General features: G+C 47.6%; 1 protein-coding gene across 1 annotated transcript; it reads left to right on the top strand.

Moving 5' to 3' along the window:
• The first annotated feature begins 5747 nt into the window (after positions 1 to 5747).
• Positions 5748 to 54022, top strand: LOC119402214 (synaptotagmin-5). The gene is made up of 7 exons (XM_037669343.2): positions 5748 to 6156; positions 19151 to 19472; positions 23533 to 23706; positions 32213 to 32421; positions 33535 to 33654; positions 34939 to 35059; positions 45324 to 54022. Exons 1-7 carry the CDS (start codon positions 6097 to 6099, stop codon positions 45647 to 45649), a joined length of 1332 nt encoding a protein of 443 aa, XP_037525271.2. The 5' UTR covers positions 5748 to 6096; the 3' UTR covers positions 45650 to 54022.
• The last annotated feature ends 18067 nt before the right edge of the window (positions 54023 to 72089 follow it).

The raw sequence follows: 72089 nt of genomic DNA on the forward strand, positions 1-72089 counted from the left end.
AGTTCCTGAAACTCCATCTGTGTTTTAATGCTTTGATGCTGAATTATTAGGGCATGAACATCATTTTATAACATTTGTGAAAACGCAAGTTCAATATTCAGAGGCTGTGCAAACACATTTTTCATATTCAGTTTTTTTCGCTTCCGCAATGATTCGATTCGTATTCGATTCCGTCTCCAAAACGCTAGTCGCGCACCCCTACCGAAAAACATTGTCTTAAGCCTTACGGACCCTAAGTCACAGTTGACTTAGTGCCTGTCTAGAGAAGCACAGTCATGATTTTAATCCGCCGCCTATCTGTATAATATTAGTCGCGGGCATTGCGCTGCATAAACTCTAATACAGACGCCCTACAGGATATTACATACACAATGGGAATATATGTTATACTAATAGGACACTGACGGATAATTATTATTTTGCTAAGATAAACTGCTGTTCAACTAATAAAGCTATCATACATAAACTACAGGAATTTATTCGACTTATATGCCTATTGGAGTGTTTGCTGGGGAATATCTCCCTCTACAAAATCAGAAGTAAGACCTCATAAGTACACCCGCTAGCAATAAGGGCACACCTTATTACCGGCTGATGTGTGATTAGGAGAATCGAATTGGTGCACCATTTCTTCCCCGTAGCGTCAAGGTCAGACAGTTGCCAAATTAGAAGGGAGAAAAGAAAGAGAGAACCACGCAGCGAAACAAAAAGCGCTGCATCGGAGGACACATATTCCTCTCCCACCTAACCTCCTCACCTTGACACACAGAGGTTCGTTATGCTTCCTGGGTGCGTAAAGCCCACCCGAGTTCACCGCGTGCTCTTGGCTTACCGGTCAATCCAGGCGCGCGTCCATTCGGATTGCCCTGGGATCCAGTAGGCTGCTGATCGATTGCCTCGAAACCCTTCCGACAACACAGAAACAACGACAGAAGTATGTAGGAGATAGCTGCATCACTCTAGCAAAAGAACGGACTCATGCGATGCGGGTGTGTAGCGGCAAGCGGTCAACAGTGAGTGCGGGGAGAACTTGGAAAAAGTAGTTGAGCACAAGTTATGTTTATATACTTATTCTTGGTGTTCATCCGTTGCGTGTTGCACTCAACCGCCGGACAACTGTTCGCCGAGTAGGTTTCTACACATAAACACCTGCTCTGCCGCTTTCCGGAAACTATGCTTTCTACGCCACAAGCTCAAGACTTCCAGCAAGTGCGTATACTTCTCGAAGGTAACAGCTCCAAGAGACATTCATATTGCTTGCCTGTTTAGACAATCTTGGTAGGAAGTGCACAACTTTTACAAGAAGACACGAAAGAACAGACACAAGTGTCTTCTTGTAAAAGTTGTGTCTTCTTGTAGTTCATGCCTTCTTGCAAAAGTTGTGCGCTTCTTACCAAGATGGATTTATACCAACTTGCCCGATATAATTGTTTATTATGTTTAGACAAATCGGCCTGTTGGTCAGTGCTAGGATAGGGATATGGAAACAAACACTCGCGTCAACGTTGTAATACAAGGCCTTTCGATTTTCTTCTTCGTTTTCATCGTCACAACCGTCGCGCAGTCCCTGGCATCAGACGCCTCGACCATCCGGTGCGTGGTACAGCAAAGTGTCCTCACCGACTCGACCATTCCGATGGTGAGTGCACTGCCTCATTCGCGCCGGACCTAGCCGAGTGACTCGTTTGTCAAATATTACATGAACAATCACTTAGTGTGTGTACCACTTCCTTTATCTCAGTATACGGCAGCTGTTAAAGGTCCCCTCATCAGGCTGCATTGCAGATATCGGTTATGCACTGGGAGTTGAAGCGAGTGTTTTACTACAAGAGTTTTAAATGCGCGAGCATTTCTGTGCCGACTCAACGCGAAAACTGTCTGTCCCTCTGTCACTAAAAACAATCGTCTAAAAAAATGTTCTTTTTCTTTGGAGGGGCAGAAATGTCGTGGTCCACAATGTTGCGTCCGTGATATTGTCAGAACGTCCGAGCCAGTAATTCTAACAAATGCTATGTTGCGTTTTAGTAGAACGAAGAGCTCAGAGGAGTTAGCGCAGCCATGGGGCCTCCCCGACCAAATCAGGTGGGCATGCACCGGGATTTTCCGGGAAATCACTCTTTGGGTAGGGTACACCATGCCGAATTTTCTTCTGTATATAGTAACAATTGTGTGCCCGGGCGGGTAGGTGCGTGGAGAGAAGGTTGACGAAAGAAAGAGCCACATACGTTCCCAAGATGCAAGTCTCGTATTTGGTGCGGATGCATTGGGCGTGGTGGTTTTACGACTTTGTTCTTTGTTTCGTTTGTTCTGTTTTGATCTGCTTTTGAACTGCGTGTGGATCTTCGCGCCTTTGTGGCCTTGACATTGCGTCGGAGGCTGCGTGCACCAATTTTCTTCACCTAATCTCACAGCGGTGGCAGGTAATCTGTCGTATGGAAGTTGTTGGCAGTGCCCCGATTTATGGCGTGCGTGTGTGTGTGTGCGTGAGTGTGTTTGTGTGTGTATGTATGTGTTGTGGTTTTGCGCCGCTCCCGCAGGAAGCCTTGCTGTCCGGTCGCATAAACGCGTGTACCTATCGTTATGGTTTAGGAAAGTTACGTATAAGAGTGTCCATGACCAGTTCTAAAGCTTGTCATGAGCCAGCGAAGAACTCTGTATTTTTGTGCCACAATGTTTTGTCCTATACTAGGACTACATTTTGGTTTAGCGGCCTGCGTTCCTATTGGAGCCATCCTCCCGAACCATCCTTCCGAACTCCTCACTATAGTGGGGAGTTCGGGAGGATGGTTACTTCAGTGGCGGCCAGGATTTTTAACATATCGTCGTTTGTAGCCGTTGCCGCCCATGTGACTTTTTATCGGCTTTTAAGTAAGGTAGAAGCTCAGAATATGGAGGCTTGAAGCGACGACACGTGGTATAGAACCGGGAATGTCACTGGAGTCGGCGTTTCGACTAGAAGAAATGTCTTCGTAATGGCAGCAACTGCCCTTTTTAGCGACGTCTTTTTTTTAGGTAGGTACGCCTTGCTCACTCTCCACCAACATAAAAAAATACTGGAGTGGAAGAGCGAGCTTTTGCGCAAATAAATAGAAGGCAAAGGAAGAAAGATAGAATGAGCTAATGACGATAGAAGGGTTAGCGTGACACATGCGAATAGGTGTTGTACAGGAAAGGACTAAAATTATGGCGAGGCATGAAAAAATAACATAAAATAAATGCCTCTGCCAGTTCTACCGAAGTGTAACATGCTTGAACCAGTTAAGTAAAATGAACGGGGCGTGCGCCCATAAAGGGAAACAATTTTGTCGACAAAATGAAAGGAATGTGAAAAATATTTACGTATAGTCTGCGCGCCACTCCAGCCACGGGAATGAACCTACCAACGGGATTTATTTTCTTATTGTGTAAATACAGCCGAACATCGTTATAACGAAGCAGCATCGGGGCCATAATTTAGTTCGTTATATCCGATATTCGTTGTAAAAGTAGAGATAAAAATCGGCCCTAACAAATGGGCAATTTGGTTGCTGCAAAAATTCTGGATACAGAAACGGATTATTCTGGGCTTCAAACCCGCTATAAACCCGCTAAAAACGAGCTTCCAAACTTCTCCCGTTTTGTTCGTACCCTGGACGAACAGGACGCATATTGGTAACGGTCGTTTTTCTAGCCTTTCTATTTAATTGATAGAAAGTTAGAAACTGCCTGATCCGATGTTCTGCAAACCAATCTACAACTTTCCAATAGGAATTTCTTGCCCAGCTTCGTTGCTTTAGAAGTTACTTATTCTTGCCTAACTAGGCAATTAAGCAGAAGGAAAAAAAAGAAATAACAGTGTGATTTACTCCATGCAATAGCCAGCAACATGCATTCGATCGCGTCACCATAAAGTGCGTCGGCATATTTTTAAACTCTGGCTAGAGCTAACTGGGGCACCATGAACTGAAGTATATGCGTGTTTTGCTGAGTTCAATAGTGTCACCGTAGACTCGGGTGACACCTTCAGTATATGAGCGCCGTTGAAATCCACGTATCACAAGTTTAAGCGCGCATAGATATTTCCACGTGGCCTCCTGAATGCCATCCTACGCATGGGCGACCTCATTTTTTCTTATATACCTTCTACTTTAGCGAGCGTAATCTTACTCCTCACTATAAACTGGCAGCCCTCATGGCGTCACCATAAAAGTGCCACATTAATTTCAGAACCTTCGCTTCGAAAGAACATTCAGAATTAATGTTGAGATAGCTTCCAAGAACTGCCCGCAACTTCCCAGAATTCGAACAACTTCGTTCATTATTTTTTTTTTCACCCAGATACGGAAAGTTTGAAGCTCCACATTGGAGTATTTCAGGGTTTAGGGTTACCGCCGTACGCCGCTCCAGTGTCCGAGGTATCGGATTCGGCCGTTACGCTGCACGTCTTGCTTCCGGTGGCGCAGAAGCTCTTACCGCGCAACAGCGGTTGCAGGAAAGCGTCATGGCATGCAGCAAGGGGCAGAGCAGTGACACATGAATGAATACTCCATTCATAGCTTTCACCTTAATGACCTGAAGGAAGTTTGACCAAAAACAGCCAGAAGGGCGACGTGGTCGAGCGTACTTTTCAAGCTGGAAATTTGACACTTTTAATCCCCATCCAACGAAACGTATCAACAAGCTATCGGAGATGTTGACACAGGTATGGCAGGATTAACGCGTAATGGTGCTGTCTTTCTGTGAAGCATTGACGTCAGAGGAAAGAAAAAATATAACATGGCGTTAATGTTCTATGAACGCCATGTTCGTACAACGCGGTTTAAAATGAACGCGGTTCAAAACGCTCTTCGAAATTTTCATATAACAAAAAAATAAACCACGAAAGAAATTTTCGTCAAACGAACACGCAAGACGGGCCGGGTAGGAGGTGTATTGAGCAGGACCTTATTGGTCTCAATTAAGGCGATCATTTACGCATCGACGAACTTTATTATTTTCGTTCAGCGTCCACAGGAACGTCTCGTACGGGTGCGCGCCAGCGCGTTAGGAAGGCGTCGTATACGATGACTTTTCATCACGTTTCCCGTTATGCTCAGTGGTACGGGAAGGGGGTCATGTTCTGTCTTTAAGAATTTTTTTTATAAATATTTCTTTTTACCCAGGTTTAACGTATCTTCATCAGGCTTTTCTTTCACGAACTCGAGTGAAAATGAGCCGTTTTTCAATTCGCCGGCATTCACCACGTTAGTCGTCAATGTGGCGAGGAGGAACGTGACGGCTGGGGAGTTGGGGTAATTAAAATCTAATGGACCAGAAATTTCGTGGGTTGCAAACGAGACGAAGTGTGACGCAGGAGCACGCTATCCGGGAATACAGACGTCGAGTTTACGCGACACGTGCTGGAAGCTTACTTAGCGTTGCTGCGGACAATAAGAATGTGGTTAGGGAGTAAAAAGAAAGAGTTAACGAAAAGCAAATATGTGGTGAGGAATATAATGAATTGAAGATGAGAAGTTCAGCGTGCTGTTTTTTTTTACACTTTGAAAGTGCCGACCGCCTCCGCACCCCATTTTCTCCGAGACGGAAAAAAAAAATAAAGGACATCGAGATCACTTCACCTTGGCTCCCGCGTTAAGCGGAGACTTTTAAGTACGCTTTTCGGAGCGCGGTATAATAAGTGGAGGAAAAATAATGGACCTATAGCGCATCGGGTAAGGAAGAAAAAAAAATAGCGGGCCGTCGCACCGGCGCCCGTCTTTCCCTTCAATCTTCATTTCGGAAAAACGGTCAATAGGAAAAAAGAAAAAAACGCGGGACGAGAAATACGAAGGAAAAAAAAGGGAAGGTATCAAAAGAGAATCGGGCGAAAAGGTGTCAGCCGGGGAGAGAGAGCATCTCTGACGGGGAAAGCGTGCGACGTGTTGAGAACAGTAGGGAAAGGGGCGTGTAGGGAGCGCTCGTTTCTTTTCCCCCACCGTCGGCGGCTGCAGCAGCAAGCAAGCAAGCAAGCAAGCAGCGGTCGATCGGCGCCTGCGCACTCACAAGGCAACGCGTCCCTCAGGCGGCTCCGCCGCGGTCTTGCCGTGCCTGTCGACGTCGCCTCCTCGACGGCTCGCAATGGCGGCCCGTTCCAGGAGCTGGGGTAGCGACGGCCACTGGAAGCGGCTCGCCTTCAAGGTGAGGGGTCCCTTTCGGCACGCTCGCATCTCGGAAGATAGCGCGGCGCCGGGTGCGTGCATCTACTTGCGCCGCGCGCATCGCGGTCGTGTAGCGGAACCTGCGTAGGGACGTGATGCGCAGATTGCAATCCCTTCCCCGTAGATCGCTGCATCCTTTGCTCCCTGCATGCCTCGCGGTGATTCTTTGAGAAAAGTGTCAAAGCAACCTCGTAGCTTTCTACGAAGGGGCGTCCGCGGTTTCTCGTCGGCACAACCGGATGTCATTTGCATTATGTTCGATTGCAAAGACGCGGACATCTTTTGCTTAGGTGACCCGGCGAGTCGGCGAGGTACATGCGTACACACAGACGCACAAACACCCGTCTTTTTTTTTTGCACTCCTTATCTCGATCGCTTCCCTAGCAGCCCCATGAGGCCTCACAGCTTGCGCTCCCCAAAGTAGCGAGAGTGTTGCGCCGGGGGAGATGGAAGGCAGGTGACAGGTGGTTGGGCTCGATGCGTCGTGTGGCTCTTGGCGCGAGCGTGTTCCGACAATGCGGTAGAGTCTGGACGTTGCGCAATCCCGGCGAAAAAAAAATGGTGCTGTTGGGAGCGCACGTAGATTGCGTCGGCTGCGATTTGTGGGGCCCTCTTTCTCCATTTCGGTGCCAACTCTAGCGAGCCTGTCGCTGTTAATCGGGCATCTGACGGTACCTTTCGGCAAACTCTGCGGCAAAGGTGAGCCATTCGCTGGATGGCGAAGGTTGGGAGACTCCACCATGAAGCGCTAACGCTTAAGCATTGCACTGGTTACTCTATAGCACGTCGGGTCGGGTTGGAGAATGACGGGAACTGCCTGAACAAGGAGGCGGCGGAGGCACTTGTTGCAAGCAGCGCAACAGGCCGACAGAAGCGCTTTGCTGGATTCGCAGTTGTGTGCCTCGCTTCGCGGCTAGTGCTACGAAACGCAAGGAATATTCCCTGTGCGAGAAAATCGAAGTGAACTTGAACATGGTTCGACATCCTTGCGCCGATCGCCTGCGTCTTTTTTGTTGTTAGAATCTTGTGTGGCTTGGACGCTGAAGACGCAGCATGCCGTGTATGACCGCAATACGTGCATTTCCATTGCATGAGTTTCGATCGTCATGATACAGTGAGCTTGCGCGAAGTGTGCTTGGGGAACTGCCTCGCTTTAACTTAACCTTCGCAGCGCGCGTGCCTTGCCGATGCCTATGGGTGCCGTGTGACCCGAGGCGCATGACCTGACCTTGTTCCTCGGTTAACCGCGGAGTAGCGCTGTGCGTAGTGGCGCTCCCGGGACTCTGGGTTGAGGTAGGGACGGCGGTTTCCATTGGCGCGTTTGCTAGGGGCAGCCACGCGCGCTCTGATACGAAGGCGCCGCCTTCGCACCTGTGCTCTCGTTCGTGTCTTTCGCAAGGCTTCTTGTAGGACGTGAGGAATCTTTCACACAACTGCCACAGAGTCTATGGCGCATCGGCAACAACGACGGTGGGATGCGAAAACATCGCGGACCTGTAGAGATGTTGCTACAGTCGCATACGTTATGGGGTGGTCGGGGCGGGGGCGAGGGGGGGCCCTGACCCTCCCTGTGTTCATGTTGTGGGGACACCCTTTGAAAGTGTTCCCCCTTGAGAGTTGTCTTTCAAACATCATATTTATTTGCTTGACAGCTAAGCATAGCTCACTGTCCCTAAAACCCAACTTTGAAAGGTGAACTCCTGTTAAACTGTGCCCTGTGTGTTTCTTTGTAGTGTGTTATTTGTGGTTACCCTACCATAAGCGCATCGCGAAGCCCTTCCAAACCGTAGAACGAGCTGCAAAAATGAAAGCTGCTTTTCGTTCCGAAAGGCACTGAAGTGCCAATGTTTCCGAAATGCTGCGGGTTACTTCTGACGTAGCGCATATGCTTGCTACGCTGGGCTTTAAAATGCAAAGTCAGTAGAATTCCTGGCCATCTACCGTTTCTTATTTATGTAGACGATTTGGTGGAAGCCATTGACAATTCGGTGTGAGTAACATTGCTCGACTATAATGGTGCTGTTTTAGAGAGAGAGAGGTTTATTTATAGAAAGGCAGAGAGGTCGGCCTGAGCGATATTATGCTCTAGCCTGCTACTCTACACCGGGGGTGGGGAAAGGGGAGAAAAAAGAATGATGGATGACGATGGTAAGTAAGAGAGGTGAGTATGTACAGTCCCGTCTAGGTGGTGCAGTGCTATAGCCGCGCATCCAGTCCAGTGGCTTGTAGGAAAGCTGCAACCGCTCTTATGACCACAGTTGTGCTGTTGGCGTCAGGCCATGGGCCCAACACAACCTCATCAGTTAATGGCCTATTATGCATTCCTTCAGTCGAGGAAATCAGTTTCTGTCGTTCGCGTGCGTACGGTGGGCAGGTACAAAATATGTGCTCAAGTGTTTCTGGCACTTGACAGATGCTGTTTTAGAATTTAGAAAAAGTCACTGTTGTGCTGTTTTAGAATTTAGAAAAAGTCAGCGGTGAACAAAAACATGCTAAGTTACCAGGAATGAAATGTGGAAAGTTATTTCTAACTGGTATTCACGGACCATGATAATAATTTACACCATAAGGCAAACGCGCGTGTGCAAGGTTATACACCCATCCTCCTCTTCTTCCGAGGACTGTGAACCCATGCTCGTTTTTCAATTTTATTTCAAAGCATGGCTGAATTTTTATGTAATTAAAAGACGATAAAGCCTATTTATAAAAACAAAATGGCGGCCATGGAAAGATGTCCCCCTAGTGATTTTTCTGGATTGACGCCACTGAAGATGCACGGGTCAAAAGATGTATTGCGTAACCCGTATTTCTCAATAATAAACAGTGACATAGAAAAATGAGTGTCGGCTTGATAGCAGTAATGATGCAACATTAGATCGATCCCAGCACTTCGCAATCAGGTCAGAGCCTTTGTTGCTCGCTCGTTTCACTTGCACCATATGCACATGGTTGGCACACCTTGCGCATTATAATTTCGTCACAGGCTCAGAACTTGATTAGCGGTCATCTAAGTAACCTTTTTGGCCGTTGGAGTCCATCGACATGGCACGGCGAACTGGCGGCGGTCCGCTAGGTCGTTCGGCTTCTAAAAATCCGACGGTCAAATTGCATTTCTGAGTCCGCGTTCAGCACTTCGAGCAAGCACTGACAAAGCTCTTCTGCAACAGCACTTTGAACTTCAGTGCACACTAAACTGTTCCTACGACCTGTGCATTCCACTTTCTAGGATTAGAATCCTGATGTTACACGGGACCACCATTCGCCAGTTTCCTCAACTCTGTTCCTGGACATAGGCGTGTACAGGATTACCCATTACAGGTTTGGGCTGGAGGGAGGGGGGGGGGGGGCGTATCACAGCAACCCCCACCCCCTTTACGCGCACGCATGTGGTTGTTGCACTGTTCGTTTCTTCTATCGTCGCGCGCAGTTCTGCGCATGCGCGCCGCTTTAGGCAAGCTCACTTGTCTCTTTCGCTCACCTGCGGAGCTTATGGATTACGATAACAATTGGAAGCGACCCTGATCCATGACTTACGGTGTAGTTGTAGCACTCGCACGTCGGTGTTGCCTTGGTGTATTCCTTGGGCAAATTAAGTGTTCCGTCGCGCTGCCAAAGCGGATCTCGGAGGCCTCGTAGAAAGGAGCGCGTGGTTGAGATCTGCTCCGCCAGGCGCCGCAACGATCCCAGGTGCTCAAAAGAAAAACCGTCTGCTCTTGAAATGAAGTCGTTCAATTAATTTTCCTTAATTATCCTAACAGCTAACCAAACCTTTATTTTAAATAAACTTATGCTCCAATGCCACGTGTGGCCAACATAACTTTCAACTTGAACCCGAGACATCGATTTTGTACCAGTTCCAATTTTTTGAAGAGTTTTTATGAGTATTCGGGACACCGGAAGGAAGCGCTCGATCAGAAGTGCTTGGAAGAGAAACAGGAGTGTCACTGAGTGCTCGTGCCTCTAATATATATATATATATATATATATATATATATATATATATATATATATATATATATATATATATATATATATATATATAAATTGTAGCGACGCGTTCCCTACTCAGTGATGGGTCGTCCTCTCAAGCGCCTTCCAGTAGGTCGTTCTCTTCTCTGAGAGCACGCCCCTCGTGCAGAGAGTCGCCCCGCTTTGACTGTCGCTGCCATGCGCCGTCGCTGTGTGCCCGTTAATAAACGTCTTGACAATTTGGTGGAGGTGCGGGGTATTACTAGTAGCCACTGGCGGCCGTCGCCGTTGTAATTGCGTCGGTGCACGGAGCAGGTCGTCGCGAATGGCGAAATGGTGGGCTTGACGACGCAACAAGCGAGTGGATGGTGTGGCCGATGGATCAGTCAGCAAGTCTATCAGTGAGGCAATCCATTGATCCTTGCGCTGCTCGGTAGCGATGGTGTGAATATCGATGGAAGAAACGACAAAGTGAGACGCTGAGTTGCGGGCATTGTCGTCAGGCAAGGGGGAGCGCGACAGGGCGTCGGCGTCAGCATGCTGACGTCCGTTGCGGTACAGCACGCGGATGTCGTAGTCTTGCAGGCGAAGTGCCCAACGGGCAAGACGGCCTGAGGGATCCTTCAATGACGACAACCAGCACAGTGCATGATGGTCGGTGACGACATCAAATGGGCGACCATACAAGTAAGGTCGGAACTTTGTAAGGGCCCAAATGATTGCCAGGCATTCTTTCTCCGTGACGGTGTAGTTGGTCTCGGCTTTAGTAAGCGTACGACTTGCATATGCGACGACATATTCCGGGAACCTAGGTTTGCGCTGCGCAAGGACAGCACCGAGGCCAACACCGCTGGCGTCCGTGTGTAGGGGCCGTAGGGTCGTAGTGGCGTAGAATGGGAGGAGACGTCAATAAACGACGGAGCTTTGCGAAAGCGTCGTCGCACTCTGACGACCACGAATTGAGGGGCCCGTTACTTCCAAGGAGCTTCGTCAGCGGTGATATGATAGTCGCGAAGTTTCGGATGAAGCGCCGAAAGTAGGAGCATATAGTCTTACGAAACTGCGCAGTTCTTTGACGGACGTAGGTTTGGGGAACTCTGTCACAACCCGAAGCTTGGCTGGATCTGGGAGGATGCCGTCCTTGGACACCACGTATCCTAGTATCATCAGCTGCCGTGCTGCAAATCGGCACTTCTTGAGATTCAATTGTAGCCCGGCGTCGCTCAAGCGCGCCAAGACCTGCCGCAGGCGTTGAAGGTGTGTTGAGAAGTCCGGGGTGAAAACGACGACGTCGTCGAGGTAGCATAGACACGTGTGCCATTTCAAGTTGCGCAGAACGGTCCATCATGCGCTCAAAGGTCGCGGGCGCATTGCACAGCCCAAACGGCATGACGTTGAATTCGTACAAGCCGTCGGGTGTGACAAACGCTGTCTTCGGTCGAGCGTCATCCTCCATGGGGACTTGCCAGTACCCTGAGCGCAAATCGAGCGATGAAAAAAATTCTGCTCCTTGCAGGCTGTCAATGGCATCGTCTATTCGAGGTAGGGGATAAACGTCCTTACGGGTGATCTTATTGAGTCGTCGGTAGTCCACACAGAACCGCACAGAGCCGTCCTTCTTCGCAACGAGAACGACAGGAGAAGCCCACGGGCTGTTTGAGGGTCGAATAATATCGCGGCGAAGCATGTCTTCGACTTGCTCGGTAATTACGCGGCGTTCTGTTGGCGACACGCGATATGGACGTTGCCGCAGTGGTGGTTGGGCGCCAGTGTCGATGCGATGCGTGACAGCAGACGTGCGGCCGAGAGAAGTTTGCGCTACATCGAACGAAGAACGAAATTCTTCCAACAGGCATAGAAGCTGGGAACGCTGGACCGACGTAAGGTTGTCAGCAATCGAGGAACCAAATAAATCAGCGGGTGACGAATCAGATGTGGAAACAGCACTGAGCGAATGGGAGCTGGCGCAGTGCGTGTCACCCGGTGCGTCCATAACTTGTGCGTCTTCGAGGGCTTCAGCTCTGCCGAGATATTCCCCTCGCACCAACCTAACAATGTGCGGGGATGGGTTCGTAACAAAAATATCGATGTCGCCCTGAATGACTTCCACGGTCGCAAATGGCACCAACAAGCCTTTTCTAGTGAAGACGCGGTCAGATGGAGAGAGGAGTGCAACGGCGTCGGCGAGACCGGTGCAGCAGACTGACACAGCCGTAATAAACGTCTTGACAATATATATATATATATATATATATATATATATATATATATATATATATATATATATATATATATATATATATATATATATATATATATATATGCGTAAGACAATGATTTCACAACATAGCTAGTTCATCGTTTCACACCGTCACATTGCCTATCGATCATTTTGATCGATATCGATCTTGAGAAACCGCCGACGTAAAAGTGCCGCACGAACAAAAAGAGCGATAGACACGCAAGTTTTAGAATACAAAGCCGCAAAGCTGCGCTTCGTAGGGCAAACCTTTGTAACCGTCGCCTTTGTTTGTGCGGCGACATTAAAGTCGGCGGGTTGTCAAAACAAATGTGAACCGCTGCAAGTGAACCTATTTGTCCTTCTGTTCGATCAATTTATTTTGGCGCATAGACTACTTTATGGGTTTCAGTGCCGCCATATTTGGCTGTAGCCTTCATGTTTTGTACCTTTAACGGGGCCCTGCAACACTTTTCGAGCATGCTCAAAAAGCGCTGCCGATCGGTAGTCGAGGCTCCCGAGAACACGCGATCCAAATATTATAGCGATGCGCACGGCCTGGAATTTACAATAAATTCTCAAAGTCAGCTGAAAATCGCTCCCTCTTCTCTCGACAAATGATGTATTAGTCCGCAAAATATGACGCGATTGTCGGCAGTTACACCATTGGCTGATGTTATAATCACGATAACACCCTCATTATTACTTTCGTTGTTAATTTTGAGTTCAATAAGTAGATAATATGTATGTCTATATTCTGTTATCGCGGTAAAAACACCGAACAAACATTAATATTAGCACTTCCGGTCTCACCGACAGCTCGTCTGCTCGTAGTTGCGTGGTTCCGTTTTCTTCGCCATGCGCAGTGCCGAAAACGTGAATATTTCTGTGCTTTTGACCATCGCCGGTTGCCGTTGAGAGTGGCAGCCGTTCGAGTGTTGCCTCGTCAGCCGAGAACTGCATCGTCGGCACGTTCTCACGACCGACCGAGGCAGGGGCGCAGCGTGTCTCCGATAACAATGCTGGCGTCCGGTAATGGCGGCGCTTCGGGGTCGTCTGCCAGTGCCGTCTTACGAGGCGGTGTATCGGAGTATGGGCCGAAACCGATCTCAGCTGTCATTCGTTCCAAACGAGCACGCAGGTTTGCTTCCATGGTTGGCAGAGCGATAAAAACACTACGGCGTTCGAGGAGCACACCCAACATTACCAAACCGACGCGCAGTTTTCAAGCACGCGCGATACACAGTGCGATCGACTCCGCTCGACGAGAACGACGCAAGCCGACCGGAAGTGGCGGCACAGACCACGTGGTTGCGCCCAGACGTCAGAGAGAAAAAAATGAAGAAAAAAACTCCGCCGGCGCTCTTGGGCGGAGCCTCGCTCCTCTGCGCTCCCTCCGTCGACTCGCTGCCTAGCTTTCCGCGCGCTCGCGGCGTTGAGTTGAGGGAGAAAGCTGCGGAACGTGATCTCTATAATTTGGTAACACCACTTAGACTTGACGGATTCGAAAACTTTTTGCGGCATATGACTCGTGAAGAGTCATACGTCAATAATGAGACTATTCCAATATAACTAAGAAAGGTGTTGCAGGGCCCCTTTAAGAACTAAACAGACAGTGCTACTGTAGACGCGTACACATCAAAACGATTGGGTTGGTGCATTCGACGTTTCATGATCTTCTTAAGCCACGTCGCGATACACAGAAAACGCCAGGCTTGCGCGGAAAGCACAGCACAGTCACAGCCAAAGCTGGAAGAGCGGTAATTCTATTGCTCGCTGTAAACTTTCATGGGGCTACTAATACAAGTACACCATAGCAAGGCACCCACTACGCCATAAATCATCATTTTTGTGAAGTTAGGAAGCACCTACTACGCCATTGTTCTTCATTCTGCTGAGAAGCGAGGTACCAGCTACACATCTGTAAGGAATTTGTGTACTTTGTTGATGCGACGGCTGATAGCGATGAATTATGGCTCAGCCCTTTGTAATGGATTCGAAGCTTTAAACGACGCACTAGTTACGTAATTCGCCTTGTGTGACGCCCGGTCGCTATTTAATTCTCCCAACAAGCTATATGACATACGTTAACGTGAGAAAGAGAGAGAGAGAGAGAGGGGGAATTAACTTTATTGAGAGCCTGAGGAAATGGATCACGGGAGCCTTATGGGCTTCCCTGGCAACCAGTAGAAGTGCACTTGCGAGGAACCCGCTAGGCTATATATCGTCATAATTTTTGTGAAGTACGGATGCAGCCGATATACCATTGTTCGTCATGCTGCGGAGAACCATGGTACCTGCTAAACACCTGTACGGCATTATGTGCACTTTGTTAATGCTGTGGCTGATGACGATGAAGAATTATGGGAGAGCTCTTTGTAATGGGTTGGAAGCATTTAACAACCGACTCGTTGCGCAGTTCGCATTGTGTGACGCCTGGTTACAGAATTGCCGTCGTGTGACGCCTAGTTGTTATTTTACTCTTCTACCACGCTATATTACATATGTTAATGTGGTTCCTTCCCGGCATGAAGCCTGTACAGGACATTTTTGCAAAGCAGGTTGAAGCACCGGCGTGGCTCTGTGGTTGAATACTGGGCTCCCACGCAGAGGGCTGAGCTTCGAACCCCGTTCCATGCTGGACATTTTTTCTTATTTGTTCTTTTTTCTTTTTTTTGCGCGATAGCGGTTACGGATACCGGCGGCGGACACCTACGGCGCCAAAAACGACCGTTGAAATGGTATTATAACAGCTTTCGTTGCAAAATAAGGAAACATTCTTTTGACAGCCTAAAGCGGCAGCGCCCATGTGTCTTACGTAAAATCCTCAATATTCGCACTGGTCTTGTATGGGCGCGTGCGTTATTGCTCTCGTGTGCCCATGAGAATATGCGGGCCCGCAAATTTTAAAAAAGAAGCCACATAAACGACCCCTAAACCGACAAGAAATGAGATTAGGTCAATCTGAGCACTGCGCATGGATGTTATGGTTACTGAGCGATCGCAGTGTCACATGTAGCCCTATGTGATTATTGGGATGAACGGTACGCCGCGAAGCATCAGCGCGCAAAAAACAAGCACGGATGAAAACAGTGTGCATCTGATCACACAGAGGTAGCATATGACATTTCCGACCTCCTGAAAATGTTCAAATGCGTAAAAGTGAAAGACTAGACTGAAACTAGCGAATAACCTGTAGCAGCACGAAAAAATAAAAAACAAGGGCAAAGAAGGAACACACACATCAGGACCACCGCTGCAGAGTTGGCGGTCCAGCGCCAGTCCTGCGGCGTGTCACATGGTGAAGCAGCGCACTCAAAGCCGTAATGCGGGCTAGTTGGTTGCGATCAGTGGCATTCATTTTGTTAGCGCAAAAAATAAAGACGCAGACACAACAGAGGACACATAGAGAGGACTAGCGCCCGTCCTGTATATGTGTCCTCTCTTGTGTCTGCGTCTTTAATTTTTTTCGCTACCGAAATGAATGCCAGTTAAGCAGCACACTTTTGTCGAGGACAGAGGGTACAAGAAAGACACCACTCGCTACACTCGCAACTAAATTTATTATATTATTATATTATATATCATATTATTATATTATATATGCACTCATGGACCCCCCACCCCCCGAGCGACACAGAAATGGATTAATAGTCGAATGCACTCTTATCGAAGAACAAAATTTGCGCACACTCAAGCAACATGACAATGCACGTGTTGCTTAGACACTTCGAAAAAAAAAAACAGCCGAGGGTAACAGCCAAATAAAAATGTATTGGTAGTAACTTGTACGTGTGTGAATTTCTGAAGTAAATTTGCCCCCGTATTCTAGAACGTCCCTTCATTCAACGCTTCACCTTGACTTGAGGAGGTCGATGGGATCGCCGTCTCTAGGCAGAACAAGTCACCGCCTATCAGCGATAATCGGCAGCGATTCTTGGGAAGCGTAGCGTCACTTTCAGTAGAGCAGCGGCGCTGTGCTCAACTCGGTTATGTGAAGGACGAAATTCGAGTCGAGGCTTGTTTGAGAATACGGGGATCATAGTTGCGAGTTCGTGTCTTTCGTGTCCCCTTGGTGCGTCGTCTTTTTGCGCTACTACAAGTTATCCGCAAGATGGACCGACTCGCCCAACCCAAGTTGTTGCTATGGCAGACTATAAGTAAGGGCGCGCGAATAGCAAATTTTCTACTTCGAAGCAAATCCCAATAGCGAAAACCAAATGCGAATCGAATATTTTTTTGAATATTCTTTAATGCGCCCGCCACGGTGGTCTAGTGGTTATGATGCAAGACTGCTGACCCGAAAATCGCGGGATGGAATTTTCATAATTTCGACGGAGGCGCAAATGCTTGAGGTCCATGTACATAGATTTAGGTGCACGTTAAGGAACCCCAGGTGGCCGAAATTTCCGGAGCCCTCCACTATACGGCGTCTCTCATAATTATATAGTGGTTTCGGGACGTTAAACTATGACTATTATTAGGATATTTTTGAATGCGAATAGTACAACTACTGGCTTTTGCAAAAGAAAAATCTTTTGTCTCCCTAACCAGGATAAAAACGTAAATTTCCTGAGCGAACAATATACATAAGATGTATGCATTGTACAACAATATTGCTTGAAATTGCCACGTATGCAGTTATTTTATGTTGTAACGAAGGAAGGATAGCTGCTAGGTATGCTCGGGAAGCAGCGACATCGTTGTGCATATTACCATTCCTCCAGGCAACGAAAACAACCGCTCACTAGACACACTAGTGCCGACATACTAATGATGTCGTCATAGTTTAATCCTCTAAGCTTGCTTTCTCAGTTGGGTGGAGCATTGACAACTGATCGGCACGATATTCATTGCAGGTGATTCATCTTATGATAACCCAGAATGATACAGTTTACTTATTTTTAGACCTTTATTCTTACTTTTGCAACAGCTACCTTGTTTTGGCGCTGTTGAATACTTGAATACTGGCACATTTGCAAAAACGCATTGGGGGGAGGGTGGCGGGGTAAATGTGGCAACTGGAACTAATTTTTCTTTTTGTACATCAAATTTTCTGAAATCTAGCACAAGTGTGAAATTCTTTGTATTGACTTCAGTGCTTGTTATGAATTTTTGTGGTGTTCGAATATTTCGAATGGTACAAGTACTTTGCGAATCGAATACAATACTGGACTATTCAAAGTTTCGGATATTCGCACACCCCTAACTAAAACCCATTGCAGAGGATTGGTGCTATGGGGGCGGGGAGTGTTAATTTTTTAAAAAGTAAAATTCTGGTAGTACTTTAATGGAGTTGCAAAAGGAACATGTTTGTCATGCTTTGGTGGGCAAGTAATAGGGTCAGTAATCTGCCATTTAGTGTTTTAGTCACTGCCTTGAATTTGTTGTTGACACACAGAAGTTATAGCTCTGCATTAGCTCTTCCCAATTCACTACTGCTCGACATTTCATTTACAGGGTCCGTCAAAAGTTCCCAGGCCACTGTCCCATGTCTTCCTATGGCAGCGTGGCCTGGGTATTTTTTCGGATTCTGTAAATCTCTCACAGCATTAAGATGGTGGCGTCATGTAAACAGCATCGTCGTCGCTGTGTATTCGACAGCTGCATGTGGCGTTGGGTGCCTGGTGTTTGGTGGTAGGACGTGTTTTTCGAATTTCGCGCGCTCAACCGCGTTGGGCGCCTCATGTTGGTAGTGCCCATACTGCAGCGACGGCGGCCTCCTCTTACACCGTGTTCCTCCAGAGCCACTCGCGAAGTCTGCAAGTAAGAAGAACACTGATGCGAATTATCGATATTGTTACGATTAGTGACCGCGTATCACTTGCTAAAGCCAAGCGCTGTCGTTCGGCGCAGGCCAAACCGGATTGTATGGGAACTTTCCCGACTGTTTCAGAATGCTCGAATAAGATTGCGTCCACAACGCGAATAGCTGAGTTTAATTTGGACTTAACACGGTCACCAGCGATAAAGTTGCAATATACGATCATGCATGTGTAAAAGCCGACGTGCTTCACCCACGATCAGATTGTTCGACAATCGACGACTGTGCTCGCCGCTATCGTTGCATTGTGAGCTGTTGCTCGCTTGCACAGTGAGTGCTACTCGCTTTTCTTGGCACAAGTTCACCCAATCAAGAGTTTCTTCTTTAACAGTCTGATTGCCACCTTCTTCGCCGTCACAACCCCGTGACAATATCTTTTGTTGGATGTAGGAAAACGGACAAAGCGATGCGTTAACATGCCAATGCTTACCGTGCCGCTTGTCTATTTTGAGAGTTGCTCCTAGTAATCCACCCCAGACTTCAGAAGGCAGAGGCATTCGTGTCACAAAGGCAGATGCTCACAAGCCTAAGCCAATGAGCGCGTACTCTAGATGGTCGGTGACAAGCCAGACAATACAATCAGACAGACGGTCGGTGGCTCCGCCATCGCAGAACATCGCCGAGTACATGAGGCGGACTATTCAATTGCGGGAGAAATCGGTCATCTGGGCAGGGCCCCTCCAGCCTTCTTATGTTTTATCCGACTACAGGTGCCCTCAATTTCTTGTGACGTCATGAGGATGTGACATACATACATACATACATACATACATACATACATACATACATACATACATACATACATACATACATACATACATACATACATACATACATACATACATACATACATACATACATACATACATACATACATACATACATACACAGTTAGCCATAGTGCGCTCGATGACGCGTGTGTGTGATACCACCACTTCGCAGAACCTGTCCATCTTCCGGGACCGGGGCGAAGACGAGGAGGAGTGCGGTGGCTGCGTTCGCCTCTCGCTGCCGGACGTGCACATGGAGGACGCCGGGGGCGGCGACGGCCCGTCGGCCAGGCTCCGGCGCTCGCCGCTGGTGGCCCGCGCCAAGTCGGTGGACGCCCGCGCCATGCCGCTGCTGGTGCACCGGCTCTCCATATCGTCCGAGAGGCGCACCCCGTCGCCCGAAACGCTGCCCGAACCGACGTCGCCTCGGCCGCGATCCCTGTCGCCGCTGCTCTCGCCCGCGCCCCACGCCCAGGACCCGGCCAGTCCCATCGGTGTGTGCACACACTCTGAAAATATATGGCAGGCATCTCCGTTCATTGGACTGAGATGGAATGCGGGCAATGTGCAGCAGGCAGCCAATATAAGCCACCATTTAACCATTTTACAGCCGAGCTGTTATGCCCGCCGTTTGTCCGATACGCGATGTAGACAAGAAACAATCATCATGCCGGCGCGCGCTCAGCATAGCTGTGTTAAGCCAAGTTGATCATAGCCACGCCTAGCCAGCCAAGCCTAATTAACACTGAACCTAATTAAGCTATAATTAACCCCAGACTGACTTGGGATGGAAGATAATCGAGACCGAGCCTCGAATGTGCAAATTAGACAAATTAAAGTAATTACCCTAAGAAAGCCTATTAAGCTAGTTAAGCTACTTGGTGCTGTGATTGCCAAGCGATACAAAATCGAACTCGATCGATACCTAGCCAATACTCGTGATTTAAAATGTATCACGTGAACACTTCGTGCACCGGCGTGTGAGTGCCCGTGTGTCCAGTGAATACGGCTAGATTCTGGCGGATCGCGTCCGTGGACAAAAGGCGCGTAGAACTAAAATTTTCAGCGAACCGATCAACTCGACTAATCCAGTGTTTCTGCGTCGGAGAAGATTGACATAGCGTAAAAGTAAACATAAAGGTATATGATTACGCCGGCGTGGCCGAATGACGTGAACAATTTTGCCTCAAAGACAAGGCCACTTGAGTAAGAAACGAACGCCGGGATATTTTTGTACTTTCGAAAAAAAAGGGGGGGTTTCTTATGTACCACAGGATTTCATTTTCGCCGCTGATGAGATGCGTCATGCCCAGGAGAAACACCATGATGTTTGAGTGTACGTCTGTTTATTCTTTCAGTACAGCCAGTAATGATAATATATAAATTCACTATAGCAAAATTTACCAGACCTACTATAGTCACAGATATTCCATGTGCAGAGTAGTGGAAGGGCTCGGAATTTTCAGCCAACGTTTGGCAATATTTAGGCACAATTTAGCGAACATTGGCCAAGTCTAGCTTACATTAGTCATAATTTAGTCAGCAATAACTGGCATAAGACAGTGATAACGAGCGCTTCCCTCGATGTGTCGGTAGCTGAGCGGCCGAGTTGTAGCCCCGCTTATTTCGAGGACGTGGGTTCGATTCCGCGCCACAGCGGCCGCATTTAGATGGGGCCGAAATGCAAAAAAAGAAAGGAAAAGAAAAGAGAATCGGCGTGCTCATATTGGGTGCACATTAAGGACCCTCAGGTAGTAAAAATTAATCCGTAGTCGTCCCATACGGCGTGCTGATAACCATTATCGTGGCTTTAGCGAGAGATTGTAGTATCCAAGTGGGTGCGGTGGCTGAAGTCCCGTGATTTTGTGACTATACTATATATCAGCCTTCATAGATTACGAGAAAAAATTTGATTCCGTCGAAAGCTTAGCAGTCGCGCAGGCTCTACGGAATCAGGCAGTCGAACCATATATAAAAATGCTGGAAGAAATCTACTGTGGCTCCACAGCCACCAAAGTCCTCCATATTGAAACCCATAAATTACAATAAAGAAGGGTACAAGGCATGGACAAACAATCACCCCAGTGCTGTTCACCGCGTGCTTACAGGAGCTTTTGACACCCATAGATTGGAAACAGTTAGGGATAAGGGTTAATGGAGCTCACACGCGATTCGTTGGTGGAAGTGCCTTGGTGAGTGACCCGGGGGACTAACTGCAAATTATGATCACTGAACTGGACAGGGAATGCAGAACGGTATGTCTGGAAAATGGCTATGCAGAAAACAAAAGTAATGTGCAACAGTCTCGGAAGAGAACACCCACTTTGCGATAGGTAGCGAGGCACTGGAAGTGGTAAAGGAATACGTCTACTTAGCACAGATAGTCACCGGTGATCCAAACCATGAGACTGAAGTAACTAGGAGAATAAGAATGGGGTGGAGCACATTCGGAAGGCATTCTCAAATCATGAATGGTATTTTATCACTATCACTGAAGGGGAAGGTGTATAACAGGTGCATCTTGCCGGTACTCACCTAAGGAACAGAAACCTGGAGGCTTACGAAGATGGTTCAACTGAGACTGAGGACGACGCAGTGAGCCATAGAAAAAAAAAAAGACAGGTGTAACCTCAAGGGACAAGGAGAGGACAGAGTGGGTCAGGGAAAAAACGGGTGTTAAGGACGTCTTAGTCGAAATTAGGAAGAAATGTTCATGGGCAGGACGTGTCACGCGAAGTCCAGATAACCGCTTGTCATTAAGAGTAGCACAACTGACTGGATTCCAAGAGAAGGCAAGCGCGCGATGGGGAGGCAGAAGGTTAGGTGGGCAGATGAGATTAAGAAGTCTTCGGGTATAACGTGGCCGCATCAAGCACAGAACGGGGTTGATTAGCGAAACGTGGGAGAGGTTTGTGTCCGGCAGTGGACGTAGTAGGCATATGATGATGAAGACTTCGTGAAACGCTCATGTAGACAGCTTCCCTCGGAATCGGCCTACATGTTCCATCAGGTTACGATGTCGATGCATACCCCGCTACAGCATGGGGGTGCAAGAGAGGCCGAGAAAGACATTGTTTTAAAACTATTGAGCAGGAGCCGTATCACAGCGCGTACATTTCGACTGCGATGTCATCAGCATTGAGGAAATGAGAAATATGTTTAACGTACACTTTACCCGACCAATTATTTTTAATTTGTGTTCTCGTAGTATATATAGGGCCGTAACTGCTGTGCTCGCGATGAGAGGTTCTAATAAGGCGAAAGCCTTAGATGCCTATGTGCCCGTCGGCGTCAACATGAGTGATGTAAAATATCATCACGTGATGACGTTATGCTATGACTTCATGATGATATCACCGGTCATCAGAATTTGTGATGTCATTACGTCACTATGACGCCACATGACGGCATCATCACATGACACCGTCGCTTGATCAAAGGTGAGCCGATCCGAGAAGCAGTGCAAAACCATGTGAGGTGAAGGAGGAGACACAACAGTTACCGAAGAGCTCTAGCAAAGTGCCGTCTACATATACTGTAAGGACGTTTAATGGATGGTACTCGGAGCAGCGCATTTGTAGGGATGTATTGCTGTTAGTGATAATACGTGTACCCATTGTGTAACATGTTTTACGTGAACCTGTTAGCTAGAACAGTACATTTCACGACAAGTGTTGAGAAAGTACGTTTCGAAGCATAGAGAAATCAAAAGGGTATGCTAGGAGCTCTTGCAGGTTTGACTTCTCTGAAGCGTCAACATCCCGCATAACAAGTATTGTTGTAACAAGTTCTACTTGTCTTCTTCTGTCCGTGCTTTCGTTGCGCAATTTCTTTGATGTCATGGAACACCAACTAGCCCAAAATGCTGCTCTCATTAATTAGTAACAATTTTATAATTACAGCTACAATTGCTCCAGAGCATCTACCTAAGTCATCCGCGTTTGCTCAATTAAAATTGATTTCCTTAATTGTGATCTCCTGCGTTAAAGTCGAACAGCCTCAAATTGCTAAATAGCTTGTCACTTGTACCAAAGGTGTATCTTGCACCTTAAAATACAGGATGCTTCGTACGATCTATGGGAAGTACAGATATTAATGCCCAACCTGTCAGAAGTAGCATGATACAGATAGAAGATACCTAATGAGTACCTAAGATAGTATCTAAGATACATGTTTTTTCGATAATGCTCATCCCAGATGCGTAGCCAGAAATTTTTTTTCGGGGGGGGGGGGTTCAATGATCCTTTTTGTATGTTCGTGCGTGCGTTTGTATGTGTGTGTGTATATATCCACATGCAAAATCGAAAAATTTCGGGGGGGGGGGGTTTCAACCCCCCCCGCCCCTGGCTCATCCCTACTCGCCAGCTTGTGTGTCTCAAATACTCGTAATAAATGGAGTCCAGTAGCACTCACCGGAACGCTGTTTCCAAGTGGAAACGGTCGAAAGAGCTAAAGAAGGATAACCGCTTTAATACACCATGGTGGCCTGTACGCGCATCGAAATTGCATTATTATCTCTCCGGAGTGGTGTGGCTGACGCGCGCTCTGTTGCAGGCGGCATCCAGCCGGACTTGTACCGCAAGAAGGAAGCGGTGTTCTTCCAGTCTCGCGACGTGTCGTCCCACTCCGCCTCGGCCACCCTGGCCGCCCCGACAAACGCAGGAAGGCTGCACTTCCGGCTCAAGTACGACTTCGACAAGTCCGACCTCGTCGTGCACGTCATCGAAGGTGAGTTATCTCTGGGGCTGACACCAGCAGTAGAGAAGTTTTCAACACACTACGAGCCAGTATACTTTGTATACTGTCTACGAGTGGCGCTGGCTAACACTCCCAGGATTAGACAAGCCGAACTGCCCAATAAAGTGGATGGGAAAGCGACCGCCGCTGTAGCCCAATTGGTAGAGCACCGGACGCGTTATCCGATGGTTGTAGGTTTGGTCTCTACCTGCAGGAAGTTTGTTTTTTATCCACCTAAATTCCTTTCCATTTCTGTCCTAAATAACACACTGCAGTTAAAAGTTAAAAAAATAATGCCCCCTTATGTTTTCTCTTGCTCATTTTTATGTTGGTTTAATGATGTTATGTATACTATAGCTGTTCGGACAGAGTGAGACGGAAAGTACTTCTGTTACTTCACTTGTTGATGTTTCTCGCAACAAAAAGGCACAACAAGAACTGCGGTAGCAACAAATTAGAATATCATAAAAAGTAAGGCTCAACAGCTAACTCCTTTAGCATCCGACCGGGCGTAACTCAACGAAACGCTGCGTAAGGAAGCGTGGGCACTATACAGCGAACGAAGCGACCTTCGTGCCGTCTATCGCTTCAACTATCGTGCCGTCTATCACTTCAAGCTCAGCGGTGAGAACACAGCACGTTGAAAGGTATGAACCGTCTGCTAATCCCTGTCACGATAGGGTGCGCGCGACCGTGGTGGCCGCTCGAAGTGCGCAGTTGCTGCCGTAGCCACACAGCCCCTCCCTTCCTGGACCCCACACAGGCCTTTCGCGCAACAGAAGACATCCGGCGCGTTTTATCAGCGAAGCTGTTGAAGCCGACCCTCAGTGCGTGCAGAGCGAACAGAAAACTATCATAATCATGAACCGGCACGCGCTCTCTTCCTCCTCTTCGCCCTCTTCGTCTTCTGCTTCGCTGTCCGAACATGCACGCCGATTTGTCTGACGCGGGATGCAATAGCTCTGATGGGCGAGAGAACGAGTACAGTGAGGGAGATAGAGAAAGAGATAGAAAGAAAGAGACAAACAGAGAGAAAGAAAGGAAAGAAAAAGATAAAGACAGCGAAAAAAATAGTCAAGAGGGATAAATATACAGAGAGAAACATACACAAAAACGCATACAAAAAAAAGAGAGCAAGACAAAAACAGAAAGAAAAAGAGAAAGAAAGAGAAGCAAAGAAAGGGAAGAAAGAGAAAGAACGATAAAGAGAGGAAGAAATAGAGAGAGAGAACGACAGAAATAGAACTAAACTGAGACAAGAAAAGAGATAGAAAAAAAACCGAGAGAAAGAGAAAAAGAGGAAGAACGAGAAAAAAAAAAACAAGGCAGGCCGCCCAGCTCTGCACATCCTTCAAGCTCGGCACGACTAGTGCGAGGCTGCCCTCATTTTTCTATGCGCTTGAGCCGCGATCATCGGCTTTCCTTGCATGCTTTCACTCGCACATAGAACACACGACGCGCGGGCGATGTTATTGCCCTTGAGCTTCATGTAGAAACTCGCAGCGATGCCGACGCCAACGGCGAGAGCAACTATGCGCCTGGAGAATGCATATAATTGATATCACAATAAAACGAACGTATAAGCTATGCGGAATACAGAAACACCCGATATTTGGACATCAGAGGCACCGCGGGTAACGTTCCTCTTACTGATATCAATACGACATGAACGCAGAGAGCTTTAGACAACAATGGGGAGTTAGCTACTCATGAGAAAGCTTTAAAAGGTACCATAGTAAGTAAAACATGGAAGCTTTTTCTCCATTAAAAAAAAAAGGCATGAAAATCTTTTTTGCGCTATGTTCCTTTCGCGTGCAATATTAACAGGCTCTCAATTATTGGTAGTAGGAAGAAGCGGCAGTGAGGACACAAGAGCAAGACAGGGAGTGCAAAGGAGACGCAACGTGGTCGAGCATGCTGTATCCGGTTTGCTACCGTATACAATGGAGCATGGGTCGGCAAACTCACTCATGAGTTCACTCACTAAGGCTCAGGTCAAGCCGTGAGTCTGAGTCTGGGTGAGTCTGTGTGAGTAATATTCTGGTGAGCTTGTGTCCCAGTGAGTACGGTTAAGAAACCTTTTTGGGGAGTCCGAGTCCGAGTGAGTCTGGTTGATAAAAACTTTGGTGATTTTGAGTCCGACTGAGTCCTAAGAGCAAGATATATTTCTTGAGTGAGTCTGAGTGAGCTCCACATTTTTTGCCGATCTATGCAATGGAATACTGGAAAGCATAGAATTAGGCAGAGAAGACGAGAAAGAGAAGAAACATAGCGAGCACCTACTTATATAAAAGTTCACTGCACGTTCAAACGCCGTCGTTGAGCCTAGTATTCAAAAGAAAATTTGCTGCATGGCTTCGGTAGCTTCCCCTACATATGACAGTGAAGTCCACATTTGAATAACCTTTCGTGCTGAGGATGCTCCGTCGCGCAATAGGCGTAAGGCAGCGCTCAATATGTGCCTTTCTTCATCAAATGGAAGACAGGAAAAAAAGATTGTTTTCTATGCTCTCGATGGAGTCACAAAAGTTGCTCGAGGAAGGGAAAACAGGCGAGGTGCCGACAGGGATGCAGTGGGCATTTGTAAAGACGACACCCAGATTAAAGAGACAGAACAGCATCTGAAAACGGTGCTGATGATGATAGAAGTGCTCATGACATCGTAGAAGAATTTATTGCTGTATTATTCACCAGGATATGTAGCACCGCATGTCCGGAAAACGGTAACATCTCTGATCATGGTTTGCTTGTCTCAGTGTCCGCAGGCTGTGTGTTACTGTGTGTGGTTCGGCTACAATATAGACTCTGCAGACGGCAAATGTAGTTCTAGCACGCTCGCAAGAACGAAAGGAAAGATGAGAAAGCACGTATGGCCTGCGTGGGGCAAAATTTTATTCACATAGCAAATGTGCTAAAGCAGTATCCTATGAAACTTTCCAGTTTTCTGAATTGCGATTACAATTGTAAGGACATTCTAGGCGTATTCTTGCCGTCACCGTGAGGTTCTGTATAAACTCCAAGGGCTGTAACATCGCCCCGCGTCTCGCATGTGGCATATATATGTGCGAGTGAAAGCGTACGAGGGCATCCGACGCACTGCGCCACGTCGGGCGCTAAAGGAGTTGACTGCTATAGCCTCAATTCGTACAAATTTCCACTTCGATACTATGGCATTCATTGCTTCGCCCTTGCGGCGAAACTGCCACATATTTTGTTTGTTTGCAGACTGCGTAGTCTACAACGACTTAGAACGGAGACAGCCGGTTCACAACGAGCGTCGCTGTAAATATGTTTGTGATACTGTAGGTTTCTGGAATTACGTTACATTTTTTTTTTCTGGTAGTACTGCGCAATAGCCGTAGTTATAGCCTGACGTTTGGCAGGCAGTACTTCTACCTGAGCATCTTGCGCGCTTTTAGCACCGGTGGTCTACCAAACGCACGTAAACATTATGTCTCGGAGAAGAAAAAGTGAACAGGTGTATCACTCATCTCCTGACTGCTCGGGAACTTTCCTAGAGCAGCTACGTTCGAAGATCTGAGGGGGAGGGGTTCGAAAGCCCAATACCGGCAGGTTTCCTCTCAAATGGAAATTAATTGCAATGACAAAGCTTCTCGCCCACGAAGCACTTTCATGTGCGTTAAAACTTAGAGCCGCCTTTCTTCTTGCTTATGGCTCGCTGTTGTGAGCGTCGCTAGTACTGAAAACTTTTTACGAACTTTGTAAAGCAAGTTTGCAAAAGGGAGAAATAAAAACATCACGCTGCTAGTAAGCGTTAAGCGATCTTAATGATGTGCACAGCGGCGGACGTGCAATTTGCAGAGGCGCGCGGCCCGTTTGACGTCTCTTCGCGGCAAATAACTTCGGGTCATTAGTTGCGAATGTTTTTCATAGGGCCGCCTGCCGTGACAGCAGAAAAGAAAACAAAAACGCGAACTATGCACAGACGTTGGCACTTAGTAAAGCATCAACGTCTATGTAAAGTAAAGCGCTGGCTGGATGAGCGAAATACTATATAAGTATAAAAAAAAGGGGACAGGTGCGTCGCGTATGGAACGACGCTAAGCACCGCCCGGCACGCTAACGAAAATGAGGCGATGATGACCTTGCATTTTGGAGCACCCGGAATATATGACGCCGCTTCTCGAGCTGATGGGAGAAGCGAAGACGCGGAAGACTTAATGAGCTGCTTATTCATGACTGCTTCATCGGGCTCAGTGAATCGAACTTGGAGCGAGGGGAACACGAAATGGGGCGCGCAGTTCTTGAGTTCATTCGCGTGCTTTGCGCGCGCCTGTATAAGTAACAGAGCGGCAGCGATTTCCGGTTGTTGCAGAAACGTACTTGCAGCATCGCCGTTTGTCTCGTATTGCTCTAACACTCCTTGACGTCACTACCCGAGTTGAGTAAAAAAAAAGAACTTATGCGGTGTTTATTGTTTTTTTTTAGTTGAGATAGCGAATATATGCACACGCGAGGCGCATTTTGTCGTCGCCGTCATGTTCTGTATAAGGTTCAAAATGATAACATCTCCACGCGCATCGTATGTTCTACATGCGAGTGAAAACTTGCGAAGGCTGCCGACGGGCGCGGCTCAAGCAGAGGTGAAACGTGCCGGTTGTCTCTGTCGGGCGAAGGAGCATGAATGGGCGGCAGTGAGGGGGGCTGCGTCGCTCGGGTAGGAACTGTGAGCATTGATCAAACGGGCCCGGCCGAGCGTGCTCTCTACATAGATCAGCAGATTGCTCATACCTTTGTATGTGCTGTGCTCTCATCACCTACTTCTCTATGAAGCGACAGACAGCACGGAAACCATTTCGCTTGCTGGAACGGCTGTATTCTCTTAGGCCAGCGTTTTGTAGACTTACGCCAGATTGGATCCTAAAGAAGTAAGCTGCTAGCCTTACACCGCACAACATTCATCTTTGTTGCTATCGCATTTATTGCTTCACCCTTGCTGTGAAACTGCGACTGTTTTCGGTATATGTTCATATGAGGGAGGGAAGGAAGACCCATGTACCCGTGCACTTAATTTAAGGGGATCCTAAATGTGCAATTAATTTAAGCGCCCCCTAAAGAACCTCAGACGGTTAAAGGTTATCTGGAGCCTCCGAATACTCATACTCATATGAGTATTCCAAATACTCATACTCATACACTCATATACTCCGAATACTCATACTCATATATCATATTGCAGTTTTGCCACGTAAAACACCAGAAATTAGTATTATTGAAAGCAATTTAGATTTTCGGTCCACAGTAACCTCGTGCTGCCTAAATTGGTTACAAATCATGAAAAAAGCGAGCTTCGGTTTGTCATAAATTTTACTACGGTATTCACTCGCGACATCTGAAATGAAAGAAGTAATTCCTATTTATGTTTGAGTAAGACTTGTTGCTGGACGAGCTGGTTGACATCAAAGGAGTACATATTAGGGCAAATAGGGAAAGAAGGCCACGATAAAGAAGTAAGAAGAAGTGGAAATGTCGGCCGCTAATCACCTGATTTGCGCCCGACGTTTCTGCTTTCTCCTATTTCTTTCTCGTGTCTTTCTTGCCTGATTTGCGCTAATAAATATCCCTATTATGTACTTAGGCGAAAACTAAATTAAAAAAAATCTACACCTCTTGCGTACCGTTAACTTCGTTGACTCTCTGTGTTTCATGATCAGTTTCTTAGTAATTACTCTAATATTTCACGCTACCTTTGTTACACGGAGCATGTCGAAATTGTTTTTTTATTATTATATGAAAGGAAAATCGACAACCACCTGTTTGTAGCACGTAGCCATTAGGAAATTCATATGGATTTGCTTGTGGCTTCGCGCTAGAGACGGTTGGTTGTCAATTTTCCTTTCTTAATCCTTCCGCCGCCTTGCGAGATTCCACAAAACCAATTTGCAGTATTCTGTTATCAAATGTTCGCTTTATTCAGTGTCCTAGTCTTTTTAACACACAAGTTACCAGGTTTGTAACCTGGGGACCTCCTTCTTGACACATATCTCTATGGTATTCCGTTATTATACCACTATAAAGATTGATTGATTTGTTGATTGACTGAATGTTCAATGTTGAACTTCATGCTGAATCAAGATGGCGATATGGTTAGGGATTTATTATTACTGCACGGCATAAGAAAACAAAGGCGGTGGGTGGACGTGAAACTAATCTTGGGGCTGCTTACAATGGTCCTGACTGGAGGCTGCCAGAAATAGTGTCCTGGATACACGCCCCCGCGCCTCGTCGCCGCTAATACGCCATTTTTTCATTGTTGGTTGTTCGTTGGCTCTGTCCTGTTCGCGTGGTATTCACTTGAACGTCACATTGCATTATGGTTCGGGTTATCGGTAATTCGTTGCTTTACGTTTCCGTCAGGCGCAGTACTAGAAAACGACTCTTCCGAAAATTGGCTCAGGTTTCACTCTTGTAAACCTCGTTATCGGGAGCAAAAAGTATGTTTGGCTTGATTTTGCGAAGACTATGCAGGCAGACAGCTTAATTAAAGTTAGACTCCTTCTTCTTCATGTTGTTGTCCGTGTTGCTGGACGACGGCTGCAGTAACTTCGATCTTGGCACGCTTCCGCGCATGGTAAGCTTAATTCTCTATAACACATAATTTTTGAGTGTACCGCATTCGTTATGCAGCGAGCACTGCTCATCAAGGAATATGGACTTATTGGTCTTAAGTGTACGAACCTTGATGATTGCCTGTTCCTGGGAGGTCGTGCTGCTCGACGTGACCAGGCCCATCGAGCCCTACTGAGTTTCTTAAACAATACCGATTTGGCCTCGCGCTTATAGACATCTTTCCATGTGACCACTTATTTGTGTTTACGTCTGTGTTATTTGTTCTTTTTTTCTTTCCTATTTTCTTTCCTCTTTCTTTCCCCCCTATCTTTCTTTCCTCTATGTTTCCCCTTTCCCAAATGAGCAGGCAGGCATTGTGCCCCTTTAGGTGGCAGTTGTCAGTCTGTTCCCTCCCTATTTCCTCTGTCTTCGTCTTTTCTGTGTATTCAAACGAAATAAAATGAAATAAAATAAATATTGTCGCCTTTCTTCGTTTCGGTGTTTCGGCAGACAACTTTGTCTTGCTCGAGATTTCGCACCATGTCGTCTAGCGATATCTACTGGATGATTGGATTCAGCGTGTCGCTTGCGCTGAAGCGCAGGCACAGGCGGTCGGCACCGAAGATTGAATTGGTTTTAAGTGCGTACCACCTTAGGGGCCTGGCTTGTCGTCCATCGTCATGTCTCATGTTGCATGATCACGCAGTGTGGTCAGTGCAGGCCTAAAACAAGGCTAAAATGCTCAAAACCAGTGCAGAATAAGCTAGCAGCGTCTACGATAATATAAACTACAGAAATAACCAAGAATTAATCGCAGTGAATTACCTCAAATCGAGAAAAACGCTTCTGAAACATCCGGCTGACACCCGCGCCGCGCTATAGAGGGCGCCACCACCTCGGCAAGCGCGCGATTGTCGAGGCGGTGGCAAGCGCTGGGTTCGCTAGGCCCGTGCTATGTCCTTGTGCTATGCCCGTGCAAGCGCTGTCCTTGTCAGTCTCTTCTGTCCGTCTGTTTTTTGGTGCGCTTCAACAAAATCTTCAATTATGCTATGTATACATTTAGGGCTCACGGTAGTGGAGCTGCATTAAACGTAGGATTTAGGACTGCACCAAGACCTACACAAGAACGGCATTAGCGCTACATTAACGGCAGAATTTTTTCGTTATAGTAAATACCTTGTTGACTAAAACGGCCGCTTGGGCGAGTTGGTTCATGGTTAAGATAGATTTACCAGTGCAAAAAAGACGGAACATATTTAGGAAGGACACACACACATAGCGCTGCATGGCGAGCAAATTGTTAGAGAGATTTTAGAGGCAGGGCGACAAATGCGTCAGCAGGCCTTCCATTTCCCTCTCAAATAAGGAAGTAAGCTACCTACGGCGCATGCCTTTTCAACAGTTTTTACCCTGTGCTTTACAGAATAGTTTTTACCATGTGCTTTACACATTTCTTATATTTCATTTTAAGTTTTTAACGTTTTAGACTTTTTTATCTTTCTTGTGTGGCTGCCTTGGCCTCTCTGGCTTTAACGTGTTTGCCGGTTGGTTTTAAGATCAATTATACTTTTCACTTCTTTCATATCGGGGGCGTACTTTGTGGCGTAAGAATTTTCGACTGCGCGGTTACCGTCGGTAGATTGTCTTTTCGGCAAGCAGTGTCACGTGATTTCCATCGCTTCTTTTCTTGACGTTATCTTTCTGTTGCTTCGACGCGTGCCTACAAAAAGGCCCTGCGTTCGAAGTAATAAATCAGTTGTGAGTGCAGCGCCATGTGTGCGTGTCCTTCCTAAATATGTCCCTTCTTTTTTGCGCTGGTAAATCTATCTTAACCTTGTTGACGCCCGCAACGAGCTGAATTTCCCAGTTCTACCGCACCAGAGAATATTCTTCTGAAGACAGCGGTGCCATGTGTGGTTGTTTGCAGCCATGGAGCTGGGTGGGCCCCGTATGGACCAGCAGGGAGGCGCCGGGGGCTTCGGTGAGCCGTGCGTGCGAGTGGCGCTGCTTCCCGAGGTGGACAGCAAGCAGCGGCAGGCGCTGATGCGGCGCCGCTCCACGGATCCACTGTTCGACGAGACCTTCAAGTTCCCCGTCTCGTTCGACGACGTGCCCTCCAGGACGCTGCTCTTCCAGGTGCGTCCACTCTGCGGGTCGTCAGTTGGGAAGTAATCGGCTTTGTGGCTCATCGGCTGCTGACTAGAACAGCGTTGAGGCGCGAAAAAAATGAGAAGGGTGGCGTCAGGTTAGTTGGTACTGCATGGTCTTTTGTGTAACATCGCAGGAAAACGACAAAATACGCAAGGAGACAAGGACAAGCACTAATTTTAAATTCAACTGAGCTTTATTGTGAAATGAAACAAGCCTCAGAAAAACTGCAGCCTTGCTGAAGAAGTTCTACGGACCATGAGTCACCTGGGGGCGGAATACGTAAAGACAAGTGACAGATTTTCTGTCACCCCCGTCGCCTCAATTGGCACAATATTTCAGTAGAAAGTATGCAAAGCGTGGGTAGCTGCAGTACGCAGCATGCCTGCAGGGTGTCTGCAGACTATCTGCGGACTGGGGTGACTGGTATGTGACTGAAAGTTCAAACCTATTCCAGGTCTACACGGAAGTGACTGGGGTGTCTGGTGAGTGACTCATAAGTGACTGAATCGTCAAACCAATTTTCGGAAGTGCAGATATATACAAACGGTGTTTAAAGTGACTAAGGAAATCAGAATAAGCAAGCACGTGTTGAAACAGAACTAAGAGAGAACGTGAAGAAGAAATTAACGCAGCAAGTACCAATAAAAATGTGGTCACCGCATGCGCGAACCCGCAGCTTCCAACGATGCCGATCCGCCTCTTTCACGACGGCGCATGCGTTATTCCTCTAGCGGAAAATTCGCGAAATGCCCCTTTATCTCGGTGGCTTTCGTTCTGGCAGTACCGGTTGTCCCGGCCCCTAGCAAAACCCTACCAAAACTGCAAAGGGCAGCACAGAAAAATGTAAAGGGCGGATTCATTGTCATCTAGTGAAATGGAAGACTTGCTCACCACCCAGGAGTATCCCTCCCGCCTCATCTTAGCCGCTTCTACATTTATGTGGGTACGTTCATCGTTGTGTCGGTAACGAAATGGCTGCGTTGTCAAGTGCCGGAAGAGAACCGCACTGACAGCAATGCTGTGCCAGAAACCATCTTCTCTGGGTACCTTCAACACAGGCTAACGCCTTCATCCTGCTCTTCTTTTCGGGACGCGCAGGTGTTCGATTACGACCGATACTCGAGAAACGACGTGACGGGAGAAGTTCGAGTACCCCTGGCCGACGTCGACGTCACGACTGAGACCGAGGTTTGGTGCGACATCGAGAAGACCGAAAAGGTGAGTTCGTACCCATGCTGGTCCAGGTCACGCCCTCAACAACAGCTGGCACATTCATCGCAGGTCGTGCGCCTGCGTTGCGAAGCGTACGGTTCTTCTACATCGCCATTCGCGCAGCAGCTACTCTGAATCAAAGTCGTGGAACACTGTTAAAAGCAATCTTACATTATTGCATACGCGCTATATTGTTGACATACCATTACTCTTGAAGAGCCGTAACCCGGTCGTCCTACTATATTCAGTTAGAGGAGTAATCGAAAGCATAGAGCTCAATAATATAGTGCACACTATACTGGGCACTAAACACACGTTTTATATTGGATTTCCAATTTGAAGGCGCTGTCTCTCGATTTCTCTCACCAACTATGACCGCCATTCTGACGTGCAGAGTGTGACCTCAGGAAATTATATAAAGGCAGAAGTTCAGGGGGAGCCAAAAGCTTGAAGAGATGAAAAATTCGTGAACACGGGGTGGTCGCAGGAGCCGATGTTTCGACAAGCGAACTTGCCTTCCTTGAAGAAGACAAGAAGCCTTGACGAAGCCTTGAAGAAGACAAGTCCGCTTGTCGAAACCTCGACGCCAGCGACGCCCATTGTTCACGAATTTTTCATATCTTGAGGAAACCAGGGTTCACAGCTAGCTCGTTTCCTCTGAAAGCGAACAAGACTACAGCGGACGCAGTACTATAGTTATTCGAAAATATCCGAAGGATATTGGATTCGATTTCAACATGGACATCATTATTCGAATTCGACTGGAAGTTGAAAATTTGATATTCGCACAACCATAGTTTTAACTGAAGCCAAGGTAGTTGTGGATGCAAAACTGCGGAACTACTTCACCACGGCCCGCGTGCCACGCGCCAGCACAGACATTGTCGAAGTTTTTAATGCGAAAGGCGTCACTATGACGTCACATAACGTGACGTCACGTGATGGTGTCATCATATGACATCGTCGCTAGGTCAAAGGTGGGTAGATCACAGGAGGCAGTGCAAAACCAGGTGAGGTGCGGAAAGCTTGCGATGTCTCCGATTCTGCAAGCAGCGCGAAACCACGTTAGCTGCAGAAAGCTTTCGGAGGGGGGCGGGGGAGGAATGAATACATCGAATGTGGTGAAAAAGAAGATCGCTCTCGTCTTCGAGCCGTCTTAGGCGAATGCAGAAGCGACCCTGCGACATTTCACTGTATGACTTTTACTTTTGTAGATTCTAGTCACCGTTTTTGCCCTGTGCTCGTGTGTAGGCCTGCGAGTGGAGCACTAACGCTGGTGTCGTGATGCAGGCGAAGCGCGATTGGCCAGAGCTACTGCTGTCGCTGAGCTACCTACCTTCAGCCGGAAGACTGACGGTGGTGATACTCGAGGCGGCCAACCTGGTACCCGATTCCGACAAGGACAAACCTGGTGAGTCCTGAGGTTAGCTTTAGCCAAAGGAGAAATGAAAAAGAAAATGCTGGAGCGTAAGTTATGCCTCGAAAGTGAAGCAAAAATCCGCCATATTACCAGTGGCAAGATGAAATGTATAACCTTGTAGGGAAGGAAAATTAACGTTTTCCCCACAGGCCCTACCAGTTTAACGTGCGTAATAGTTTGGATAGCGCGCGACGCGCGCCTTTGTGTTACAAATTTCCTTAAGAAGTCCCGAGGTCTGGGGAAATTTTATTGGAGATCAAATAATCAATACTCATTTCGACGGGTTACTTTGGCCGGGAACAACGATTTCTTATTTTATATTTAGCCTAACGTTCAGATTACCAGAGCAATACCATCTTTATCTCTAAGTGGGCACCACCCGAAAAGAGCATGATTCCGCGACAAACCATAGGCAAACCGTGGCTCCACTTTTACCTGTATATATCGTTGCGACAGCTTCAACTCCGGCCTTTTTGTTTAACCCTTTTTGGTTCTGGCATGCTTACTGGACATAACGAAACCACAACTTACGAAGTGCTGGAAATTTCTCGCGCTTATGTAAACTCAGCACAATCAGTCAGGTTGCCGTGGAATTCCATTGTCTAATTACTTGCAGTGTTTTGTCATGTTTCTTTCGCGATCTAATTAAATATGCGATTCACCCTCCTCGCCAAACTACAGTCGGATACAACTTAAGAAGTGTGGAGAGGCCCCGCCCAGACGATCGAAGCGCGGCAGCCCAACACCTCCGCGACTAAAGAAATAGTCCCGCTCATGCACTCGGCAACCTTCTCAGAAGGAGGGGTCACCGGCCGTCCCGCTTATGACGTCAGTGCGGATTGCGCGCCCATTGGTGCAGGCTTGTGTGCATCCGCCTTTGAGGAGGAAATGCCGCGGACTTCTGAAATTGTATCCGACTATAGTTTTGGTTCTTCAGCAACAATTCGTTATCGAAGTTTACCCTGTCATGTAGTGCACGGTAACCTTCACATTACGTAAAAATTTGCAGACCGGCCCGGAAATTTGAAAGTGCGTACAGTGTTTTAAAATGGGCGGTTCCTGTCATGTCTATGTAAATATTAGCTGTGTAATTTGTGTAAGAAGTGTGTAAGTGGTAAGACGTGTGACGCGAAACCTCAGTGCGCTCCACTGTTCAATCAGACAGTTGTTCTGTATCGGCACCGTGACGAAACGACTAGAGAAATCGCAGAGGCGTCAGAGATAGCCAGGGCAGGTAACAGATGTGTCAGCATTCCGTCTGTCCTTTTATCTGTGAAAGAACATGAACTCTTGGCATAGACACGTGTCTATCACCTTCTTTCATTTCATTATTGCAGCTTCAAAGGGTGCTTATATAAGCTCTTTTTCTGCAATAAAAACCTTTTGTTGATAGTGAGCGCTTGTCCTGGTCACTTCCTTGTCCCGTGTTCTTTATAGCGCTATGGTTGCTGATGAACGATGAACAACCAACACGCCCAGACGTTCTCTCTTCTATTATTGCGATAGCAATTATATGGACAGTCTCGGCTGGATTTTGCCGTCGCCGTCGCCGCCGTCATGCACCGTATATGTATAAGTATGTATATATATATAAAGGCCCCAAAGAAAAGTACCTCAGAAAAATGCTTCCGAAGCGCGGAATCGAACCAGGGACCTCTTGCCTCGCAGCGAGCGGCGCTATCCACTACGCCACGAAACGCAGATCCTCCACGTAGCTAACGGCGAGCGTTATATACACACCATTTAGCGCTGGACGGACTCAGAGACAGAAGGCGATAATAAGCGTTTCTTCATTACCAGCGAGGTGGCGCTAGGAGCCCGACGGGCGCATTTAAAAGTCGTCGGAGAGCTCGCTGGCTTCTTCTTATATTTGCGCATGGGAGAAGCTTGCCCTTCCGCTGTCTGCTCGCGCGCTTTTCTCGTGGCGCGGGGTAGAGGAATGTTTCACGCTTTCACCGTGATGTCCGCGCTCATGTTACGGCGCGTACGAATGTCACTCGAGCTCAGGGACGCCGCTAAACGAACAAACAGAAGATGAGCGCGAACTATCAAGTGTCACAGCTCGACACTTGAAGCACGCTAGTTTCCTTCGCTGCTTCGGCCGCCTTTGCAACAGAAGCGCTGTTCAAACTGAGAGTATCCATTGGCGAGCCTCACTTCGTATAGCATTAGTTCCTTGCTATCGCATTCATTGCTTCGCCCTTGCGGCGAAACTGTGACTTTTTTTCAAAAGGGAACTAAAAGTAGAGAGTACAGCATGCTGTACTTTCAACTGAATCATGGAAACTGTCTTGTAATTACTAAACGTTAGCCGTAAAGCCCCTAAGTAAGCAGTAAAGTACTTAGGTAAAGCTTACTTAAATGTATGCGTGAGACTCACTCAGGCATCTCAATCCACGTGGCTCAGTCTCTCTGCCTGGGAGGAGCGGGCTATCCGTACATAAGCATTGCAAAAAAAAAAGCAATCAACGACCCCGCTTTTGAAAGTTCCCATGCCGGTACGTTGGCCTCCTCTAAGTGCTGTTCTACCATTCTTGACCACTCACTGGTCGATAACTCATGTATAAGATTCTACTCTGTAACACTGTCGAGAAGACGAATTGCCTCACCAATTTTCGGCGCTGCTAAGGATCAATAACGCTTTCACGATGAAGTAGAGCTAGTGCGAACAAGAGAGTCTGTAGACAAGACACTACTGGCGCTCTAACTCGCTGCTGAAACTTATTGAAATAAACGAAATAAGATGCACACAAACCAAGGGCAGAATTGCAAAACCAGAGCATTCGTCTCTTCATGGAAACCACATAAAAAATTCAAGCCGGTCATGGGCTGCGAACGCTGTCAGAAAGCGACGCTAACAGTGCTAAGCATGCTCCCCTTTATTTGAATGACCCTCTTACGCGCTAGGTGTATTGCCTTGGTTTATTGCAATTAATGCAAGTATCTCAGGAAAGCTCGCAATGCTTTCCCAGTGTTTTGTATTGAACATACTTCTAGGTTTATGCCTTTATCTCATTAAGAAATATTTATATGAAACAAGCCTAGCAAGCGTTCTACTTTCGAATTGTGTTAAAATCTTCGGTACAACGCATTGATATGCTTCCCGTGAATTCATGCTCCGCAAGCGTGGGTGCATAGCCCAGTGGTTATGTCACTTGCCTTCGGAACGAGAAGGCCCGGGTACGAACCCCGTCTCGACAAAAAAATTTATTTCATTTTCCTTGTTTCTTTATTTGGTTCAGCATGGCTGCAGCGGCACCTGCGAGCGCACTCACGTCTCCTACCCGAACGAAATTTATAGCGGGAAAGACCATTCTTAAGCGCGCGCTCTCTTTTCTTCTTCCATTCTCCTTTCCCACCACCTGGCGCGCGCTGATTGGCTCGCTTCAAGCCACGCCCCCCGCGCCGGCGCTCAGTTTTGTGAGGCGGTGGCGCCCACTCTTGACCCAGCGGGCAACCTGCGGGGAATGCCATCTGGAGCGTGACATCAACGACAGTGGACAAGGCGAGCCTTTAAACAGCACCGGTCTTAATAGATGCAAACGAAAGTGCCACAGCGTGAACGTCGAAACATTATGAACAATCATAGCAACGATCCTGTTGGGCGATCCTAATGCTCAGTCAGTCAGTCAGTCAACAAACTTTATTAAGGTCCAAAGGAACTACAAACTCGTAGTTGCGGGCCGCGGCCACGTTGGGACCGGGAGACCATGGTCCTCCGCCCGTTCGCGGGCCCTTTGGACAGCCCTTAGTTGTTCCTCGGGATCGCCGCTTTTGAGGGCTTCCTCTCAGTCCTCTTGTTTATTAAAAGGCGCATTTCGTAACGCAGAACATTGCCAGAGCATGTGTGCTAGCGAGCAATACTCTGCATTGCACTCAGGGCAGTGTGGGTCGATTTCCGCAGCAAAGTGGCTAAATTGACCTCTAGACGGGAATGATCCCGTCTGTAACATTCTGAGCGTAGAAGACTGAGGTCTAGTGAGTGTGGGGTGTGGGAGGAGGAATTTCCTGCGCCCAAGCTGATAGTGCTTAACGATTTCGTGAAAAGAAAGCAATGGGCCGGAGTCGTGCTTACAACACGTACTGTCTAGCGCATCAGGACCACCGCGGAATGTGAGACCTCGCGCTTGGTCATGAACTAGCTCATTCGGGTTGGGTTTGCTGGGATGTACATTGTTTCCCATGTGCACCGGGAACCATGCGATAGTATGCAAAGCATCAGGTGGCCTGTGTCTGAGTATGGCCGCCGCCTCTTTCGAAATTAAACCAGATCGAAAGGCTAGTATGACTGATCTCGAGTCGGTATAGATGTAAGGCCGCGAGGGGTCGGTCATGGCGAGCGCGATGGCAACCTGTTTAGCCGCAGACACCGTGATGTGTCTTACCGAAGCTGCATTAATAATTCTCCCATCAGGGTCTGCTACAGCAGCTACAAATGAATCTGTGCGCCCGTACTGGGCAGCATCGACGTAGGAAACTAGTTGAAAGCTTTGATGCGTAAAATTGATGAGAGAGCGGGCTCGGGCCTTGCGCCTGGCCACGTTATATTGGGGGTGTACATTCCTAGGGAAATGGCGAACCTGAAAGGTCTCCCTAACGGTGTGAGAGAGCATGGTGGCATTCTCGTCGATGGCCAAGGGGGCCAGACCGGCAGACTTCAATATGCGTCTGCCTGCCTTCGTAGACGAGAGGCAGACGGTTTGAGCCGTTTTTTGTGCTTCAGTTACCTCCGTGAAGGTGTTGTGCACCCCTAGTTCGAGAAGCTTTTCTGTGCTAGTGCTGATCGGAATTCCCAGTATGCATTTGACGCTTTTCCTGATCAGTACATCAATTTTTGCCTCCTCCGAGCGGGACCAGTTGAGCGCTGATGCGACATAATTTATGTGACTCATCAGGAATGCATGGTACAGTCTGAGGAGGTTGCTCTCACTGAGGCCACCTCTGCGGTTCGAGACTCTTGTGATTAATCTGAGCATGCTCTCCGTCTTTGCCTTGAGACGGGCAAGAGTTTGAATGTTGCTTCCTTTTGCATGAATTATTAAACCTAGAATCCTGACGGAGTCTACCCTGCGGATCATCTGACCAGATTTGGCATATAGGTTAATGGGAATCTCGTCGAGAGGGGTAGAGAGTCTCATGCCCCTTCGATTTGGTCTATAAAGCAGGAGTTCTGATTTGGACGGTGACAAACAAAGTCCCGTACCCTGTAAGTACTCTTCGGTGACATCCAGAGCTTCCTGAAGGGCACTCTCCACGGCTCCGTCGGGCCCCCCACCGCACCAAACGGTGATGTCATCCGCGTAGAGCGCGTGGTTCGTGCCCTCGACTCTTGCGAGTCTTACCGAGAGACCTCTCATCGCTATGTTGAAAAGCAGCGGTGAGACCACTGCACCCTGTGGAGTGCCCTTAGCCCCTAACTTGAATTCTTAGGATCTTAGTTGGCCGATTTTAATGGTGGCCTTACGGTCCCTTAAGAAGGAGCTTACGTACGCGTGGAAGCGTTTTCCTAAGTTTAGGTCTGAGATGGATTCCAGAATGAATCTCTGTGCAACGTTGTGGAAGGCTTTGGCGAGATCTAACGCCAAAATACCTCTGACATCCCTGGTGCTCACGTCGATTATCTGCCGTTTGATAAGCAGCATGATATCCTGCGTCGATAGAGAGGGCCTGAAGCCGACCATGTTATAGGGGAACAGTTCCCGCTCTTCGATGTATCGCGTTACTCTGTCGTGGAGTACGTGCTCAGCCACCTTGCCCACGCAGGACGTGAGCGAGATTGGTCTGAGGTTCTCGGGCGTGAGTGATTTACCTGCTTTCGGGATAAACACTACAGAGGCTGTTTTCGAGGTCTCTGTGACCCGACCAGTCTCCCACGCACCGTTGATCTCCTCAGTAAGCTTATCGATTGATTTCTCATCGAGGTTGCGCAGTAGTCTGTTGGAGATGCCATCCGGCCCGGGCGCCGAGCGCCCGTTTAGCTCCTGTAGCACTTTTACCACTTCCGCTTTAGTGACTGGGGCGTCGAGCTCCTCCGTAGAGTCACCTCTGTACTCTGGGTAGTCCTCGTGCCCCGAAGGGCCTATGGGGAGATACCTGTCAGCTAGGCTCTGAAGTTGTCTACGTTTGATAAGCCCTCGTGCTTAAGGTCGTGTATTAAACGATCAATTGCTAGGCACTGATTGCTTTTTGATTGTGAGTCGTCTAACAGTTGCTTCAGGAGGTTCCACTTGCATCCTGCGCGTATCTGTCCGTCGACAGCTGAGCAAACCTCGTTCCATTGCTGCTTGCTCAATTCTTGGCAATACGCTTCGATTTCACGATTTAACTGCGCTATTTTCTTACGCAGCCTCCGATTGAGCCTCTGCGTTTGCCATCTGGCGAGTAAGGAGTTTTTGGCTTCTACTATGTGCGCATCCATCCTATTGACTTTGAGGTCCGTTTCGACTATATTAGTAACAGCCTGAACATCCTCTTTCAGTTGCTTTAAAAGGTCCTCGAAGGACTCGTACTCCTCCAAGTCCTCTCCCCGGCGTTTACGGAAGGCATCCCAGTCAACTACACTGAATGCACTAAAGGGAGCTGCCTTAACATGCTAAGAAATTTCTACAATAAAGTGGTCACTGCCCAGATTTTCTTGCCTATTGTGCGAACTAACTACGGTGGTGTTCTTAACGAAGGCCAGGTCCGGCGTGGTGTCGCGCGACACTGAAGTACCGATGCGCGTGGGAAACTGTGGGTCCGTAACGAGCTCTAGAGAGCAGTTTGTAACCGCTTGAAGTAGATTTATTCCTTTAGGGGAGTGTGTCACAAACCCGACGCATGATGAGGCGCGTTAAAGTCGCCAGCTACCACGAGCGGAGCATCCTTCGCTTTGGCAGCCGCCTTGGCTAAAATCGTCAAGAATGCCTGGTGACGGTCTCTCGGAGAACTAAAAATATTAAGAATGAAAACGCTGTTCTTAAGCCACTTGTTGAGAATGATTTCGATAAGCATTACCTCAGTTCTCGTGTTGCCTAATTGCAATTTGTGCTCCTGAAAAGAGCATTTTTTTACAACTAGAACCGCAAGACCGAGTCTGCCATCGCCGTTTGCCGAGATAGCTCGGTAACCTGAAAAGGACAGAATTTTAAAATCTGGTTTCCTGTAATAAGATAACGTGTGGTTTGATCGCCTGCGTCGCGATAAACTGTTGCAGTGGGGCCTTTCGCCTCTGAAAACTGGCGCAGTTCCACTGCCATATGATCAGTTCTTTAGTGTGACCCGCCATTGTGAAAGCTTTGAGTTGGCAAGGCCCCTAGGACGCTGCCTGAAGCTTCGCTAGTTGACGCGGGCGTGACGTCCATATTAACTGGTTTGGCACACTTAGTCCGCTCGTTTTCTAAAACTTGGACCCTAAAAAGAAGAGTTTGATTGCTCTTGATCAATTCCTTAAGGGACTTTTGTATATGTTCCAGCGAGCGTTGCCCTCCCTCGTGGCAGTCTCCTCGGCTGCCTCCTGCGAGGTGGTGGCCCTGCGTTTAGCCGGACGCGCCTGCGGTTCTTCCACACCCGAAGAGGGATGTTGCCTTTGCTGAAAATTGGCTTTCCGAAAAGCCTCGAAATCAGCCTTCATCTTTTCGATTTCTGCCCGGAGGATAGCGTTTTCTTGTAAAAGCTGTGTTACTCTAGCGTCTTCCTTATGCTCTGACAATGTTACATGCGTTACCTTTTTTGGCCCCTTGTCCGTATTCTGCTTGGCTCGGTCCGCCCACGTAGGTCCTTCCTGGGTGCGTGCCCGGGATTGGGAGCGCACGTTGGATCGTGAAGGTCCTCTGGAGCGGGAGCGTCCCGTAGAGCGAGTCCGGGGGCGTCCTCTAGAGAGGCTGCGTTGACGAGCCGATGGCGACTGCGAACGCGCACGGCCAGTCGCACTTGACACACTGGAATCACGTGAACGACCTCCCTGAGAGGCCTGTGACTTCTTGGCGCGCCTACGCCGGCGTCTCCGTTGCCGTACTATGTAGGGAAGCTGAAATCGCTGCTTGCACTTGCGGTCGGCGGTGAGGTGAGGATCGCCGCAAATGGTACACTCTGGCGTGCACTGATGATCGCTGGCAGGGGAGGCTAGACCGCATCCCCTGCACTTTTTCTTGCTTGGGTTCGGGCACACATCGGCGCGATGTCCCAAATCTCCACAGCTGTAACACACATCTACTTGTATTCTGTATAGTGTGCAGGGCAGCATGCCCGAGCCACACATGACGTGGTTCGGCACTTTCATACCTTCGAAGAGCACCACCACCTTAGTAGTAGTCTTGATGCGCCTCACCTCGAGCGCCGTCGGGTTGCGTCGGTTAACAATCATGGTCCGCAGCTGGGCATCGCTGAAGTCAGCGTCGACACCGCGAACGACTCCCTTGCATGTGTTGTCCGAGGCGGCCAAGTAAGCTGCCACGTCGTACACGCCTTCCTTCAGGTGTATCTGCTGAACGGCCGCGTATGCACACGCATTCTTTCTCATCGGCGTAGAAACGACGAGTATGTTTTGAGCAGCATTGGGGCAGACGATGTCTTCACCCACTTCATCCGGGGCTAAGGCCGCTGCCATGGCCATAGCCTGGGCTAGTCGGATCGTACAGACTCTTTTGACGTCGAGGCCTCCTCTTGGTCTGACGATGGTGCGTATATGGTCCCGAGGCATTTTCGGAAGTCTTGAGGCTTTCACAAGCTGCTTCATCGCGCTCTGTGGGGCGGCCGTGCGGCGACCGCCGTTCCCGCCAGTGTGATTCTCTGTGCTGACCGTCGACTTCGGAGTCTTCGGTTGTGCCTTCTTGTTTCTGCCCACTGCCGTCGTCCAGCCGGGACAATTTGCTTCTTCAGGGTCAATCTCAACCCCTTCCACCATTTCAACTTCGGGAATTTCGCCCCACCAAGCCGAGTCGGCCTGCGCCTACCACGGCCACCGCGTCGACGTTCAGCGTCGCTCGCTAGAGTGAGCCGACGAACAACGCAGTTGGGAGTTCAAAGTCGCACAAATTGTCGAAAAGTTCACCTACCGACCGAAGTCCAGTATCGGCTGGTTTCTTGCGACAAACTGCGTCGAATGTTGAACAACTGTCCAGGATTTTGCCGGAAAATTCCACCAAAACCATTGAAGGACCAGGAGCCGATTCTTGCGCGTCCGCACTACTCGGCGCTCCTCGCGTCTCCATCCTAATGCTGGAAAATAAATCTATCTTCTCGAGGATTTTCACAGTGAAGCCGCATATGGTTAGCATATGGTAAAATGCGGCGTTTCATTATCTCGTGAGAGGAAGCAATGCTAGCATAAGCCGCATAGAAGGGTCTGCGCGCTTGCACTAGTTTCTCTTCAGGTTTTGTCAGCGTATATAGCTAGGAACAATACCCGGCAAAGCATGAGTCGCTGCGCATAAAATCCTTGAGGCTTTCTTAATATCCTTTAAGCTAACGTCACCAAACTTAAACTCTCTTGCACGCATCTCTTGCATGTGGTGATAGAGAAATGAAAAGCTGCAGGGGAAGACACTTCGATAGATCCCGGCTCATGAGGAGCACGGGGCCACAAGTTTCAGCTTCGCTGGTTAGCCACGTTTTGGGGGCGTTTGGGCGGTGTTTTTTTGTGCGTGTGTGGTTTGCCCGAAGTAATGAATGCTCTTGTTTTCGCAATTGTGCAGTTGGTTCCTTCTGTTCTTTTTGGTATAAAGTTCATTCGCGAGTAAGTGCTCACAGTGTCCCTTATATACTCCGTTTCATACATCAGGTGCAGCATATTGTAGAGGCTAGCGAGATTTGCAGTAAATGCGGTCACACCAACAAACAGTTCCATGTTTTTACACGCCTCAATATGACTTCCCTTTCCTTTTTAGGCTGAGTAATGAATGAACATGTTTTGTGTATTAGAAATAAACTCCGTTATACGGCTATCAATATGTTGTTCCACATCACTTCGCGTTTGGTTGTTTTCTAATTCTGCTATGTCACTTGCGGCCATGGCCCACGCGAAGGCTCGCGCTTAGCTCGCACGGACATGTACGACCACGAAAGCCGACCGCGAGACGCGCGGAGTTATACATTTTGGTGACCGAACTTCTTGGATAGCTTCGACACCGTTGCACATGGTGTGTCAAACGGAGTGTAGTTCTGTAACGTATTGTCTGTCTCTGTATATGGGCTAGTTGTTACGGCGGCGTAAAAGCTAGCGTGAAATGTCAACCTCACCACGACCTAAACGATGTTGCGACCCTCTTGTGTGCAGACACTTGCGTCAAGGTGTGCCTGACCTGCGGCGACCGCAAGACCAAGAAGCGCAAGACGAACGTGAAGAAAGGCAGCGCCCAGCCGGCCTGGAACGAAGCTCTAAGCTTCGACGTCTCTGAGGAGCAGCTGTCGCGGGCCCAGCTCTGCGTGCAAGTCTGCCGTCACGGCTCGTCGGGCGTCTCGTGCTCCGCGTCGCTGGGCGGCTTCCAGCTCGGACCTGGAGGATCCAACGTCACCGAAGAAGGCCAGCGCCACTGGAAGGAGATGCTGGCCAATCCTCGCAAGGCCGTGTCCCGCTGGCACGCGCTCCAGCCGAATCCGTAGCCGCTCCACTGCAGCGGCGGTGCGGGCACGGAGCTCACTGCGGGAAAGGTCCCGGCGGCGCTACTGCCGACGCAGTTGTTTCGCGACACTTGGACCCTTGGTATTAACAACCTGGTTTCCAAAACGGCCGTTACGAAACGTGAGCAACCGTAAGTGAGAGGAGTGTTTGAGTTTGTGACGAGGCGCTCGAGATGCGAATTTCTGAATGTTAACACGACCGCTTAGGAGATCCCGCGCTGAAAAGACCACGCGTTTGTGTGTGTAACGGCACAACGACGACACCAGCGCTAAACGGAAAGGCGTCAGAGTATTTTCTAGCATCGTTTCCGATGCGCGAAGGTTGCATTCCAAAAAACCTCTATAGTCAGAGGGAATGACACAAATGATTTCAGCGTGTGTTTCCTGATCTCTCTTTAATCTCTGCAAATCCACGATCTCAGGACTTCTCACTGGAATACCCGGTTCTAACAACCACACTAGTGGGCGTGCTGGATCTTTTCCTCTTGTAGCAGCACTACTTCTGCACACGATGTATTCCCCCTGAAGAGGTCGTGTTGAACAGTATCTGTCTTCACGGGAAGAGAATTCGTTAGATGGTCGTGGAGGTCTTGTCAGGCGGTGGGCGTCCCCGCAATTTGAAACGTGCAGTCAAAAGTACAACATACCTTTAATGAACACATAAGCGCACGAACAAATGAACAGACAAAAATGGAGGAGAAAACAAAAAGATGGGGTCGTTCATGGCATATCTCACCGCCACACTGCAGAGAGCCAACTTTTATCTTGTCCAGGATATGTTGCTTTGGGCACTGCGCGTCCGTGAATCGGGTTCGGCTCTCACCGCAGGGCCGAGATAACGTTAAGTACAAACCGTTGGGCAGCTTTGCCTCGCTGCTAAGAGCCACGCTGCGCGTGTTTAGCAGTGAACGCAGTTTCAAGTTGCTGGCCGTATCAGGCCCAGCAACTGCCGTCACAAGTAGTGGTAAAGCTTGTTCCCTGACCTAGACAGGCTTTGTCTGGGTGTTCGAGACGACTGCTATAAACACATTTTAGTACGGTTAATGCCATAGCCAGGCTTAGTTAGAAAGCACGTACACAAGGCACACAGAGAAACAAGGAGGGCCACGAAACACAGCCCTGTGTTTCATAGTCCTTTGCTTTTGTTTGTCCAGGTGCGCTGCGGTGTGAACATGTGTTACAACCAACCAGCCCAAGTTTTAGTGTACTTTAGTTAGTGAATATCAAATGGCCTGACCTCCATATTCTGTAAAGGGGTTCCAACCGAGTACTTGCCTAGTAGCCGCAAAGCGACTAAAAGAACTTGTATCGGGGATCACTTTCTTCGCAAACGAATTCTGAAAAGTCATTTAGAACGCAACCGGCCCAAGTGTACTAGTGATCATACGACGCTTGCCCTCGAGCTGGCATCGTGGCGAACTAGGCAGTGGCGCCTTTGAATTTTTTACCACCCTTTCCCGTCTTATACTCAAACTTTGTAAATTTGAGATGGTTGGCAAGACAGCTGAAGAAGCTGTTGTATTGGCGGTCATTGCTGGGCTGTACGGCCTACTGAGCTGGAAGTCACCATTAGCACATAGTTCTTGATGAGTAGTCGCCAATCGATACGCTGCTATAAGATTGTGCTGAAAAGGCCACTGAGAAATATTACGTAGAAGTGGGACGCTGGGTTCACTCACTGTGGCTGCACTGGGTGCTTGCTGTTTATAGCTGAAGTTTGGATTCGTCTTCAAGAAATAAGTTGTTCCATTCTGATGCCTGAATGTATTTTTTTATTATTCAATCAATTAAGTATCAACTTTCACAGGGCCATAGCACTGATGATGTTGAGCTTACAAACTTATATCTTGCACATTTTGACATACCTTTGAGATGCCTAAACGGCCTGCTGGTATTTGGCGTGTCTGCAGAAGGCTGTACCCTTTGTGGCAGTACTTCACGCTGGCTACGTCGTTGTTCACTTCGAAGTAGCATGCATACTGGAGAACAAAAGGAAGTTGTTAGCACTCTCAGTTTTGGTTAGAAGCCAACGAAGCGCTCATTAGACAGGCTTTGTCTCGAACAAGTGCAGTCTAGGTTTATCATCCTCTTGCTTTCTTGCTGAACTAGAAAAGTTTAGGCTTTGGCAGTGGCGCCATGTGCACCCCTTTGAAATCTTAGTGTGAATGCACACTCGACCATTTCACTTCAGCTCGGTAGCGTTTCCCAGCGTTACGGTCAGAACGTCTTCCGACTAATGATCCTGCAGATGTGTTTTCACGCGAACACCACGGCATGGTCGGATTAGTTTCGTGAGATAGTTGTTAAAAACGAGCGAAAGAAAGACGCAAACACGAAGAAACGAGGAAAGAACATCTCGCTGGTGTTCGCGTATCTTTGCGCTGGTTTTGAACGAGTATCCGTATGAACCAACTGACCCAGCAAGCAGCACTTCTTGTCAAAACCATCTGGGATCAATTGCGGACCTTCATAATGCAAAACTTGGAGAAGCAGGTATTTCAAGGTACGGGGAACATGAAAGGTATTTGAATGGACGAACACGGTATGAATTTAGCACGACGTTGTGGAAACTGCAGGGGAAGATTAAGTAATGAAGGGTAATACTTTAAAAACAGATGTATATGCGGAAATTGTTGCATTCTAGCTTTCGAAGTGAGTTTTTTTGTGTGTGTGCCCGAGGGTACCATAGGGCTGTAGAAACTGCAGGTAGCAGTCAAGTTTCACGTGCAACATGAAAACGGAAGCGAGCTGTCAGTCCATTACTTCCGGAAGTAGGCGTCACAGGATAATTACAGTGCCGCAAGGAAACAGTAACGAACAGCCGAATGGGCAGCACATGCAGGCAAGCGCGATAATGAAGAGACAGATAAGTTTCGAGCATCGCCCGCGTATTCTTGTAGATAGGGGCCTACGGCAAGACTACTCAGAGGTGCAGAGAGCAACGCGACGGTAGTGCAGTGTCGCGATGATAAGGCAATGGCTTTGCGTCACCATGTTGTCGTCAGCTTGGCATTAGCCGCCGGCATTGTATAGTGACAAACGAGAAGCGAAACCCTACGAAGGTACATATATTTTTCCGATTCTACATGCCTGCGTAACTTGCCTCACTGCACTGTCCTCGTGTTGACTGTCGTATTTTTATCCATAGTATATAAGAAGCACTCTATCGAAACCTGCACGCGTTTGAGGGAATTCCCGTGGTATTTTTTTGCGAACGAGACGGACGGAGAAGATCGGAGAAAACTTGGAATTGTGAATTCTGACTACACTTCGCCTGATACGGCCAAACCGCGAAAAAAAATGAGCGGCCGCTAGAGTCCTGTACCCATTGTACAACATCCGTCTCGTGGGCCACCACCACATTTTGGTCCAGCTTGGACCAAATGGACTTGAGGGTTTTGTTCAGAGCGAAACGAATGCACACACGTTGGAACAGTGGATAGGTACGGTTTCGAGGGTGTGGTCTTAAGAGCTGTTCCGAAGAGTACCGCATACATATTTTAAGATCTCAATCACACCCACAGGTGTGCACCCTTTGGCCTCCCGGATTCCTTTATCCAGCTGGCGTTGGTGTTTATGGCCAGTCGCACGAGTATTCTTCTTCACCTTTCTTAAGGACGGTTTTACTTTGGTCTGGCGACACGACGTCGGCCGAGAAAGTTGCGCTACTGTGCATTGCGTCAGGCATACGCTGCGGGCAAATGCCCCACCCCACGTGTTTTGAAGACCACAAACAAGGTTTTCAGCCACGTTTTCAGCCATTTGTGATGCCCATTTTGAGGCGAGAGTGAGTTGTTGACGCCTGGAAGTTTCTCGTTCCTTTTGAGCATGTGGTTCTGTGTTGTGGTTCGAATCGAAGTCCAATTTCTCAGTGGGTAAGCACATAAGGACAAAAAAAAACAAGTACGTGTTAACAATAGGGCCTTAAAACAGTGTTCTACTACAGTTTGCACGTCATGACATGTAAGCTAGCCGGTCCTTGAGGTTGTTTTTCTTTATCGCCCTGTGCACCGTGTATACTTCGACCTCGTTATTTATGGCACATAGCCGAAACAACAGAAACCGCTGTACTCTCTTTTTACTCCTTCCTCCCGTCCACGAATGCTGATGGGAAAGTAAACTCCTGGTGCATTTTGGGTTTTGAGCATCGGAGGGAGCGAAACACGTCGGTTATTAAAGAGAGACGTTTAAGCAAAAAAAAAAAAAAAGAAACGTTTCTTGGCACACCTCACGGTAACCGATGGAATGTGCGGTGCAAATGCATGTCGTGTTTTATTGTGTAAGCATTGCTGTCCGGGTGGATGGTGCGCATTAACTGGTGTTCTTGCCTTTTTTTCGTGCACCTTGATAGTGATCTTGCACCAGGTGACATTATCGGTGGTGGCACTTGCATTGTTGTATCTCACCAGGTTGCGCAGTGGTCACCCGTGTCCTGAGAGCATCGTCACTTTGTTTATAAGGGGGGCGGGGGAAACGTACTGGGGGCATTGATAAGTGTTTAACACATAGATCTTTATTGCCTAAGTCGCCCAGGTAACCTGGCATGACTCGTAATCGTAGCTTTGCACGCAAGCACAAAAAGAAGCGCCAGGAGAGACACAGTGCAGTAGACGTGCATTATTGCTTCACCAGACACGCATTTTCGAGTTTGTTTGCAGGACCACAATTATGAAGATAGGAACATTTGCGAAATTGGCACCCTTTTCTTGCGGCTAAGGCACGCATTCAAGTATCTGGATTAAGCTGGATTCAGAAGAGCTTCCGCGGCCTGAAAGTAAAACGTAACTTGGCATATGTCACGTGACACGAACAGGCGTTGAAATTCTGCTTAGAGTGAATGTAGTCGAAATCATGGTTTATGATAGGAAAACATTTCCTCGGTTACTACCACTGGGGTGAGTGGTGGAGGAGGCAATGGGGGTGTCGATCACACTGCTGTTCTCGGTGTTTCTATGATGGAGGCGCTATAACAGAAGACTTTCTTCTTACGATGGATGGCTAACAGAACGTAACATCGCAACCATGCTGATAAAAGTGTACGACCTCGCTTAGCGCTGCTTTTTTGTGTGTCCGTGCAATGCAAGTGTGTTTGTTTTTACTTTTGCCACCCCGTGATGTCACCGGCCGAGAACTGTATTGTCAGCCATGGAGAACAGCGGTATTGGGCTGAAAGTTGTTCAGTAATCAGGGTTCTACTTCCTTGTACCACAGGGTGTGATGACGTTTCATTTCAGCCATCCAGTTGCTCATTTGCTATGTGTGGCTGCGGGCTGCATTAGGGAGAGTGCTGAATTTTGGAGCGCTCATTCGCAATCACTCACAGCCACGGAGCACACTTTTGCTGACGTCTGTTGTGTAATGTTGCCCAGATGCTGACAAGGCCTACCTGAAAGTCGCCCTGATTCCTGAATTTTGCCGCTTGTTTTTAACGTATGGTTATCGCGGTGACTTTGGTATGATTTGCACATTATTCCAGACTTTAATTTCCAGATCTTCACGATCTGTGCACTACTACGCCCAAATAATTAACTACACCGGAACGCAGTCATAACTCTCATTGCAAAAACAAACACTAGCGTCTATATACTTGCGATGACTGTTAGAACCGACTTGTGAGCGCTTGTTGTAAAGACATCTACACGTGAACCGCTTCTCACGTTGTTGACGTATGAGAGTTTACTAGGAAAGTTGGACCTGAACCTAAGGCATTAGTTATGAACGCAATTTGGCATTGGAAAGAAGTTTCAGTATTTTCTTAGTGCTTGCGTTTAGACGCTGACAGAAATTCCCTCTTTAGCACTGTTTGTACTTCAACAAAACGTTGTCGACTTGGTCCCAGTCTTTCGTTGCTATCACTTAACGTTAATTCAACGTTCAGCCCCCGTTAAGTACTATAACGATTATAAATACGTACGGTATATGAAGTTTGTTATTTCAACGGTCCTCTAAATTTTTTTGCTCAGTGAGCAGACAGAATCGTGAATAGACAAAAGCGACACGCTTTGATTTAACAAGAAAAGCCCTCCTTCCAAGCAGTCAAGTGCAACGCCTACAGCTACTGCTGCAACAAGTTGATTAGGTGCTATGCTGTTTACATTGGCATCACTTCGATATTACATGACACTTTGTTCGGCGTATTGCGTACGTTGCCTTAAGGCCCTATCTAATTTCAGCAGCAGTGTGAATGTGCGACTTGACGGGCCTTTTTTATATCTGGGGCTTTTCTTTGTCCTCAATCAGCTTAGCAAGGGCGCTCTTTCAAACTTGCGAACCTTGCTTACCTGTGATGGTATACCTACGCTTTGGGGGCTTTATAACCCTCGCAGTTGTCCGTGGCTGTTGGATGCTTGCGAATGGACGCTCCGCTCCCAATCCCACAAGTCGCGGAGCGCGCTCCCAGCGTGGTCGCCACGCGCAAAGTTGTCGGTGCCCTGCTCGTGTGTCGTGTCCCCCTCCTGTCCCCGGGGACGCATCCTTGTGATACGCGCGCCTCCCGTCGCGCAACTTTTTTTCGCGGTCCACGCTCTGCGTTTTTTTCTCTGGTGTCCTAATGCATACATATCAGAAACATATGTACAGTGTCAAAGTTTTTCCGAGTGTTTTTATGCAAATGCGCTGCTGCTACTGCTGCCGTTGTGCGTCTATCGTTGAATGTTTGCCTCTTTTGTCCGCATGGGGGCGCCCTGGAGCGCAGCCCTCGCCTTCGGCCGTCCCCGAACAGCGATGAGCAGTTAGACTTAGGTGTTTGTTACCATAGAGATGGTGCATTATGGGTAATATCTATGAAGGTGGCCAGAAAAACCGTTGAAATTATGGAAGAAAGGTGTGTAATTGAAGATGAAACTGGTGGATGGGACACGGTTTGCGTTCCATTTTTTTTTTGTCAAGCTGCTCTATGGTGCTGAAGTGTGTGGATGACGTGTAATGGCGAGAAAAAAGTTTCAGCGAGATGTTTCTCTATCTTTCTTTGTATACATAATACGTTAGTAAACCTCAATCGCCGCAATATTTTGTCAAAATTGCAGCAGAGTTCTTGAAAGATGACCAAGGGGTTATTCTTACATCGTTACTCATCTGTCGTTAACACACGATCTACATTGTCAGATACAAAATTTAATTGAAATGACAACTGTTCCTGCTAAACATATATCTATAATTGCCTAAAATTAACAGAGGACCTCGTTACGGGTGAAACTGCCTCCATTCCTTTTCACCAGTTTTGACGCATCCATTGTTGGTATTTGAAGAATCGCCTGCTTGGGGAAAGGTTGAAGGCGAGAAACTGTCTCCGGCATGGAGTGGAAGAAATGACTATTCTGGGTGCCGCGGCTGGTTACCGTAGTACAAGAACCACTGCTTCTTACAATGCTCGCTCTTCTAAAGCAAAACTAGAGTGCCACCTGCTGGTGAGATCGTCTTTGTACTGGTAGCTCTGAGCCGAAGCTTTGTTTCGGTGTCATCGCTTCACTTGCGAGAACGCCACCACCAGCAATTTTCTTCGATATACTTTTCTAGACGCAAATTTTCCGACGCATTGAGTGGTGCTTAGCAAAGGACGTCGAACAGCGCTGATTCAAGATTTCTGAAGGAATAATGCGATTATTTTATCAAGGCAGGAGGTGCTGCTCTAAACCTATTGCCGCAATTCCGTGTCCTGCAAGCCTGTCTTGGAAACAGCTGCTTGCTTGTAAATGGTTACCTGTATTTAAACTGACGTGAGATAGTCCAGTGAGAGCTGAAGAGGTAGCTGGCCTGGACGAGTTACCTTCGCTACCCTTAAACATGGCGACATCACTGGCCCGCTCACATTGTTCTAAATCACCTCGCAGTGAATCGATTGTTCCTGGTGCTGACGTTACTATCTCGTTACTGGTTTACGCGGGTAAGAGTGAAGCAGCGATAGATCTTAGGGGCTGTCATAGTTGACCGTCGATATATTAACGCAGCCGACGTCCTTGCGATTGGTCGATATAAGAATAATTGCTGGGGTTTAACGTCCCAAAACCACGTTATGAACTACGATATGATATGTTATTGGTTGAAGAGCCAACAAAAGTCAGAGGGATACGGGTATACCAGCCTTTTGGCTGGCATTCTAGTCTGTGAAGGCGTTTGGCGCCGTTGCGGCGCACGTAGAGATCTGAAGCAGTGAATATGAGACGCGGAAGCCAGTAGGAGCACCCTGAAGAGTCTGTTCGTCCATGGCTGCTCCCAGCAAAGTGCTTTAGGTGCTGTTCGAGGCACGCGTTGCTCAGCCCGGTCCCCACCTCTCCCTTCTCTGGAGTCCTCGTGTGGGGAAGAGCTGCTGCTGTACACGTTTGAAGAAATATATAATACGACCTGTTTCCGAGAAAAGCCTGTGCCTCTTTTCTTCGCCATTATCAAAGTGACACGTTGCGTTCTTACAGGTGAAAAATCCTTGAACACGCTATGGTGCTGGAGCCAATTTTCGAACATGTGGTCCTGTCGAAAGAAGACAATACCGCCCGGAGAAACGTTGGTTGCAACGACAACCCGTGTTGAAGGATTTTTCTACTCTACGAGATTCCACCTTCCCTTAAATTTCTACGTTGTGTCGTTGCCTCAAGGCGTACAGGCTCTGCGGAAACACATTTCGAATTTCCCGACGAATACTTGACCGCCGTCTTCATTGTACGCCCGCCCACAAAAGTTTAAGGAACGTGGGTTCCACTGCAAACGCAGATATCTGCCCTGTTAGTGCACGGCGCTTCTAACCTGGCAGGTAGCTGCGTATGTCGCAAGAACTACTACAGGCTGGAACATCTGTTTGGAGGCTATGTCCTCAGACAAAGCGGGGAGATAGCTTTTACGGAAATTTCGCGTTCCGCAAACTGTTGGTGTGGGGGGGAGGGGGTGTCGACACCACTAGAGATATTACTGCATGTTGCGGTAATATCTCCAGTGGTGTCGGTTATAAGAAATAAAGATCATGGCTTACGATTTTCACGCAAAGAACACAGCCCGTATTAACAGGAACGACTTACACTAATACTCTTCCGAAGAGAAAATTTGAGCCAAGCCCTATACCGAGCATATCCCACGCGAAGCCAGACGGCAGATGACAATTTGCACTTTTGAACGAAAGCATTTGTGAATTTGGCCCCAACATGTTGAGAATAGTTTTTGAGCGCCGTTCCACTCAGCTGTACTTGTAGAGAAAGAGAGAGAGAAGTACTCTTTATTGAGGAAACAGATTATTGCCGGCACGCATATAACTGCTGGTCTATTACGCTGTATATGGACGGGGAACTGGATTAAAAGATTCCAGGGGAGAGGGAGGAAATAAAAAAGAAGACTATCAGTAAGTATGAAATGAGCAAGCGAACCTGATGCTAATATTTACAAATTGGATTTCAGGTAAGTTTCAGCGCTTTATATAAATTTACAGCTTTCTGATTAGGCCAATTTCTGTCTGGTAATTTAACGATAAATGTAAAACCTGTTGCTCTCTTGAAGGGCCGGGTGTTGGACCTAATATGCTGCGTAACGTTAATGGATCGTGGCAAATTATGTCCATTTGTCGCTAAAGAAATTTGCTCTCGTCGCCGTACGCGGACCATTCGAGTAATGTGTGCTCCACTGTCAATCCCTACCGTGATGGTTGTCACGGTAGGGATTAGTGTTAAACCCTATGCTGTACTAATAACTGTTAGTGCATGCCAAGTTTAGTTGAAGAGGGCAGTACAACGTATTCAATGTCGAGGAAGTGTCTGTAAAACTTTCGATCAGAACACAATGCGGTGGCGGTCTAGTTGGTGTGACTCCATGGTGTTCTTAGCTCAAAACGACAACGCACTGTGTAAGTTGCGGGCGGCCTGCTTAAAGTTAACATTTTACCAGTTCGAGCAGTAATTAAAAAAGTTGGCTTAATAAATTCAATGAATTAATGAGTACTTAGTAATGAAAATAAAATGTAGATTGTATGTGCGCACTGCTACCACTAATGTACAGCAGGGAGGCCTTTCGTAGAGCGCGTGGTAGTTTTGAAAAATCTCGGTCCGAGGTAGCTGGGACACCCGGCATAGCCTTGAACACAATCGCACGTATGAAGCCTGAATTGACAGACAACTGAACTTGATTACCCAAGTAAAACGCTTGCCTGAAGCTGTAGTTGGGCTTCACGATGCGAGCATTCGGTCCTTTACTACTGCAGACCCAGGGTCGGCTTCATGCACCCCCGCATCCACGACGGCAGAGGAGAGCGAACGCAAGTTTCCTGCAATAGTTGCAAAGCCCAGCGCTAGTGTGCACATAAGCTGCAAGCACGGTGTTGCAGATAGCATGTTAAAGCATTTGTGGAGTAATGGAGGAAGGAAAAAAAAATGTCAGGCCTGCACGGTCGCGCTGAAAGCTTGAGGGTTTTACAGAGCCCGTTGTAAGCTCCCTTGGGGCGACCCCTAGAAGTACAGTTGCAAGGCACCCACTACGCCATAAGTCATCACAGTTTTGCGAAGTAGGGAACTACCGGCAATACATTATTCGTAATTCTGCGGAGAAGCGAAGTACCCGCTGTACGCATCTGTAAGGTATTATGCGCACTTTGTTGATGCTGTTGCTGCTAATGAAGAATTATGGCTGTGCCCTTTGTAATAGGTGGGAAGCTTGAAATCACCCACTCCTCACGCAGAGCGCATTGTGTGACACGTGATTTTTATTTTACTCCTCTACCACCTTATATGGAATTTGTTAACGCGTTTCTTGCCTGATATGACGCCCGTAGAGTGTCTTTTTGCGAAGCAGATACAAGCACCGGCGTCACTCGGCAGTAGAATGTTTGACTGCCATGCCGAAGGCCTGGGTTCGAATCCCAGTCGGTCCTGGATATTTCTTTCTCATTGCGCGTGATAGCGGTTACGGAAATCGGTGGCGGCGGCGGACGAGCACGCCACCGAAATCGGCTAATGGCGTGATCTCGTAACAACTTTCGATGTAAATGTCTAGAGGGGAGCTTTACACGACGCCGCTGTTCTTGGCAAGCGAATCTACTCCGAAGCCGTCAAGTGCCGATTTGAACGTTAGGGTATGACGAGAATTGAGCTCCCAGCCATTTCACGTTGCTTCGGAACCACTGACAAGTTATTTCATTCACGGGAAACATTGAAAACATTAGTTGTGGACGTCGTCATTGTGCGGCATTCGAACCGACAACCGGCCGCTCCGGATCGACCCAGTCATTTTACCAACTCAGCTACCAAGTACAACGCATTAGTTACAAGTGACTTCAAAGGAATCCACTTCTACACTAATCGCAATCTGCTGCAATGTATTTACGTTTACACACCACAATGTCAATAATAATGTGGGTTTTCATGCATTATAACCACGATAAAATTATGAGGGAGACCGTAGCGGTAGGCTCGGGAAATGTCAGCCGCCCAGAGCTCCCTCCTTTCAACCAAGTCATTGTTAAACATTGCTATACAGTTATTGTTAAACAGATACTGGCAAAACACGAATACGAAATCTGGCTGCAGCGTAGCTTCCAGGAAGAAAAATGGCACGCTGGATATTCAAACGGAGGTTTCTTAAGATCTCTGTGCGGCTCGCAGTTATCTGTCGTCTATCTAAGCGTGAGCAGGTGCTTAAGGTTCTTCATATCAAGTTACCTGATTGAGCAAATCACTACTTTGAAATGTAAGTTATATTGTTCTTTGCATAACACACCAACAGTATGGAACTCCGCTGCTCTCATTTCAGAGAGGAGCCACAGTGCCACGGTACCGTAATCAGTAGACAGGGTACGGACATTGTAGCACAAAGCAAGAGTTTTGTTTTATGTCACAGTTTTCCAGAAGAAAGGCGGCTCTTCTTACACACATGAGAAGCAGGGCTACGTTCGGTAGTCATTTCTTTGTTCATTGTCCCTCATATGACGTCACAGTTTAATTTGGAGACGTTGTAAAAGCTAATGCTGATGAAACGCATCAATGTATCCCTGCAGATGGAATGACAGCTTCTGCACTTTCATTCATGCTCTTCTTTTGCAGCTACTCTCACATCTGCAGAAAATACGTTGAGGATCAAATGTGGAACCTTAGGGAATGAGCTTCGTTGTGTTGAAGTTTTATACCCAATCTATATTGTTGCGACAGTGACCGAGAAGTTCGGTAATAATGCGGCGATGACATCGTGGGAAGCTCGCAGAACAATCTTATGCTACGCCATGCTGTGCTTGGAAGTAGACATGATAGCAAGGTGAAATAAGGATCCAGACAAAAATATCAACTGTCCTCGGAGTGTGCTTCCTTATATTATCGAATACCAAGTCAGCAAGAGAGCAGTTTGGGCAGCCGTGTCAGTATTGTGCATAGAGGAATTCGCAGTGTGGACTCAATTGAACAAGAACTTGTCAATCAATCAACTAGAGGCTGCAATTCCGCGGTTCTCTTTATGTACACCGTTGTAAAATAGACAAGAAAAGCTTTGAGCCAGGAGAAATCTCCGCTCAGTACTTTCACGTGTAGGCTCACCACATCCATATGACTCAATAAATTTCCCCAAGAGCCGAAACCTTTAAAGTAACGAATATGTGTCCACGTACGCGTAGGGTCTGGCCCATCGAAACGGTAATAAACATCAAATTTATTGAATTCGATGCACGTATCTTCCTTGCACATCTTCATACTTAAAACGGCAGATACGGCAATTGTATAGCATGCATTCCGTTAATAATATCAGACTTTATATTATGCGACGCCCCTTGATTACAGCATACGGCTACAGTCGCATAGTGTAGTCAGTGCAGCCGATGCTGCCAGCCTGCGGGTGCCTCGCATCGTCTCGAATCTGAATCACTTTATAGCTTTTACTTTGTACATGGATGATACGCGCTGCGCACGTGGAGGAATGAAATAGTACCGAGCGATGTTCGACGCCTCGATGCAATTTGTTCCGAGTTCCATGATTGCCGCGTTCCTCACTGCGGATGAAAAGCAGTCGGAGTCGCCCTTCCACTTGCAGTCTCCGTGGCGGTCTTCAGCAACCGACCATCCGCGTTTCACAGGACTTCAACTCCTCGCCTTCGTGGCAATGCCCAACGTCACGAAGATTTCCTGCTTCGGCTAGACGGTACTGTTGAGATTCCGTCCCTCAATGCGGCGTTGGTCAGATTTGGTTGTTGTTGCTGTTGGGAATCCATGCTGTTCACTTCTTCCTCCACATTCTACCGACTGCGCCGCCGACTTCCGCGGCACAAAACTTCTACAATTTAAACCTTTGACCAACCTTCACTCACTGCCTTTCCATCTGGTTCGAAGTTCGAACACACGAAGCCATTCCCCTTGATTGGCATGAATGGGGCAACAACTGGGGCCATGTGGCCAGCTCAGCTAGTGAAGGGCAGTGGGGTGTAGGGTAAAAAGAGCCCCCCAAAAAAATGTTCCCAAGCCCTCAAACAGAAACTTAACAAGTCAAACTTAACAATGCCCTGCGATGGAGGACTACAGGGCGTAACAACGGGCATTTTCGTATACATCCTCCACATGTATACAGCCTCCGAGGCCGGGTTTTAGCCCGCCAAATGGGGTCGAGCAGCGCAATGCCCAAGCCACTCGACCACCCCGGTGGTTGGTGATGTAGGGTATTTGGGCCCTTATATGCCTGTTGGTTCAGAGAGGTAACGACGATGACGAAGAAGAAGAAGTTGTTTTTGTTAATGATGGTGAGCATGATGATGGAAAAGAAGAAGAAGAGAAACATGAATGAAAAGAAGAAAAAGAGGAACAAGAAAGAACGGAAGAAATGATGAATAAAACGAGGATAAAGAGAAACAAGAACAAGAATGACAGGAGGAGTAAAAATACGAAGAAAATGACAAAACGGCAGACACTAAAAAATGAAAACAAAAAGAACGGACAGATGAACAGCAAGACGAAGAAAAAAGAAGAACAGAAAGTGGCGGATGACAAAAATAGCAAGAAAAATACAAAAGAATCAAAACGAGGGAGAAACATGATGCTGATAATAATAATAATAATAATAATAATAATAATAATAATAATAATAATAATAATAATATCGAAAGTAATAGGCTTAAGAAGAAAATAAAGAACAATAAGTTTGCCTGTGCGAATAAGCACTGGGCGGCGCCACTTTCGAATCACGGCTGTTTATAGCTTTTTAAAATTTTGTCGTTGGTCTAGTTTTTTATTCAACTATTTTGGTCTCACCTGTACCACATGGCAATTTTTGCAGTGGGTATGGGCCACAAGTATTTGAAGGTGTAGCAACGAACCAATCTGACTAGTATTCCCGATCAGAGCACTGTGGTTGACTGCATGTCCGAAGGCGCGGCCGTGATGGCTCAGCTGCCGGTTCGCCTCGACAAATTAGCGGCTACGCTTGCGAGCCTTTACATGGCATCGCAATCACAGCTACTCAGTGAACCTAAGCTTGACGAGGCCTTACGCCTCGGCCATACCGAACGCTGATGATAAAGGGTGCTTGGCCGTTCTGCTGAAAGCAAAAACGTAGTGCGACAGTTGAGCCCGGGTTGGCGCGACATGCGCGCCCCGCCGTTGCTGGCTAATACGAGGGCCACGTAAGACATCTAGCACTGTATCATTTTTCTCTTCTTTTAATATTTCGACTTATCAATACCACACCTGTCAATATTTTTAGTGTTTTTCTTAGTTGATTTACCTTACTTGAGTAATATATTTAGAATCCTCCACAGTGAGCAGGAGGTCTGTGGATGCAACTTTTAGATGCGAAGTATCTTAAAGGGCCCCTCACCAGGTTTGACAGTTTTGAGCTAACGAGCGCAATCCATACACTGGGCGTTCACGATAGCGTCTGCCAAAATTTGCAACGCTACGCGCCACAGAAATAGGTCAAATTTCAAGGTGAACGCTGCTTGCCCTTCCTCTCGCGGGCGCGCGCTTTAGAGAATGAGAGGATGACGTACATGAGAAAATGGCCCTACATAGATGGTAGTGCTGTGACGTCGCTCCTCTACGTAGACGACTGTATTCTGACGTCGCCAACAGTAGCACGTGACGCTGTGATAATTATTTGACACGACATGCGTAGTTTGTGTAATTTGTTGCTTGAATAGATTAATAAAACTTGAGAGGAATGAGACACACAAAGGGAATGTCTGCGTCTTTTTCATTTTTTTTCGTGAATTGCTGCGAGATGCGGGGCTAATGTGCCTTCCTTTCCCATGCGTTCCTGTCCCCGCGGTTAGCGCATCGAGCAGACGCCAGCCCTGGAAACGAATGTAATGTTCTGGCGCATTCGAGCACTCATTATGCTCGTTTATTCTACCGCGTCCAAGTAAACGTTAATGCCACACTGGCTCATGATATTGCCACTCTCGTGCCTCAACTTCCATGCCCGTCCTGCAGAAACAGCTAGTACACCACAGAGAACGCCGACAAAACGCCCATGGCCGCTATATAAAAAAGAAAGGTAGCGGCCGTGCAACGCCGCTCGCGTGCTAGGGCTGGCTCGGGCACGTCATGCGCACGTGACCATGCATGCGCATGACGTGTTCTTGCGTATGTGTCAAGTGAAGAGGGCAGGGAAGGGATTTGCCTTGCGAAGGCTACACGGGACGAGTGGCAAGGGTTTGAAACTCGCCTCCTCGCATCATGGTTTCGCGCCGCTACAAATTATTGTTTTCTCAGCTCGTATTGAACCGATTTGAAAAATTCTTGCGGCATACTGCTCGTCATGCGGCACACAACAACTTCCAGCTTCTAACTGAAATTTGCTATATGGCCTGGTGAGGGGCCCTTTAAGGCGGAGCTCAATCCGGTGGTGGTGGTAGTGGTTTGCGGCGTGACCACCCTTACTGCGTATGCGCATACCCTCCCCACACACCTCCTCTCCCCCATCCCTCACCATTCCCCCTGTCCTCTACCCCTCTCCCTTTTCCTATTTCCACTCACCCTCCCCATTTCCATCTCCCCTCCCCCTCTCCCATACCCCTCTGAACTTCCCCTCTCCCCTCCCCCTTTCCATTCTTCCTCTGAAACGCGGGCTAGACATGCCGAAATTCTCTCCTGCGCAACGCCGCGATGAGCTCGAGCGCATGCGCGTCCCCTCCACTTCTCTCTCCTCTCCTACGCTGCCCCCCTCTCGCCCGCCTGTCGACCGCGTTCTCCGCTCGCCCTGTGAGAATTAACGGCCAGGGTAGATGGAAGATACGACGCGCGTAGCGTCCATCGCGTTCCACGACGCGAGGTCGTAGCATGCCCAACGAACGCCAGCGGAACGCGATCGTGCAAATGCTCCGGCTTCGCATCGGCTCATGGTACCCTTTAGCGGGAGATGGTGTAATTTTTCTACTCTATAAATTACCATGTTCTTAAGTTTTATAAGGAGCATTATAAAACCACACAATCTTTAGCCAATCCCTCACTGTGGGTATGAACCAGAGTGAATAGGTGAACAAGAACCGCTTCTTTCATGGTCGATTCCGCGTGGTGTGTTGCGGCAGGTTACCGAGGAACAACCAACCGACCACTGTGTAAGCGCTGCCGGCCAAGGCAATGAATCTCAACATTTCAGCTCGGTCGAGGATACCACTGTGTAAGCTTACGTGTTCCGTCAAACGTCGTCTGCCTTGTGCACATCATTCAAGAATTATAAGCAGATGTGCCAGTGGTTTGGTGTATCTTGCTGAACAGGCAATTGGGCAACAGTGTGAGTGACGTGCAGGAATGTTAGCGCCATGCAAAGAGGAAGCTCTCGGAGTAGCCATCCGGCGAGGTATGATCCACTATAGCGGTAGATTAAGCACCTACACACAGAGTACGCGCTCGTTAAAGAATGTTGACGGCGGGTGAACCTTCCCTTTAAATAGCTTAGCATTTCGTACATCAGCTGTGCCTATTAGCTCTACCCAAGTTAAGGAGTTGTCTCCAGCACCAAACCTGCACTTGGTCCATGGTTAATCTCGCCAAAGAAAGGACCGAGTAATATCCACAGTTAGGGTTGTTGGTGGTACATTCACAATCGCGCTCAGCCTTTTAAAATAAGCTTGGCGAAACACGTTGGCGGGCTAGTTGGTTTCCATCCACGAAGAGTGAATACTCTTCGTGTAAATTATATAATTTTATTTATTTAAAATATTTAAATACGTATACAGCTGTTTCCTCAGATATTCGCTACATTCGAAATACCGTAATCGCCATAGCTTATACTTCCGATGCCCATGAGGCTCTATCAGACGGAAGATCTGTCGAAGGCACTTGAGATGTCACAAGAGTTTCTGAAATCGCAAGCCTAGAAACAAAAGTCACTATTGCGATTGAGGCTTGAGTTAAAGAAGAAAAGGCAGGCGTGCGAATCGCAGATATTTGAATTGACCTTTTTTTCATCTCGGCTACCCGACTTTACACTTATTTTCAAGTGGAAGTGCTGGTAATAGTCATAGCTTTACGCGAATTACCGTCACATCTGTCTAATGATATGCCTGCCTGTTCCCCCTTAAGCGCCCCTTATTTCTCAAAAACCTTAAAAGCATTCTGTTTTGCCATCGCAAGATATTTAGGTCTGATTCGTTCACCGGGTCACAACGGCTGAAACCTGTGCGAATATGCATATGCTTTGCAGTATCATTAAACGATGGTCCTGTGACTTCTACATTTCGAACATTGGTGTTTGTCACTGCGGCGCTATTTGGAAGGCTTGCTACAACCATTAACTTTGCCAAACAGCCAGTCTTTGTACATGGTCTTCGGCAAATGAACTAGGTTTGGAAGAATACATGGCACTCATCTATAAGGGAAGATGCAGTTAAAAGACGACGTGCCGACTTCCCTTCACTGAATTAAGTCCACCTCCACAATCTGGTCTTGCTCAGTCCCCCTTATGCCTTTACTGCAATGAGTGATTCTCTACAACAATACTTTCATTTACATGCTCACCCCACGCGTATTTCTTCTATCACTGTCGTCGTTGCGATGAGGTTCCGCATAAATTTCAAATTAACAGCACCGCGCCGCGCGTCGTAATTTCTATGTGCGAATGACAGCGTGCGAGCGCAGCTGACGATCGCAGCTCATGCGGAGACAAAACGCGGCGCCCGCGCCTCGTCGCGCGAGAGGCCCTTAGTGTGAACGGGGAGGAGGTCCCAAAGGGGTGTTGCATTCAACCGGCAGGAACTGCGAACCTTTATCGTACGGACGTCGCTGAGCGCGCGCTACCTTTGCAGTGATCATCAGACGGCCCCTTTACGGAGACCGGCAGATGGCTCATACCTTTGTGCAAGCTATGCTCTCAACGCTTAACTTGCGCTGAAGCGATAGACGGTGCGACGGACGCTTCGCTCGCTGCAACGGCCGCGTTCTCTGAGGCCAGCGTTTGGGTGACCTACGCAAGCGCGGGTGCGAAATGAGTTAGCTGCTAGCATCATTTATAGCATTCCAAACTGCTGTTATCGCATTCATGGCTTCGCTCACGTGGCGTGACTGTAACTTTTTAACGTGCCGGAGGCTGACAAATCAGTGAGGACGGCTACTACAAGAAACCCAACAAAAGGTGGGCTTGAATATGTCACTTCCGGTGGCTTTTTCGTCGGTGCTACAGTACTGGGCTTCCGTCAAAGAAGCACTTGTCAAACCGTGTGCAACCTTCCGATTGAGGGAAGAAAATCTGCACGTGAAAGTTGCTTCAATTTAAGTTTTCTTTTTCGATCAGAATAGCTGCTTCTTTCTAGCATTTATATGTTGCCTTATAAAAGACGTATTTCCAAAGTTATTTACTTTCTAGAACAACGTACCGTCCGATTTACGACCGGTCCCCCTGGTTGGGTTGGGCCAGGTAACGGAAATAATCCACCAACCAAGCAAACTTCAGTGACTACAACAGCGCTAACGCTAGCAGCCTCCGGGTTTGCGCAGCATGCAGTGGCAGACGATACTACATTGCGCTTTCTTTAGTACTTCCATCGAAGTCCGTGCGTTATAATGCCTTAAATATCTGACGCATTGATTCCCCAGCTGGTTAGTGAAGTTTACCTCAACAAAATCGAGTGAGTACGTCCTTTCTTCAAGTAAGCTGCGGGCATCCATACAGTGGCCTACTCATGCTCCTACTGAGCTGTACACAAGCACACCTACAGTTGTGGGGTTTGCAAATCCAGCCTAATGCGCCATCTGAGACGTCCTCAACAGACGTGCTGTCGCACGCAAGCTTCGCCGCATAGATCGACATGCCTGGTGATTTCTCAGCAGCTACCACAGCGAGCCATCAACATAATGCGCTACAGCCTCTAGACGACCTATTCCATCGGGTGCCATGGATGCCATGTTCGTCGTAGTTTAGCCAGCGGATGCACTGGTTAGTTTGATGCATCAGGTCCAATGTACAAAAAAGAGAAGGTTGTGTCGCCATTTAGAGCCCACCGTTCCTTACTGCCACAGTCTTTCCAGATAGTAAAACCATAGCCATACCGTCCTAAACACTACCGTGACTAACGACTGTCATAAGACTTTGTCATATAGGCCCGGCAACAACAGGTTCATATGATGACCGCGACATCGCCTACAAAATGCCGTGTCGACAGAAACAATATGCATCGCTTGACAGTTGCTCTACGTTAACTTATGTTAGCAAGGCGATTTGGTTTCCTCGACAGAAACGTCAGCACGCAGTGGTCATGTCAGCAGCAAAATCTAGAACGTTGTCATGACTTCGCCATAACCGATTTAAAAGGAGTACTTAGTCCGTCAGGTCTCATGACTTCGCGTTGAAGGGTGAGCTTCGCGACGACATGGCGTTGTTCGGAAATTAGTAGGAGTTCTGACTGCGTAGAGAGCTACTCTATGAAAACGGGGCTGTGGGCAACAGTGTTAAGCGAAAACATCGATGGGTATACCTCCTCGGTCCAATTGCTTCACAAGACCGTCGTTGTTCATGAGCGGCAGATACTGTTATCATCTTATCCGCATTAAATGCGTTTTTAGATTTAGCGCAATTCAACCTTTTCAGGGTACCGTACACTGCATATTCTGCAACGTAGGCCAGGATCGGAAGGACGTCTTGCCTCTTCGACAGAGTCTCGCTGCTTACAACAACGTTGCAGCTGGGATGTAATGCGTCTACCTGCTTGCTCACAAATTCCCAGTGCTGGTCAGTGGAATTAGTCGGCAAGGTGCCCTGCAGGCTTACCCTAAAATTCTCGGTGACAAAGAACTTTTCCTGCGGCACAGCGCGTATCTAAGCTTTCCTCAGAGTTTCCTCCATCAGGAACTTGAACACTTGCTCCTTCGTGCCCCCGGTGTAGTTGCCGTGGCATCACGGTACACAGCATTTGCACGGCATCTCGGTGTCATTTCTTTCACATTTTCAAAGATCGCAAGCACGGAAACACTAACAGCAACACGCAAAACACGAGCTAATAAACGGCGAAGACGTGCACGTCGACAGAGACGCGCCGGGGAACGCCGATTCTGCGGACGCGCAACGATCGCGCGATACTGCGACATATCGCGGTGACTGGTCGAACTCGATTGCCGCCTCATACGACCGCCCAATCTGCTGACGTAGTGCGAGTGGAAAGGGCGCGGAAATAAGGTCTTCTCCCTTTCCTGTTTGTGTCGGCTCTCCTCACGCTTTTTCAGAACGGAACTGCGCATTCATATACCTCAAAATGCGGCCTTGAAACCTGTATACGTAAGGCTTTTAACTTAAAATGCGTCGATACCATGCATAACATATCCTGAAAGAAATGTAAATGACGTAGATTAAGCCAGAAGCACACGTTATTGGGCTAGTCGGTTCATGTTCTTTCAGAAGCCACGGATGTGGCTATTTCGCGCAAAGAAATCACAAGGGGAGGGTTAAGGGGGAGCGCTCCCCTTAACCCTCCCCTTGTGATTTCTTTGCGCGAAATAGCCGCATCCGTGGCTTCTGAAAGGACGCAGATTAATTTGCATTCTACCATGGGAGAACTGCATTTAGCTGTCGCGGAGGTTACATTCAATACAATATTCAAAGACCAAACGGCCTTAGACGCGCTACATTCAGAAATATGTCACAAAAACATCTCCCAAGGTCTTCGTGGGTAGTCTGGCAGAACCTAAAGTTTTCGCAGCAATATTTGTTAGCTATTCTGCATTAGAGGAAAGCACAAAATTTATGCGAAAGTAACTGTGCACAAATCTCAAGCCTTTTAAAGCTCGATGAAGTTATGAATAGAAACGCCAAAAAATATTATTTATTTATTTATTTATTTATTTATTTATTTATTTATTTATTTATTTATTTATTTATTTATTCATACTGTCAATCCCGTCAGGGATTTTTACAGGAATGGGTTTAAAGAGTCTACAGAATGTACAATAGTTAGAGACTGCACAAGAACACAATAGAGTGCACACAAGTATACAATAATTGTTAGGTAGGGTTGCGAAAATAATGATAAGAAATCATAATTAAGCTATGCTATTACGAAGTGGAAGATAGATAACGCAAGATCGCCTTGTCTGTGTAACATGTGAACACTGCGAAAGATAACAGAAAACGAAAGAATGGAAAAGGCAAGTACATGAAATATAAAATTGATCACAAACTTCCACCATGCTACGTCATAAAATTCCAATTACAGGTCAGAGGGACCTGTAAATACAATATGGTAAACATAATAGTGATAGCGTCTCTAACGCGTTGCTGACAGCACGGTTTGGCCAGCAAGGTCAACAATTTTGTTAAAAGTGGGCTGCGCGACCACCGTCTCGGCTGAAGCGTTCCACTCCCGAACAGCCCTCGGAAAGAACGAAAAACTAGACTAAAAGCGAGCTGGCCGACGACTTTTAAATGCGCCCGTTGCGCTCCTCGCGCCATCTCGCTGGTAATGAAGAAACGCTTATAAGCGCCTGCCATTTCTGAGCCCTGCCAGCGGTAAAGGGTGTGTATATAATCCTCGCCGTTACCTACCTGAAGGATGTGCGCTTTATGGCGTAGTGCTTAGCGCCACGCGCTGCGGAACGAGAGGTCGCTGGTTCGTTTCCGCGCTTCGGAAGCATTTTTCTGAAGTACTTTTCTTTGGCACTTCACACATATATATATATATATATATATATATATATATATATATATACCTTTTTTTTGTGGGCGCCGCCATATTGCCTAGCGGGCGGCGCCGTCTCTGGTAACCCACCGGCATTTGCGAAGCTCCGCGTTTGTATGGAAGGTGTACGCGCGGCTGCAGTTGCAGCCGGTTTTTTTCGTTCTGGCGCACTGAATTTCGTATCAAATGATGGGGTATGCGTAGGAAATGAATCTGTGAGACGTCCTGAAACTGTTTGATCCGTTCAGGGTGAATGGCATTGTCTGTTGGAAAACCACGTGAATATTTCGACTTGTTCTAGCAGGGCAAGCAAGTGCCCCCACTCTTAGCAGATACAATGAATTGTTTTCTTGGACTGTAATCTTTTACTTTGTTTTTTCATTCACGGTGTGTTTATGCTGTCGCACCGACTACCGCTCGTACGTACATGCGGTTGTGCGTGAGCACGCAGTCTCGATTTCGTCGCGCGGACGGCATGTTTGTTGCTCGCAAACAGTTGCCTATCTTGTTTCTCAACTATCTTGTTTCTCAACTTTTAAGTGACCGCTTATTAGTCGCTCGTTTATTGTCCACCAGTGTGGACGAAGTTAGGGCTGTTTACAGGGATGTGTTGGTACATATAAAAACGATGCTGATGATGATATGCCGGCGCGCTTCTTTTTCTTTTTCCTTTTAAAAGTCGTGATATTTGATTGGAATTCGGCGGCGATAAGATGAAGATGGTTAGAGAGTTTTTTCTGTCGGTGAGGCACGAAGCGCGCCCGGGCTCGAGCCTTTGATCGGCATCAGAGGTGATTCGCGTTTTCTTTTTTTTTGTAACCTCATTACCAGACGTACTGTTCTTGCTAAAGTCTTGCTGTCGTTCGCAAAGCTAAGTAGCACAATAGGCATTTCAATAAACACTAGACAAGCGTAACAACGTGGTTTTTGTATCGCGCTCAGAAGTGAATTAATTATGTTGTATATCATTGCGCGACTTGTAGGACACGGTTCTTGACCACGTAAAAATTTATCTTCCTGAGGTAGTTGTTCTACACACTAAGTGACAGAACTCTTTTTTTTTTTACTATTCGGCTTTCATATGGCTCATCGTATACGATGCACTCCGCTGTCTTACGGTAGTTGTAAGCTCACGACAAACATCTCGCCACATCCTTTTCATGTAGCGTTCAGTGAATGTTCGGGTTTTACAAGGCTGGTACGGAGAACAAATTAAATGCATGGTGCTGCTTACCCCACTGGGAAGTGACGGATTTCTCGCCCGTGCTAATACCGAGGTAAACATGAAGTGCAGCGATCAGCGCGTTGAGCGAAGCTACGAAGCTAATTGTTAGACCAAACACATCATATTAAAATATAATAATAAAAGAAGCGAAAACAACTGAGGTGGCTACTCGAGTGGTACTTTGATGTTTTGCACGCAATCTGTCCATATCCGATTGACATTTGATTGCGTGGAACACTGGGAATTCCGGATATACTGCGGCACTTGCCGATTTATAACCTGTACCGTAACACAAGCGATGTACCTTGAAGAGTGCGCACAACCGAAAACACCCCGCGCTTGGTGATACATGTCGCATACTTATTCAGAGAGCAGTTTCCTTTTTTTCAGTAGTTGTTAGAACGACCAAATACGGCACGGTGGTTTCCCGTTGACCTTGCGCTGGCTGACATCACAATAAAAGAGAACAAAATCCGCAGGTCGACCTGAAACACGCAAGAATTGTTCGAAAGCGCCATTCATCCAAGCACCGACCCGCACACTCCGCGCCGTCGCGCACGAGCCAGAAAGGAGGAAAGCGCTGGTTGCCAGTCCGGTCCTCCTCGCCCGATGCGACGGTCTATATACGGCAAAAACCAGCCGGGAGTGTCCATATAATTGCTGTCGCAATAAAAGCGATAACTAATGGTCAGTGGCTTCAAGGCGAGTGACGCGAAAAATTATCATGGGATGACTTCACGCCATGACGTCGTCATGTCGTCAGCGATCGCCAAAATCTGTGACGTCATCATGAGGCCGCATAACGTGACGTTACATGATCACCGTCGCTTGGTCAAAGGGGGCGGATCCCTGAGGCAGCGCGAGAAACCACGTTGGGCGCAGAATGCTTTCGGTGGAGAGGGATCAGTACGATTGACTGAAAAAAAAAGCAAAAAAGAGCCAGCGCCACTCTGTGAAAGCCATCGAAACAGCGAAGCCGGTGCCCCCCTTCGTCATGCTGCTGGCTTTCTATATTTATGTGCAAGGCTTCGTAAATATTTCAGTATTTTCTGAGTACTTCTGTGTTGTTCCATTGGGCGTGCTCTAATTTCACACTCTATGTTAGGCTAAGGGGATATGCTCATTCACGGCCGCGTCGAAACGCTACGGTCTCATAACAATCGAATAGACATTATGCATGTAATGCGTCCATTAGATTGATATAAAAATGCATTGTTAACAGAGCAAGTACTTACGTTGCCGCGACAGGACGCCTGCATAGGGTCTTTTCCCCAAGCAGTTTGAAGCACAAGTGTGTCTCTGTGGTAGAATGCTTGACTGCCCCGCATCATGCTTGGGTTCGATTTTTTGTATTCTTTGCGTTCATCGGGTTGTTTCGCTCACCGACAACGCTGCCGACGGCGGCACTGTCTTTTTTTTTTTTTGTCACGGCCCCCTGAACGCTGTCACATTAAGATTTCCACTGTCTATTCTGTCTGTTCCTGTGTGGACATTGACAGCGGCGCATACCCGTATTGCACGGGCCGTGGTTTCCGGGTGTGCGCCACACGTATGTGTGGAAAATGGTTTCATGACGTATGCGACAGGCATGTCATGGTATTTATGTCTTGACCTGGAAGTTAGGTGCACCATGCATACTACACTCATATTCTCCTATGCTAATTTTGGTATATGCCGAATAAATGAGTGAACCCATAAGCACCCAGACGTAGATAGATAGATAGATAGATAGATAGATAGATAGATAGATAGATAGATAGATAGATAGATAGATAGATAGATAGATAGATAGATAGATAGATAGATAGATAGATAGATAGATAGATAGATAGATAGATAGATAGATAGATAGATAGATAGATAGATAGATAGATAGATAGATAGATAGATAGATAGATAGATAGATAGATAGATAGATAGATAGATAGATAGATAGATAGATAGATAGATACGGTCAAAGTAAAAGAAACGGTAAGAGAAGCGACACACACAGCGCCCGTTCGCTGGACCGGCTGTCCTATTATTCTGTTCCATGCCGCGTAAGCCTGCAACGCACAGCCCAGTTCAGCCTTTTCGAGTTAAATCATCACATTCAGCCACATTGCGTCGGTGGGTTTCATAAAAAAAAAACACATGAAATGCGACTTTTCACTTCTGCCGAAGCTCTCTTTTATTGAGACGAGACAACTGCACAGAAAAATTATTTTTCCTACGTTTGTCCGCACTCGTTTCACATGCCGGATAACCTACACGCCACGTGTTCTCACCCAGCCTTTCAGTGATGACGAAATGTCCTTCGTACTTCGAGTAAAGATTATTGCCTGGCGAAGTCCCAGTTGGTCCCGGATATTTTTTCTCATTGTGCGTGATAGCGGTTACGGAAATGGCGGTGGCGGCGGACGAGTACGCCACCGAAAACGGCTAATGGCGTGATCTCATAACAACTTTCGATGTAAACGCCTAGAGGGTAGCTTTACACGACGCCGCTGTTCTTGGCAAGCCAATCTACTCCGAATCGTCAGGTGCCGGTTCGAACTGTGGGGTATGACGAGAATTCAGCCCCTAACCATTTCACGTTGCTTCGGAACCATTTACTCGTTATTTCATTCACGGGAAACATTGAAAACATTAGTTGTAGACGTCGTCATTTTGCGGCGTTCGAGGCGACAACCGGCCGCTCCGGATCGACCCACTCATTTTATCAACTCGGCTACCAAGTACAACGGATTAGTTCCAAGTGACTTCAAAGGAATCCACTTCTACACTAATCGCAATCTGCTTCAATGTATTTACGTTTACACACCACAATGTCACTAATAATGTGTGTTTTCATGCATTATAGCCATGATATAATTATGAAAGCGGCCGTAGCAGTATGCTCGGGAAATTTGAACCACCCAGAGATTCCTCCTTTCAACCAAGTCATTGTTAAACATTATTAAACGGATATTGTTAAACAGATATTGGCAAAACGCGAATATGAAATCACAAGGACAATATCTGGCTGCAGCGTAGCTTCCAGAAAGAAAAATGCTATGCTGGATATTCAGCCGGTGGTTTCTTAAGGTCTCTGCATAGCTCGCAGTTAGCTCTCGCCTATCTAAACGTGAGTAGGCGCTTAAGGTTCTTCATATTGTCACGGGGTCGTGACGTGG

Source organism: Rhipicephalus sanguineus, chromosome 8 (assembly GCF_013339695.2).
Source record: "Rhipicephalus sanguineus isolate Rsan-2018 chromosome 8, BIME_Rsan_1.4, whole genome shotgun sequence".
Classification (NCBI taxonomy): Eukaryota; Metazoa; Arthropoda; class Arachnida; order Ixodida; family Ixodidae; genus Rhipicephalus; species Rhipicephalus sanguineus.

Coding starts and splice junctions, on each gene's coding strand:
- LOC119402214 (XM_037669343.2), top strand. CDS start 6,097: ATGGCGGCCCGTTCCAGGAGCTGGGGTAGCGACGGCCACTGGAAGCGG. Junction 6,157..19,150: donor GGAAGCGGCTCGCCTTCAAG/GTGAGGGGTCCC, acceptor ACCACTTCGCAG/AACCTGTCCATCTTCCGGGA. Junction 23,707..32,212: donor CGTCGTGCACGTCATCGAAG/GTGAGTTATCTC, acceptor GGTTGTTTGCAG/CCATGGAGCTGGGTGGGCCC.